Source organism: Hordeum vulgare, chromosome 6H (assembly GCF_904849725.1).
Source record: "Hordeum vulgare subsp. vulgare chromosome 6H, MorexV3_pseudomolecules_assembly, whole genome shotgun sequence".
Lineage (NCBI taxonomy): Eukaryota > Viridiplantae > Streptophyta > Magnoliopsida > Poales > Poaceae > Hordeum > Hordeum vulgare.
Genome location: NC_058523.1, coordinates 535397730 through 535469818, shown reverse-complemented (window position 1 = coordinate 535469818; position 72089 = coordinate 535397730).

Below are 72089 nucleotides of genomic sequence, written 5' to 3'. Positions count from 1 at the left end.
AGGGAGGGATGGACAATAGATGTCATGCAAGTTCTTTTCCCTAAGCACATATGACTACATACGGAATACATGCCTACATTAGATTGACGAACTGGAGCTAGTTACATATCTGTCTGTGTTATAACTGTTGCATGATGAATCACATCTGTCATAATCATCCATCACCGATCCAATGCCTACGAGTTTTTCTACTGGTCCTTGCTACGTTACTTTGCCACTACTGATGTCACTGCTGCTGTTGTTACTCTGTCGCTACTGCTGTCATTGCTGCTACTGGTTATCGTTGCTACTGCTGCTACCATACTACTTTGCTACTGATACTTTGCTGCAGATACTAAATATTTCAGGTGTGGTTGAATTGACAACAAAACTACGAATACTTGAGAATATTCTTTCGCTTCCCCTTGAGTCGAATCAATAAATTTGGGTTGAATACTCTACCCTCGAAAACTGTTGCGATCCCCTATACTTGTGGTTTATCAAGCTTCGGGGGCCGGTGTGGAGGCGGAGGTGCTGACATGAGGAAGATGAAGGGTGCGAGGAAGTAGAAGGTCATGAGGAGGCCAAAGTGGGGGTAGGTGACGGCGACCCCACTCCCCCTGTGGCTATTTGAAGAACCGGAGCTGGAATCGAGGCGGTGAGCGCGGGAATCGAGGCGACAAACCAAAAATCTGCAATTATGGCGCCTGGATTTTCGGGATAAGTAAATGGTGGAGCAAAAAATCTGTTGGGTGGTTACGGCATTAATACCCCGGATTTAAAGGGATAAGGTGATGTCATCAAAGATTACATGGCGGGTCAAACAAATTCATGATGAATGGCGGCTTATCATCCGTCGAAAAGCAAGGATGGTACAAGTCGCCCCGAGTGGGTGAAGGTTTATTGACGTGAATGAATTCAAGACAATCTGGGGCCTAATGTTGGGGATATTACCTGCGGGATAACATGCCCTAGATGGGCCGGGTCATCAAAAGGGCGACTCAACTATTGGTAGTACAAACCTTTGCCGAGGAGCCGGATGGCGGTTCAAGAGCTATACAGAAGTTAGACTACCAAGGAGGTTTTCAGTCTTGGAAGGCATGACCACTTAGAGATCGGGAAAGCTACGATTTGTAGCATAGCCAAGACTCATGTAAACCTAGGGCCTCGACCTGTATATAAAGGCGAGTCCCTGGGAAAGATAGGGCAAGTTAGAAATCATCGAGAGCCAGGTCAGGCGAGTTACACCCTCCTTGTAATCGAAACCATTATCAATCTACACAAAGTAGGACGTAGGTTTTTACCTCCACACGAGGGGCCGAACGTGGGTAAATCTGAGTCTCGCTTTCGCTCACCCCCTTTGAGTGGCCACCAAGGTGCGATGGCTCCATCTTTAAGTCCTTTCACGAGGACATCTGCCGTGACAAAACCACGACACTCGTGGTGTCTGGAAGTGAGGTGTGTGGGCATCCGTTGGTTGAGGTGGTGGCGGGTTAGGCGGTTGAACCGGACCTCCCCCAGGAGCGGCCTCCAAGGGCCGATCGAGTCCCATCCCAGGAGTGCGTGGGGTGTCAAAGAGGCGAGTTGGAGGTAGATCGTCCGGGAGGCGCCCGTGAGGCCTCCTTTGATGAATAGCATCGGACGCGCGCTATTGTCTCTCGAGCCGCCAGCCTTCGGTGTTCAATCGTTCCATCTCTGCGGTGATCTGGGCATGCTGTGCCGCCATCCCGGTGGCTTCCTCTTCCACGTCCCGTTGGGATTTGGCCATCTCCTCCCGCAGCTTCGCCAGCTCGGCGTTCATCGTTTCTTGATTCTCTGCCGTCACAGCGGTTGTCATGAGTCTGGTGACCTCCGCCATCAAGTCCTCCATAGCTTGAGCCAGAATTTTCGACGACTCGCTAGTCCTGTTGTTGCAGGCCTGGTTTGGCTAAGGTTGTGTCGCCCCCACCATGTATATGGCGATTTGTCGATGGGATCTTTCGAAGACCTCGGGATCCATCGCCTGTGGCAACTCTCTGAATTGTCGTTCGTAAAGAGGGCAAATTGAATCTATGTCGCCCATGGATGATTCATCATTAGAGTTGATGGGGGTGATCTCCTGGATTACTGGTTCGTCGTGTACGTTGGCTCCCTGCGTAAAACCGACGAAAACATGGCGTCTCCTGTTCTGACGTGTGATGGGGAGGGCATACCTGGCCGGCTAGACGATGTCGGTGGAGGTGTCCGCCTCATGCACGGTTGTTCCAATCGTGCCGGTGAAGATGTTGCCCTTGCCAAAGGGGACACTATAACCAGATTCGATTGAATTGGCTTCAGGCCCCCACAGCGAGTTATCGATATAGTACCTTCCGCGGCGGCTCTTCGTCATGATGCCGACCGCATAGCTTTCTAACCCCGGTAGGGCTCCCTTTGAGAACTCAACTCCACTGTGCGCTAGCCCCACGGTGGGCGCCAACTATCATTACACGGCATATGTCCTCGTGAAAGGACTTACTGAAGGAGCCATCGCACCTTGGTGGCGACTCAAAGGGGGTGAGCGAAAACGAGACTCAGATTTACCCAGGATCGGCCCCTCGTGTGAGGTAAAAGCCTACGTCCTGCTTTGTGTAGATTGATGATGGTTTCGATTACAAGGAGGGCGTAACTCGCTTGACCTAGCTCTCGATGATTTCTAACTTGCCCTATCTCCCCTAGGGACTCGCCTTTATATATACAAAACTGGGCAGAATAGGACAAAACTACGAGTTATGACGAGTTCCCCGTAAGCGGACCACATGGTTCCCGAAACGTTCGGATCCCACCGTACCCACAATCAGTGACTAATAGCATACAGAACTGGCCGAAATAGGGCAAAACTGCGAGTTTTGACGAGTTCCCCGTAATCGGACCCCGGGGTTCCCGAAACATTCGGATCGCAACAGGACCCAAATTCAGTGACTAATAGCATACAAAACTGGGCGGAATAGGCCAAAACTGCAATTTATGACGAGTTCCCCGCAAGCAGACCCCGGGGTTCCCGAAGCGTTCGGATCCCACCGGACCCATAATCTGTGACTAATAGCATACAAAACTGGCCGAAATAGGGCAAAACTGCGAGTTTTGACGAGCTCCCCGTAAGTGGACCCCAGTGTTCCCAAATTGTTCGGATCACAGCAGGACCCAAAATCAGTGACTAATAGCATACAAAATTGGAGACAATGGGCCAAAACTGTGAGTTTTGACGAGTTCCCCGTAACCTGATCCTGGGTTTCCCAAAACATTTGGATCACACCAGGACCCAAAATCAGTGACTAATTTTATAGAAAACTGGCCACAATAGGCCAAAACTCTGAGTTTTAACGAGTTCCCGTAACTGGACCCCGGTTTTCGTGAAACACTTAGATCACAGCAGGACCAAAAATTAGTGAGTAATGGCATACAAAGCTAGGCGGAATAGGCCAAAACTGTGAGTTTTGGCGAGTTCCCCATAACCGGACCCCTGGGTTCCCGAAACGTTCGGATCGCAGCAGGACCCAAAATCAGTGACTAATAGCATACAGAAGTGGCCGAAATAGGCCAAAACTGCGTGTTTTGACGAGTTCCGCGTAACCGGGCCCCGGGGTTCCAGAAACATTCGGATGGCAGCAGGGCCCAAAATCAGTGAGCGGAATAGGCCAAAACTGTGAGTTTTGATGAGTTCCCCGTAACCGGACCCCGAGGTTCCCGAAACGTTCAGATCGCAGCACGACACAAATTTAGTGAGTAATAACATACAAAACTAGCCGGAATAGGCCAAAACCGTGAGTTTTGACGAGTTCCCCGTTACAGGACCCCACGGTTCCAGAAACTTTCGAATCGCACGAGGACCCAAAATCAATGAGTAATAGTATAGAAACCTGGCAAGAATAGGCCAAAAATGTTAGTTTCGAAGAGTTCCCTGTAACCGGACACCGGGGTTCCCGAAACATTCGGATCGCAGGAGGACCCAAAATCAGTGACTAATAGCATACAAAACTGGGCGGAGTAGGACAAATCCGCGGGTTTTGACGAGTTCCCCGTAACCGGACCCCAGGGTTCCCGTAACGTTCGGATCACTGTGGGACCCAAAATGAGTGAGTAATAGCATACAAAATTGGCCGGAATAGGCCAAAATTGCGATTTTTGACAAGGTCCACGTAAGCGGACCCCAGGTTCCCTGAATGTTCGGATCCTTGCGGACCCAAAATCAATGACTAACAACATACAAAACTGGGCGGAATAGGCCAAAACTGCAAGTTATGACGAGTTCCCCGTAAGCGGACCCCGGTGTTCGCCAAACGTTCGGATCCCACCAGACCCAAAATGAGTGACTAATAGCATACCAAACTGACCGAAATAGGGCAAAACTATGAGTTTTGACGAGTTCCCCGTAAGCGGACCCCAAGGTTCCCGAAACATTCGGATCGCAGTAGGACCCGAAATCAGTTACTAATAGCTTAGTTTTGACGAGTTCCTCGTAAATGGACCCCGGGTTCCCTAAACGTTCAGATTGCAGGAGGACCCAAAATCAATGAGTAATACTACATAAAACTGGCCACATTAGGCCAAAACTGCGAGTTTTGACGAGTTCCCGTAACTGGACCCCGGGGTTCCCGAAACGTTCGGATCGCAGGAGGACCCAAAATCGGTGAGTAATAGCATACAAAAGTGGCCGAAATTGGCCAAAACTGCGAGTTTTGACGAGTTCCTCGTAACTGGACCCCGGGGTTCTCAAACGTTTGGATCGCAGCAGGACCCGAAAACAGTGAGTAATAGTATAGAAAACTGGCCAGAATAAGCAAAAATTGCGAGTTTGGACGAGTTCCCCTTAACCGAGCACCTGGGTTCCAGAAACATTCGGATCACACCACGACCCAAAATCAGTGAGTAATAGCATACAAAACTGGTCGAAATAGGGCAAAACTGCGAGTTTTGACGAGTTCCCCATAAGCGGACGCCGACATTCCCAAATTGTTCGGATCGCAGCAGTACCCAAAATCAGTGACTAATAGCATACAAATTTGGCCACAAAGGGCCAAAAGTGCGAGTTTTGACGAGTTCCCCGTAAACGGACGCCGACATTCCCAAATTGTTCGGATCGCAGCAGGACCCAAAATCAGTGACTAATAGCATACAAAAGTAGCCGAAATAGACAAAAACTGCGAGTTTTGACGAGTTCCCCGTAACCTGATCCCGGGTTTCCCAAAACGTTTGGACCGCACCAGGACCCAAAATCAGTGACTAATACTATAGAAAACTGGCCACAATAGGCCAAAACTCCGAGTTTTGACGAGTTCCCGTAACTGGACCCCGGTTTTCCCGAAACATTTAGATCGCAGCAGGACCCAAAATCCGTGTGTAATAACATACAAAGCTAGGCGGAATAGGCAAAAACTGTGATTTTTGGCGAGTTCCCCATAGCTGGACCCCGGGGTTCCCGAAAAGTTTGGATCGCAGTAGGACCCAAAATCAATGAGTAATGGCATACAGAAGTGGCGGAAATAGGACAGAACTACGAGTTTTGACGAGTTCCTCGTAACCGAACCCCGAGGTTCCCGAAACGTTCGGATCGCATCACAACGCAAATTTAGTGAGTAATAACATACAAAACTTGCCGGAATAGGCCAAAACCGTGAGTTTTGACGAGTTCCCCGTAACCGGACCCCACGGTTCCAGAAACGTTCGGATCGCATCAGGACCCAAAATCAATAAGTAATCGTACAGAAAACTGGCGAGAATAGGCCAAAACTGCGAGTTTTGACGAGTTCCAAGTAACCGGACCACGGGTTTTCCAAAACGTTCGGATCACACCAAGACCCAAAATCAGTGAGTAATACTATAGAAAACTGGCCACAATAGGCCAAAACTCCAAATTTTGACGAGTTCCCGTAACCGAACCCCGGGTTTCTCGAAACATTCAGATCCCAGCAGGACCTAAAATTAGTGAGTAATATCATACAAAACTAGGAGGAATAGGCCAGAACTGCGAATTTTGGCGAGTTCTCCATAACCAGACCCCGGGGTTCTCAAAACACGCGGATCGCAGCATGACCCAAAATCAGAGAGTAATAGCATACAAAAGTGGCCGAAATAGGCAAATACTGCGAGTTTTGACGAGTTCCTCGTAACCGGACCCCGGGGTTGCCAAAAGGATCGGATTGCAGCAGGACCAGAAATCAATGACTAATACTATAGAAAACTAGCTACAATAGGCGAAAACTCTGAGTTTTCATGAGTTCCCGTAACCGGAACCCGGTTTCCCCGAAACATTCACATCGGAGCAGGACCCAAAATGAGTGAGTAATAGTATACAAAGCTAGGCGGAATAGGCCAAAACTGCGAGTTTTGGCGAGTTCCACATAACCGGACCCTCGGGTTCCCGAAACGTTTGGATCGCAGCAGGACCCAAAACAAGTGAGTAATAGCATACAAAAGTGGCCGAAATAGACCAAAACTGCGAGTTTTGACGAGTTCCTCGTAACCGGATCCCGGGGTTCCCAATATGTTAAGATCGCAGCACGACCCGAAATCAGTGAGTAATTGTATAGAAAACTGGCGAGAATAGGCCGAAATTGTGAGTTTTGAAGAGTTCCCCGTAACCGGGCCCCGAGGTTCCGGAAACATTCGGATCCCACCAGGACCCAAAATCAGTGAGTAATAGCATACAAAACTGGGCAGAATAGGCCAAAACTGCGAGTTTTGACGAGTTCCCGGTAACCGGATCCCGAGGTTCCGCAACAGGACATAACATTAGTGAGTAATAGCATACAAAACTAGCCGGAATAGGCCAAAATTGCGAGTTTTGACGAGTTCCCGGTAACCGGACCCCAGGGTTCCAGAAACGTTCGGATCGCACCAGGACCCAAAATCAATGAGTAATAGTATACAAAACTCCTGAGAATAGGCCAAAACTGTGAGTTTGAAAGAGTTCCCCGTAACCGGACCCTGGGGTTCCATAAACATTCGGATCACATCAGGACCCAAAATGAGTGACTAATAGCATACAAACTGGGCGGAATAGGTCAAAACTAAGAGTTTTCATGAGTTCCCCGTAACCTGACCCGAGGGTTCCAGAAACGTTCGGATCGCAGCAGGACCCAAAATCAATGAGTAATAGTATAGAAAACACGCAACAATAGGCCAAAACTGTGAGTTTTGAAGAGTTCCCCTTAACCGGACCCCAGGTTCCCGAAATATTCGGATCGCAGGAGGACCCAAAATCAGTGACTAACAGCATACAAAATTGGGCGGAATAGGCCAAAACTACGAGTTATGACGAGTTCCCCGTAACCGGACCCGAGGGTTCCAAAAACGTTCGGATCGCAGCAGGACCCAAAATCAATGAGTAATAATATAGAAAACTGGCGACAATAGGCCAAATCTGTGAGTTTTGAAGAGTTCCCCTTAACCGGACCCCAGGGTTCACGAAATATTCGGATCATAGGCGGACCCAAAATCAGTGACTAACAACATACAAAACTGGGCGGAATAGGCCAAAACTGCGAGTTATGACGAGTTCCCCGTAACCGGACCCCGCGATTCCCGAAACGTTTGGATCAGAGCGGGACCCAAAATTAGCGACCAATTGCATACAAAACTGGCCGACATAGGGCAAAACTGCGAGTTTTGATGAGTTCCCCGTAAGCGGACTCCGTCGTTCCCAAATTGTTCGGATCGCAGGAGGACCCAAAATGAGTGACTAATAGCACACAAGATTGGCCAAAACTGCGAGTTTTGACGAGTTCCCCGTAACCGGACCCCGGGTTTCCGAAAACGTTTGGATCACACCAGGACCCAAAATCAGTGACTAATACTATAGAAAACTGGCCACAATAGGCCAAAACTCCGAGTTTTGACGAGTTCCCGTAACCGGACCCCTGGTTTCCCAAAACATTCAAATCGCAGCAGGATCCAAAATCAGTGAGTAATAGCATACAAAACTAGGCGGAATAGGCCAAAACTGGGAGTTTTGGCAAGTTCCCAATAACCGTACCCTGGGGTTCCCGAAACGTTCGGATGGCAGCAAGACCCAAAATTAGTGAGTAATAGCATATAAAAGTGCGTGAAATAGGCCAAAACTACGAGTTTTGACGAGTTCCTCGTAACCGGAACCCGGGGTTCCCAAAACGTTCGGAACGCAGTAGGACCCGAAATTAGTGAGTAATATTATCAAAAGCTGGCCAGAATAGGCCAAAATTGCAAGTTTTGAAGAGTTCCCCGTAACCGGGCCCCAGGGTTCCAGAAACATTCGGATCACATCAGGATCCAAAATCAGTGAGTAATAGCATACAAAACTAGGCGAAATAGGCCAAAACTACGAGTTTTGACGAGTTCCCCGTAACCGGACCCCGAGGTTCCCGAAACGTTCGGATCGCAGCAGGACAGAAAAATCAGTGAGTAATAACATACAAAACTAGCCGAAATAGGCCAAAACTGCGAGTTTTGACGAGTTCCCCGTAACCGGAACCGAGGGTTCCAGAAACGTTCAGATCGCAGCAGGACCCAAAATAATTGAGTAATACTATAGAAAACTAACAACATACAAAACTGGGCGAAATAGGCCAAAACTGCGAGTTATGACGAGTTCCCCGTAAGATTATCCCGGGGTTCCTGAAATGTTTGGATCGCAGCGGGACCCAAAATCAGTGGGTAATAGCATACAAAACTGGCCGGAATAGGCCAAAACTACGAGTTTTGACGAGGTCCTCGTAAGCGGACCCCGGGGTTCCCGAAATGTTCGGATCGCATGAGGACCCAAAATTAGTGACTACTAGCATACAAAATTGGCCACAATGGGCCAAAACTGCGAGTTTTGACGAGTTCCCCGTAACTGGACCCCGGGTTTCCCAAAACGTTTGGAACGCACCAGGACCCAAAATGAGTCACTAATACTATAGAAAACTGGTCGCAATAGGCCAAAACTCTAAGTTTTGACGATTTCACGTAACCGGACCCCTGGTTACCCGAAACATTCAGATCGCAGCAGGACCCAAAATCAGCGAGTAATAGGATACAAAATAGTCGGAATAGGCCAAAACAGCGAGTTTTGACGAGTTCCCCGTAACCGGACCCAAGGGTTCCAGAAACATTTGGATCGCACCAGGACCCAAAATCAATGAGTAATAGTATAGAAAACTGGCGAGAATACGCCAAAAGTGCGAGTTTTAACGAGTTCCCAGTAACCGTACCCCGGGTTTCCAAAAACGTTTAGATCGCACCATGACCCAAAATCAGTGACTAATACTATAGAAAATTGGCCCAAAACTTCGAATTTTGACGAGTTCCCGTAACCGGACCCTGAGTTTCCCGAAACATTCAGATCCTAGCAGGACCCAAAAACAGTGAGTAATACCATTTAAAACTAGGCGGAATAGGCCAAAAACTTCAAGTTTTGGCGAGTTCTCCATAACAGGACCCCGGGGTTCTCGAAACATGCGAATCGCAGCAGGACCCTAAATCGGTGAGTAATATCATACAAAAGTGGCCGAAATAGGCCAAAACTGCAAGTTTTGACGAGTTCCTCGTAACTAGAACCCGGGGTTCCTAAAACGTTCAGATCGCAGCTGGACCCGAAATCAGTGAGTAATAGTATAGAAAACAGGCCAGAATAGGCCAAAATTGAGAGTTTTGAAGAGTTCCCCGCAACCGGGCCCCGTGTTTCCAGAAACATTCGGATCACACCAGGACCCAAAATTAGTGACTAATAGCATACAAAACTGGGCGGAATAGGCCAAAACTGCGAGTTTTGACGAGTTCCCCGTAACCGGACCCCGAGGTTCCCTAAACGTTCGGATCGCAGCAGGACACAAAATTAGTGAGTAATAACAGGCAAAACTAGCTGGAATACTCCAAAACAGCAAGTTTTGATGAGTTCCCCGTAACCGGACCCCACGGTTCCAGAAACGTTCGGATCGCAGCAGGACCCAAAATCAATGAGTAATGGTATACAAAACTCGCGAGAATAGGAAAACTGTGAGTTTTGAAGAGTTCCCCGTAACCGGACCCCGGGTTTCCCAAAACGTTTGGAACGCACCAGGACCCAAAATGAGTCACTAATACTGTAGAAAACTGGTCGCAATAGGCCAAAACTCTAAGTTTTGACGATTTCACGTAACCGGACCCCTGGTTACCCGAAACATTCAGATCGCAGCAGGACCCAAAATCAGCGAGTAATAGGATACAAAATAGTCGGAATAGGCCAAAACAGCGAGTTTTGACGAGTTCCCCGTAACCGGACCCAAGGGTTCCAGAAACATTTGGATCGCACCAGGACCCAAAATCAATGAGTAATAGTATAGAAAACTGGCAAGAATAGGCCAAAACTGTGAGTTTCGAAGAGTTCCTCGTAACCGGACCCCGGGGTTCCCGAAACATTCGGATGGCAGGAGGACCCAAAATTAGTGACTAACAACATACAAAACCGGGCGGAATATACCAAAACTGCGACTTATGACGAGTTCCCCGTAAGCGGACCCTGGGGTTCCCGAAACGATTGGATCGCAGCGGGACCCAAAATCAGTGAGTAATAGCATACAAAACTTGTCTGAATAGGCCTAAACTGTGAGTTTTGACGAGGTCCTCGTAAGCGGACCCCGGGGTTCCCGAAATGTTCATATCGCATCAGGACCCAAAATCAGTGATTAATGGCATACAAAAGTGCCAGAAATAGGCTAAACTACGAGTTTTGACGAGTTCCTCATAACCGGACGCCGGGGTTCCCAAAATGTTTGGATCGCAGCATGACCCGAAATCAGTGAGTAATTGTAGAGAAAACTGGACGGAATAGATCAAAATTGCAAGTTTCAAAGAGTTCCCCGTAACCAGGCCGCGGGGTTCCCAAAACGTTCAGATCGCAGCATGACACAAAATTAGTGAGTAATAACATACAAAACTAGCCGGAATAGGGCAAAACTGCGAGTTTTGACGAGTTCCCCGTAACCGGACCCGAGGGTTCCAGAAACGTTCAGATCGCAGCACGACCCAAAATCAATGAGTAGTAGTATAGAAAACTGGTGAGAATAGGCCAAAACTGTGAGTTTCGAAGAGTTCCCCGTAATCGGACCCCGGGGTTCCCGAAACATTCGGATCGCGGGAGGACCCAAAATCAGTGACTAACAGCATACAAAACTGGGCGGAATAGGCCAAAACTGTGAGTTATGACGAGTTCCCTGTAAGCGGCCCCGCGGTTCCTGAAACGTTCGGATCGCAGCGGGACCCAAAAAATCAGTGAGTAATGCCATACAAAACTGGCCGGAATAGGCCAAAACTGCGAGTTTTGACGAGGTCCTCGTAAGAGGACCCCGGAGTTCTTGAAATGTTCAGATCGTAGCAGGACCCAAAATGAGTGACTAATAGCATACAAAACTGGTCACAATGGGCCAAAACTCCGAGTTTTGACGAGTTCCCGTAAACGGACCCCGGGTTACCCGAAACATTCACATCGCGGTAGAATCCAAAATCAGTGAGTAATAGCATATAAAACTAGGCGGAATAGGCCAAAACTGCGAATTTTGACGAGTTCCCTATAACTGGACCCGAGGGTTCGAGAAACGTTCGGATCGCAGCAGGACCCAAAATCAATGAGTAATAGTATAGAAAACCGCCGAGAATAGGCCAAACCTGTGACCGGACCCCGGGGTTCCCGAAACGTTCGGATCAGAGCGGGACCCAAAATCAGTGAGTAATACCATACAAAACTTGCCGGAATAGGCCAAAATTGCGAGTTTTGACAAGGTTCTCGTAAGCGGACCCCGGGGTTCCCGAAATATTCGGATCCTTGCGGACCCAAAATCAGTGACTAACAGCATACAAAATTGGGTGGAATAGGCCGAAACTGAGAGTTTTGACGAGTTCCCCGTAAGCGGACCCCGGGGTTCCCGACATGTTCGGATCCTTGCACACCCAAAATCAGTGAATAACAGCATACAAAACTAGGCGTAATAAGCCAAAACTGCTAGTTATGATGAGTTCCCCGTAAGCGGACCCCGGTGTTCCCGAAACGTTCGGATTTCACCGGACACAAAATCAGTGACTAATAGCATACAAAACTAGCCGAAATAGGGCAAACCTACGAGTTTTGACGAGTACCCCGTAAGCGGACCCCCGCGTTACCAAATTGTTCGGATCGTAGGACCCCAAATCAGTGACTAATAGCATACAAGATTGGCCAAAACTGCGAGTTTTGACGAGTTCCCCGTAACCGGACGTCGGGTTTCCAAAAACGTTCGGATAGGCCAAAACTAGGTGTATACAAAACTAGGCAGAATAGGCCAAAACTGCGAGTTTTGGCTAGTTCCTCGTAACCGGACCCCGGGGTTCCCGAAACTTTCAGATCTCAGCAGGACCCAAAATCAGTGAGTAATAGCATACAAAATTGGCCGAAATAGGCCAAAACTGCGAGAATTGACGAGTTCCTCGTAACCGGACCCCGGAGATCTCAAAACGTTCGGATCGCAGGAGGACCCGAAATCAGTGAGTAATAGTGTAGAAAGCTGGCCAGAATAGGCCAAAATTGCGAGTGTTGAAGAGTTCCCCGTAACCGGACCGCGGGGTTCCAGAAACATTCGGAACACATTAGGACCCAAAATGAGTGACTAATAGCATACAAAACTAGGCGGAATAGGCTATAACTGCGAGTTTTGACGACTTCCCCGTAACCGGACCCCGAGGTTCCTGAAACGTTCGGATCGCAGTTCGACAAAAAAATAGCGAGTAATAACATACAAAACTAGCCGGAATAGGCCAAAACTGCGAGTTTTGACGAGTTCCCCGTAACCGGACCCGAGGGTTCGAGAAACGTTCGGATTGCAATAGGACCCAATATCAATGAGTAATAGTATAGAAAACTGGCGAGAATACGCCAAAAGTGCGAGTTTTAACGAGTTCCCAGTAACCGTACCCCGGGTTTCCAAAAACGTTTAGATCGCACCATGACCCAAAATCAGTGACTAATACTATAGAAAATTGGCCCAAAACTTCGAATTTTGACGAGTTCCCGTAACCGGACCCTGAGTTTCCCGAAACATTCAGATCCTAGCAGGACCCAAAAACAGTGAGTAATACCATTTAAAACTAGGCGGAATAGGCCAAAAACTTCAAGTTTTGGCGAGTTCTCCATAACAGGACCCCGGGGTTCTCGAAACATGCGAATCGCAGCAGGACCCTAAATCGGTGAGTAATATCATACAAAAGTGGCCGAAATAGGCCAAAACTGCAAGTTTTGACGAGTTCCTCGTAACTAGAACCCGGGGTTCCTAAAACGTTCAGATCGCAGCTGGACCCGAAATCAGTGAGTAATAGTATAGAGAACAGGCCAGAATAGGCCAAAATTGAGAGTTTTGAAGAGTTCCCCGCAACCGGGCCCCGTGTTTCCAGAAACATTCGGATCACACCAGGACCCAAAATTAGTGACTAATAGCATACAAAACTGGGCGGAATAGGCCAAAACTGCGAGTTTTGACGAGTTCCCCGTAACCGGACCCCGAGGTTCCCTAAACGTTCGGATCGCAGCAGGACACAAAATTAGTGAGTAATAACAGGCAAAACTAGCTGGAATACTCCAAAACAGCAAGTTTTGATGAGTTCCCCGTAACCGGACCCCACGGTTCCAGAAACGTTCGGATCGCAGCAGGACCCAAAATCAATGAGTAATGGTATACAAAACTCGCGAGAATAGGAAAACTGTGAGTTTTGAAGAGTTCCCCGTAACCGGACCCCGGGTTTCCCAAAACGTTTGGAACGCACCAGGACCCAAAATGAGTCACTAATACTGTAGAAAACTGGTCGCAATAGGCCAAAACTCTAAGTTTTGACGATTTCACGTAACCGGACCCCTGGTTACCCGAAACATTCAGATCGCAGCAGGACCCAAAATCAGCGAGTAATAGGATACAAAATAGTCGGAATAGGCCAAAACAGCGAGTTTTGACGAGTTCCCCGTAACCGGACCCAAGGGTTCCAGAAACATTTGGATCGCACCAGGACCCAAAATCAATGAGTAATAGTATAGAAAACTGGCAAGAATAGGCCAAAACTGTGAGTTTCGAAGAGTTCCTCGTAACCGGACCCCGGGGTTCCCGAAACATTCGGATGGCAGGAGGACCCAAAATTAGTGACTAACAACATACAAAACCGGGCGGAATATACCAAAACTGCGACTTATGACGAGTTCCCCGTAAGCGGACCCTGGGGTTCCCGAAACGATTGGATCGCAGCGGGACCCAAAATCAGTGAGTAATAGCATACAAAACTTGTCTGAATAGGCCTAAACTGTGAGTTTTGACGAGGTCCTCGTAAGCGGACCCCGGGGTTCCCGAAATGTTCATATCGCATCAGGACCCAAAATCAGTGATTAATGGCATACAAAAGTGCCAGAAATAGGCTAAACTACGAGTTTTGACGAGTTCCTCATAACCGGACGCCGGGGTTCCCAAAATGTTTGGATCGCAGCATGACCCGAAATCAGTGAGTAATTGTAGAGAAAACTGGACGGAATAGATCAAAATTGCAAGTTTCGAAGAGTTCCCCGTAACCAGGCCGCGGGGTTCCCAAAACGTTCAGATCGCAGCATGACACAAAATTAGTGAGTAATAACATACAAAACTAGCCGGAATAGGGCAAAACTGCGAGTTTTGACGAGTTCCCCGTAACCGGACCCGAGGGTTCCAGAAACGTTCAGATCGCAGCACGACCCAAAATCAATGAGTAGTAGTATAGAAAACTGGTGAGAATAGGCCAAAACTGTGAGTTTCGAAGAGTTCCCCGTAACCGGACCCCGGGGTTCCCGAAACATTCGGATCGCGGGAGGACCCAAAATCAGTGACTAACAGCATACAAAACTGGGCGGAATAGGCCAAAACTGTGAGTTATGACGAGTTCCCTGTAAGCGGCCCCGCGGTTCCTGAAACGTTCGGATCGCAGCGGGACCCAAAAAATCAGTGAGTAATGCCATACAAAACTGGCCGGAATAGGCCAAAACTGCGAGTTTTGACGAGGTCCTCGTAAGAGGACCCCGGAGTTCTTGAAATGTTCAGATCGTAGCAGGACCCAAAATGAGTGACTAATAGCATACAAAACTGGTCACAATGGGCCAAAACTCCGAGTTTTGACGAGTTCCCGTAAACGGACCCCGGGTTACCCGAAACATTCACATCGCGGTAGAATCCAAAATCAGTGAGTAATAGCATATAAAACTAGGCGGAATAGGCCAAAACTGCGAATTTTGACGAGTTCCCTATAACTGGACCCGAGGGTTCGAGAAACGTTCGGATCGCAGCAGGACCCAAAATCAATGAGTAATAGTATAGAAAACCGCCGAGAATAGGCCAAACCTGTGACCGGACCCCGGGGTTCCCGAAACGTTCGGATCAGAGCGGGACCCAAAATCAGTGAGTAATACCATACAAAACTTGCCGGAATAGGCCAAAATTGCGAGTTTTGACAAGGTTCTCGTAAGCGGACCCCGGGGTTCCCGAAATATTCGGATCCTTGCGGACCCAAAATCAGTGACTAACAGCATACAAAATTGGGTGGAATAGGCCGAAACTGAGAGTTTTGACGAGTTCCCCGTAAGCGGACCCCGGGGTTCCCGACATGTTCGGATCCTTGCACACCCAAAATCAGTGAATAACAGCATACAAAACTAGGCGTAATAAGCCAAAACTGCTAGTTATGATGAGTTCCCCGTAAGCGGACCCCGGTGTTCCCGAAACGTTCGGATTTCACCGGACACAAAATCAGTGACTAATAGCATACAAAACTAGCCGAAATAGGGCAAAACTACGAGTTTTGACGAGTACCCCGTAAGCGGACCCCGGCGTTACCAAATTGTTCGGATCGTAGGACCCCAAATCAGTGACTAATAGCATACAAGATTGGCCAAAACTGCGAGTTTTGACGAGTTCCCCGTAACCGGACGTCGGGTTTCCAAAAACGTTCGGATAGGCCAAAACTAGGTGTATACAAAACTAGGCAGAATAGGCCAAAACTGCGAGTTTTGGCTAGTTCCTCGTAACCGGACCCCGGGGTTCCCGAAACTTTCAGATCTCAGCAGGACCCAAAATCAGTGAGTAATAGCATACAAAATTGGCCGAAATAGGCCAAAACTGCGAGAATTGACGAGTTCCTCGTAACCGGACCCCGGAGATCTCAAAACGTTCGGATCGCAGGAGGACCCGAAATCAGTGAGTAATAGTGTAGAAAGCTGGCCAGAATAGGCCAAAATTGCGAGTTTTGAAGAGTTCCCCGTAACCGGACCGCGGGGTTCCAGAAACGTTCGGAACACATTAGGACCCAAAATGAGTGACTAATAGCATACAAAACTAGGCGGAATAGGCTATAACTGCGAGTTTTGACGACTTCCCCGTAACCGGACCCCGAGGTTCCTGAAACGTTCGGATCGCAGTTCGACAAAAAATTAGCGAGTAATAACATACAAAACTAGCCGGAATAGGCCAAAACTGCGAGTTTTGACGAGTTCCCCGTAACCGGACCCGAGGGTTCGAGAAACGTTCGGATTGCAATAGGACCCAATATCAATGAGTAATAGTATAGAAAACTGGCGAGAATACGCCAAAAGTGCGAGTTTTAACGAGTTCCCAGTAACCGTACCCCGGGTTTCCAAAAACGTTTAGATCGCACCATGACCCAAAATCAGTGACTAATACTATAGAAAATTGGCCCAAAACTTCGAATTTTGACGAGTTCCCGTAACCGGACCCCGAGTTTCCCGAAACATTCAGATCCTAGCAGGACCCAAAAACAGTGAGTAATACCATTTAAAACTAGGCGGAATAGGCCAAACACTTCGAGTTTTGGCGAGTTCTCCATAACAGGACCCCGGGGTTCTCGAAACATGCGGATCGCAGCAGGACCCCAAATCGGTGAGTAATATCATACAAAAGTGGCCGAAATAGGCCAAAACTGCAAGTTTTGACGAGTTCCTCGTAACTAGAACCCGGGGTTCCTAAAACGTTCAGATCGCAGCTGGACCCGAAATCAGTGAGTAATAGTATAGAAAACATGCCAGAATAGGCCAAAATTGAGAGTTTTGAAGAGTTCCCCGCAACCGGGCCCCGTGTTTCCAGAAACATTCGGATCACACCAGGACCCAAAATTAGTGACTAATAGCATACAAAACTGGGCGGAATAGGCCAAAACTGCGAGTTTTGACGAGTTCCCCGTAACCGGACCCCGAGGTTCCCTAAACGTTCGGATCGCAGCAGGACACAAAATTAGTGAGTAATAACAGGCAAAACTAGCCGGAATACTCCAAAACAGCAAGTTTTGATGAGTTCCCCGTAACCGGACCCCACGGTTCCAGAAACGTTCGGATCGCAGCAGGACCCAAAATCAATGAGTAATGGTATACAAAACTCGCGAGAATAGGAAAACTGTGAGTTTTGAAGAGTTCCCCGTAACCGGACCCCGGGTTTCCCAAAACGTTTGGAACGCACCAGGACCCAAAATGAGTCATTAATACTATAGAAAACTGGTCGCAATAGGCCAAAACTCTAAGTTTTGACGATTTCACGTAACCGGACCCCTGGTTACCCGAAACATTCAGATCGCAGCAGGACCCAAAATCAGCGAGTAATAGGATACAAAATAGTCGGAATAGGCCAAAACAGCGAGTTTTGACGAGTTCCCCGTAACCGGACCCAAGGGTTCCAGAAACATTTGGATCGCACCAGGACCCAAAATCAATGAGTAATAGTATAGAAAACTCGCAAGAATAGGCCAAAACTGTGAGTTTCGAAGAGTTCCTCGTAACCGGACCCCGGGGTTCCCGAAACATTCGGATGGCAGGAGGACCCAAAATTAGTGACTAACAACATACAAAACTGGGCGGAATATACCAAAACTGCGACTTATGACGAGTTCCCCGTAAGCGGACCCCGGGGTTCCCGAAACGATTGGATCGCAGCGGGACCCAAAATCAGTGAGTAATAGCATACAAAACTGGCCTGAATAGGCCTAAACTGTGAGTTTTGACGAGGTCCTCGTAAGCGGACCCCGGGGTTCCCGAAATGTTCATATCGCATCAGGACCCAAAATCAGTGATTAATGGCATACAAAAGTGCCAGAAATAGGCTAAACTACGAGTTTTGACGAGTTCCTCATAACCGGACGCCGGGGTTCCCAAAATGTTTGGATCGCAGCATGACCCGAAATCAGTGAGTAATTGTAGAGAAAACTGGACGGAATAGATCAAAATTGCAAGTTTCGAAGAGTTCCCCGTAACCAGGCCGCGGCGTTCCCAAAACGTTCAGATCGCAGCATGACACAAAATTAGTGAGTAATAACATACAAAACTAGCCGGAATAGGGCAAAACTGCGAGTTTTGACGAGTTCCCCGTAACCGGACCCGAGGGTTACAGAAACGTTCAGATCGCAGCACGACCCAAAATCAATGAGTAGTAGTATAGAAAACTGGTGAGAATAGGCCAAAACTGTGAGTTTCGAAGAGTTCCCCGTAACCGGACCCCGGGGTTCCCGAAACATTCGGATCGCGGGAGGACCCAAAATCAGTGACTAACAGCATACAAAACTGGGCGGAATAGGCCAAAACTGTGAGTTATGACGAGTTCCCTGTAAGCGGCCCCGCGGTTCCTGAAACGTTCGGATCGCAGCGGGACCCAAAAAATCAGTGAGTAATGCCATACAAAACTGGCCGGAATAGGCCAAAACTGCGAGTTTTGACGAGGTCCTCGTAAGAGGACCCCGGAGTTCTTGAAATGTTCAGATCGTAGCAGGACCCAAAATGAGTGACTAATAGCATACAAAACTGGTCACAATGGGCCAAAACTCCGAGTTTTGACGAGTTCCCGTAAACGGACCCCGGGTTACCCGAAACATTCACATCGCGGTAGAATCCAAAATCAGTGAGTAATAGCATATAAAACTAGGCGGAATAGGCCAAAACTGCGAATTTTGACGAGTTCCCTATAACTGGACCCGAGGGTTCGAGAAACGTTCGGATCGCAGCAGGACCCAAAATCAATGAGTAAAAGTATAGAAAACCGCCGAGAATAGGCCAAACCTGTGACCGGACCCCGGGGTTCCCGAAACGTTCGGATCAGAGCGGGACCTAAAATCAGTGAGTAATACCATACAAAACTTGCCGGAATAGGCCAAAATTGTGAGTTTTGACAAGGTTCTCGTAAGCGGACCCCGGGGTTCCCGAAATATTCGGATCCTTGCGGACCCAAAATCAGTGACTAACAGCATACAAAATTGGGTGGAATAGGCCGAAACTGAGAGTTTTGACGAGTTCCCCGTAAGCGGACCCCGGGGTTCCCGACATGTTCGGATCCTTGCACACCCAAAATCAGTGAATAACAGCATACAAAACTAGGCGTAATAAGCCAAAACTGCTAGTTATGATGAGTTCCCCGTAAGCGGACCCCGGTGTTCCCGAAACGTTCGGATTTCACCGGACACAAAATCAGTGACTAATAGCATACAAAACTAGCCGAAATAGGGCAAAACTACGAGTTTTGACGAGTACCCCGTAAGCGGACCCCGGCGTTACCAAATTGTTCGGATCGTAGGACCCCAAATCAGTGACTAATAGCATACAAGATTGGCCAAAACTGCGAGTTTTGACGAGTTCCCCGTAACCGGACGTCGGGTTTCCAAAAACGTTCGGATAGGCCAAAACTAGGTGTATACAAAACTAGGCAGAATAGGCCAAAACTGCGAGTTTTGGCTAGTTCCTCGTAACCGGACCCCGGGGTTCCCGAAACTTTCAGATCTCAGCAGGACCCAAAATCAGTGAGTAATAGCATACAAAATTGGCCGAAATAGGCCAAAACTGCGAGAATTGACGAGTTCCTCGTAACCGGACCCCGGAGATCTCAAAACGTTCGGATCGCAGGAGGACCCGAAATCAGTGAGTAATAGTGTAGAAAGCTGGCCAGAATAGGCCAAAATTGCGAGTTTTGAAGAGTTCCCCGTAACCGGACCGCGGGGTTCCAGAAACATTCGGAACACATTAGGACCCAAAATGAGTGACTAATAGCATACAAAACTAGGCGGAATAGGCTATAACTGCGAGTTTTGACGACTTCCCCGTAACCGGACCCCGAGGTTCCTGAAACGTTCGGATCGCAGTTCGACAAAAAATTAGCGAGTAATAACATACAAAACTAGCCGGAATAGGCCAAAACTGCGAGTTTTGACGAGTTCACCGTAACCGGACCCGAGGGTTCGAGAAACGTTCGGATTGCAATAGGACCCAATATCAATGAGTAATAGTATAGAAAACCGGCGAGAATACGCCAAAAGTGCGAGTTTTAACGAGTTCCCAGTAACCGTACCCCGGGTTTCCAAAAACGTTTAGATCGCACCATGACCCAAAATCAGTGACTAATACTATAGAAAATTGGCCCAAAACTTCGAATTTTGACGAGTTCCCGTAACCGGACCCCGAGTTTCCCGAAACATTCAGATCCTAGCAGGACCCAAAAACAGTGAGTAATACCATTTAAAACTAGGCGGAATAGGCCAAACACTTCGAGTTTTGGCGAGTTCTCCATAACAGGACCCCGGGGTTCTCGAAACATGCGGATCGCAGCAGGACCCTAAATCGGTGAGTAATATCATACAAAAGTGGCCGAAATAGGCCAAAACTGCAAGTTTTGACGAGTTCCTCGTAACTAGAACCCGGGGTTCCTAAAACGTTCAGATCGCAGCTGGACCCGAAATCAGTGAGTAATAGTATAGAAAACAGGCCAGAATAGGCCAAAATTGAGAGTTTTGAAGAGTTCCCCGCAACCGGGCCCCGTGTTTCCAGAAACATTCGGATCACACCAGGACCCAACATTAGTGACTAATAGCATACAAAACTGGGCGGAATAGGCCAAAACTGCGAGTTTTGACGAGTTCCCCGTAACCGGACCCCGAGATTCCCTAAACGTTCGGATCGCAGCAGGACACAAAATTAGTGAGTAATAACAGGCAAAACTAGCCGGAATACTCCAAAACAGCAAGTTTTGATGAGTTCCCCGTAACCGGACCCCACGGTTCCAGAAACGTTCGGATCGCAGCAGGACCCAAAATCAATGAGTAATGGTATACAAAACTCGCGAGAATAGGAAAACTGTGAGTTTTGAAGAGTTAACCCGACCCTAGGGTTCCCGAAACATTTGGATCGCAGGAGGACCCAAAATCAGTGACTAACGACATACAAAACTGGGCGGAATAGGCCAAAACTGCGAGTTATGACGAGTTTCGCGTAAGCTCACCCCGGGGTTCCTGAAGCATTCGGATCGCAGCGGGAGCCAAAATCAGTGAGTAACAACATACAAAACTGGGCGGAATAGGCCAAAACTGTGAGTTATGACGAGTTCCCCGTAAGCTTACCCCGGGGTTCCCGAAACGTTCGGATCGCAGCGGGACCCAAAATCAGTGAGTAATAGCATACAAAACTAGGCGGAATAGGCCGATACATCCATTTTGCATCATGCTTTCATGTTGATATTTATTGCTTTTTGGGCTGTTATTTCACTTCACGGTACAATACTTATGCCTTTTCTCTATTATTTTGCAAAGTTTACATGAAGAGGGAGAATGCCGGCAGCTGGAATTCTGGCCTGAAAAAGTATCAAGTTTGAGATGCCTATTCTACGCAACTCCAAAAGACGTGAAAATCAACGTGGATTTTATTGGGAATATATAAAAAATACTGGGCCAAAGAAGTGCCAGAGGGGCGCCAGCAGGTGGCCACAAGCCTGCTAGGCACGGCCACCCCCCTGGCTGCGCCTAGGGGGCTTGTGGGCTCCCTGCTGGTCCATTGGCTCCCCTCTTCTGCTATATGAAGGGTTTCGTTCTGAAAAAATTCAGGAGGAGACTTTTCGGAGGATTCGCTGACGCCACGAGGCGGCACTTGACCAGAACCAATCTAGAGCTCCGGCAGGACGATCCTGCCGGGGAAACTTCCCTCCCGAAGGGGGAAATCATCGCCATCGTCATCACCAACACTCCTCTTATCGGAGGTGACTCATCACCATCAACATCTTCATCAGCACCATCTCATCTCCAAACCCAAGTTCATCTCTTGTAACCAATCTCTGTCTCGCGACTCCGATTGGTACTTGTGAGGTTGCTAGTAGTGTCAATTACTATTTGTAGTTGATGCTAGTTGGATTATTTGGTGGAAAAGTTTATGTTCAGATCCTTGATGCTACTCATTACCTCTCTGATCATGAATATGATTATGCTTTGTGAGTAGTTACTTTTGTTCCTGAGGACATGTGATAAGTTGTGCTAATAGTAGTCATGTGAATTTGGTATTCGTTCGATATTTTGATGTGTTCTATGTTGTTTTTCCTCTAGTGGTGTTATGTGAACATCAACTACATAACACTTCACCATTATTTGGTCCTAGAGGAAGGCATTGGGAAGTAGTAAGTAGATGATGGGTTGCTAGATTGACAGAAGCTGAAACCCTAGTTTATGCGTTGCTTCGTAAGGGGCTGATTTGGATCCACTAGTTTAATGCTATGGTTAGACTTTGTCTTAATTATTCTTTCGTAGTTGCGGATGCTTGCGAGAGGGGTTAAGCATAAGTGGGATGCTTGTCCAAGTAAGGGAAGTACCCAAGCGCCGGTCCACCCACATATCAAACTATCGAAATAACGAACACGAACCATACGAACATGATGAAAACTAGCATGACAGAAATTCCCGTGTGTCCTCGGGAGCGTTTTTCCTCCTATAAGACTTTGTCCATGCTTGCCCTTGCTACAAAAGGGATTGGGCCACTTTTCTGCACCGTTGTTACTTTTGTTACTTGTTTCTTGCTATGAATCATCTCACCACACAACCACTTGTAACCGATAATTTCAGTGCTTGCAGATATTATCTTGCTGAAAACCACTTGTGAGATCCTTCTGCTCCTCGTTGGGTTCGACACTCTTACTTATCAAAAGGACTAAGATTGATCCCTTATACTTGTGGGTCATCAAGACACTTTTTTGGCGCCGTTGCCGGGGAGTGAAGTGCCTTTGGTAAGTGGAACTTGCTAAGGAAACATTCATATAGTGTGCTGAAATTTATTGTCACTTGTAACTATGGAAACTAATCCTTTGAGAGGCTTGTTCGGGGTATCTTCACCTCGAATGGAAGCACAAAGAGTTGCTCCTCAACCTACTGCACCTACTGAAAATATATTTTTTGAATTTCCTTCGGGTATGCTTGAGAAACTGCTAGCTAATCCTTTTACAGGAGATGGAACATCACATCCAGACTTGCATCTAATATATGTAGATGAAGTTTGTGGTTTATTTAAGCTTGCAGGTTTGCCCAAGGATGAGGTCAAGAATAAGGTCTTTCCCTTATATTTGAGGGTAAGGCATTGACATGGTATAGGCTATGTGATGATACTTGATCACGGAACTACAATCGGTTGAAATTGGAATTTCATCAAAAGTTTTATCCTATGGATCTAGTACATCGTGATCGGAATTATATTTATAATTTTTGGCCTCCTGACAGAGAAAGCATCGCTCAAGCTTGGGGGAGGCTTAAATCAATGTTATATTCTAGCCCCAACCATGAGCTCCCGAGAGAAATTATCATTCAGAACTTCTATGCTCGGCTTTCTTATGATGATCACACCATGCTTGACACTTCTTGTACCGGTTCTTTTATGAAGAGAGATATTGACTTCAAATGGAATTTATTGGAAAGAATTAAACACAACTCTGAAGATTGGGAGCTTGATGAAGGTAAGGAGTCAGGTATGAATTTCAAGTTTGATTGCGTTAAATCTTTTGTTGAAACAGATACCTTTAGTGATTTTAGCACTAAGTATGGACTTGACTCTTAGATAGTAGCTTCATTGTGTGAATCATTTGCTGCTCATATTTATCTCCCCAAAGAGAAGTGTTTTAAATATCATCCTCCCTTAGAAGTCAATGTAGTAAAACCCAATCTAGTTGAAGAGAAAGTCATTGCCTATAATGATCCTATCGTTCCCAGTGCTTAGATTGAGAAACCACCTTTCCCTGTTAGGATAAAGGATCATTCTAAAGCTTCAACTGTGATACATAGAGGCTACATTAGAACACCTACACCCCCTGAGAAAATTAGAGTTGAACCTAGCATTGCTATTTTCAAAGATCTCCTCTCCGATGATGTTGAGGGACATAATATTCACTTCTGTGAAGATGCTGCTAGAATTGCTAAACCTCACACTAGAGATAAACATAGGCATGTTGTTGGCACGCCTGTTGTTTCTCTTAAGATAGGAGATCATTGTTATCATGGTTTATGTGAAGTTTGTGCTAGTCTTAGTGCAATACCTCAATCCTTATATGTTGAAATTAAAGACGAGATTGCACCTGGTGAGATAGAACCTATTGATGTCACTATTCAGCTTGCCAATAGAAATATTATCTGCCATGTGGGAATTGTTAGGGATGTTGAAGTCTTGTGTGGTAAAATGAAGTATCCTGCTGATTTCCTCTATCTTGCTACTGCATAAGATAGCTTTTGTCCCATCATATTTGACAGACCCTTCCTCAATACTGTCAATGCTCATATTGAGTGTGAGAAGCAAACTATCACTGTTGGCTTTGAAGGCGTGTCACATGAGTTCAATTTCTCCAAGTTTGGTAGACAACCTCATGAAAAAGAGTTGCCTAGTAAGGATGAAACTATTGCATTCGCCTCTATTGCCGTGCGTCCTACTGATCCCTTAGAGCAATACTTGCTTGAGCATGAAAATGATATGCATATGGATGAAAGGGATGAGATAGATAAAGTTGTCTTAGAACAATATCCTATCCTTAAGAATAACTTGCCTGTTGAACTCCTTGGGGATCCACCCCCACCAAAAGGTGATCCTGTGTTCGAGCTTAAACAATTGTCTGATACTCTTAAGTATGCTTATCTTGAGGAAAAACAGATATATCATTTTATTATTAGTGCTAGCCTCTCAGAGCATGAAGAAAAGAAGTTACTAAAAACTCTGAGGAAGCACCGTGCTGCTATTGGATATACTCTTGATGATCTTAAGGCCATTAGTCCCACTCTATGCCAGCACAAGATTAAAACTGATCCTGATTCCAGACCAGTTGATGATCATCAACGGAGATTAAATCCTAAGATGAAAGAGGTAGTAAGAAAAGAAATACTAAAGCTCCTGGAAGCGGGTATCATCTATCCTGTTGCTCATAGTGATTGGGTGAGTCCGATGCATTGCGTCCCTAAGAAGGGAGGCATTATCGTTGTCCCTAATGATAAGGATGAATTGATCCCACAGAGGATTATTACTGGCTATAGGATGGTGATCGATTTTAGGAAATTGAATAAAGCCACTAGGAAAGATCATTACCCTTTGCCTTTTATCGACCAAATGCTAGAAAGAATGTCTAAACACACACACTTAGCTTTCTAGACGGTTATTCTGGTTTCTCCCAAATACCAGTTGCACAATCTGATGAGGAGAAAGTCACTTTCACCTGCCCTTTTGGTACCTTTGCTTACAAACGTATGCCTTTTGGCTTATGTAATGCACCTGCCACCTTTCAAAGATGTATGATGGCTATATTATCTGACTTTTGTGAAAAGATTGTTGAGGTTTTCATGGATGACTTCTCCGTTTACGGGTCTTCTTTTGACGATTGCCTCAGCAACCTTGATCCAGTCTTGCAGAGATGTAAAGACACCAATCTTGTCTTGAATTGGGAGAAGTGCCACATTATAGTTAATGAAGGCATCGTCTTAGGACATAAAATTTCTGAAAGAGTTATTGAAGTCGATAAGGCTAAGGTTGATGTGATCGAGAAAATGCCATACCCCACAAATATCAAAGGTATAAGAAGTTACCTTGGTCATGTTGGTTTCTATAGGAGGTTCATTAAAGACTTCTCTAAGATATCTAGGCCTCTTACCAATCTCTTGCAAAAGGATATTCCTTTTGTTTTTGATGATGATTGTGAGGAAGCCTTTGAAATACTTAAGAAGGCCTTGATAACCGCACCTATTGTTCAACCACCTGATTGGAACTTACCTTTGGAAATCATGTGTGATGCTAGTGATTATGATGTTGGTGTTGTTCTAGGCAAAGAGTTGATAAGAAGTTGAATGTTATTCACTATGCTAGTAAAACTCTAGACACTGCCCAAAGAAACCATGCTACTACGGAAAAGGAGTTTTTAGCAGTCGTGTTTGCATGTGAAATGTTTAGGTCTTACATATATAGTTGATTCCGAACTCACTATTCACACTGATCACGCTGCTATTAAGTACCTCATGGAGAAGAAGGACGCTAAAGCTAGATTTATCAGATGGGTTCTCTTGCTACAAGAATTTGATTTGCACGTTGTCGATAGGAAGGGTGCTGATAACCCCATAGTAGATAACTTGTCTAGGTTGGAGAACGTTCTTGATGAACCACAACCTATTGATGATAGCTTTCCCGATGAGCAACTGAATGTCATCAATACTTCACGTAGTGCATCGTGGTATGCTGATTATGCAAACTATATCGTTGCCAAATATATACCACCTAGTTTCACATACCAGCAAAAGAAGAAATTCTTCTTTGACTTGAGACATTACTTTTGGGATGATCCTCACCTTTATAAGGAAGGAGTAGATGGTGTTATTAGATGTTGTGTACTTGAACATGAACAGGGACAGATCCTACAGAAGTGTCACTCTAAGGCCTACGGAGGACACCATGTGGGAGATAGAACTGCACACAAGGTATTGCAATCAGGTTTCTATTGGCCCACTCTCTTCATGGATGCCTGTAAGTTTGTCTTGTCTTGTGACGAATGTCAAAGAGTAGGTAATATCGGTAAACGTCAGGAAATGCCTATGAACTATTCACTTGTCATTGAACCATTTGATGTTTGGGGCTTTGATTATATGAGACCTTTTCCAAAATCCAACGGGTATACTCATATCCTAGTTGCTGTTGATTACGTCACTAAGTGGGTAGAAGCTATCCCCACTAGTACTGCTGATCACAACACTTCTGTCAGGATGCTTAAAGAAGTTATTTTCCCTAGATTTTGAGTCCCTAGATATGTGATGACCGACGGTGGTTCACATTTCATTCATGGTGCTTTCCGTAAAACGCTTGCTAAGTACGATGTCAACCATACAATTGCGTCCCCCTATTGATATGTTTCCATCGTATCTACTTTTCCAAACTCTTTTGCCCTTGTTTTGGACTCTAATTTGCATGATTTTAATGGAACTAACCTGGACTAATGATGTTTTCAGCAGAATTGCCTTGGTGTTATTTTCGTGCAGAAATCAAAGTTCTCCAAACGTCCTGAAAATTTACGGGGAGCAGTTTTGGAAAATATAAAAAATATCTGCGCCAAGTTCCACCTCAGGGGCTGGGCCAGTGGGCTACAGCCCTAACTCCGCCACCACTCCCCCTGGTTGCGGTGGGCAGGCTTGTGGGTCCCACACGGCTCTGCCGCCCCCAACCTCAGGTCTATAAGTCCCCATTCGTCATAGGAAAAATAAAAAGAGAAGTTTTCGCCGCGTTTACGATACGGAGGCGCCACCACCACCTGTTCTTCATCTGGAGGGCAGATCTAGAGTCCGTCATGGCCTCCGGAAAGGGAACATCGTCGCCATCGTCATCATCAACCTTCTTCCCTCTCCAATTCCATCAAGCTCTTCGTCGTTCGTGAGTAATATATTCGTAGGCTCGCTGGGCGGTGATGAGTAGGATGAGATCTATCATGTAATCGAGTTAGTTTTGATGGGGATTGATCCCTAGTATCCACTATGTTTTGAGATTGATGTTGCTACTACTTTCCCATTCTTAATGCTTGTCACTAGGGCCCGAGTACCATGATTTCAGATCTGAAATTATTATGTTGTCACCAATATATGTGTGTTTTAGATCCAATCTTGCAAGTTGTAGTTACCTACTATGTGTTATGATCCGGCAACCCCGGAGTGACAATAACCGGAACCACTCCCGGTGATGACCATAGTTTGAGGAGTTCATGTGTTCACCAAGTGCTAATGCGTTGGTCCGGTTCTTTATTAAAAGGAGAACCTTAATATCCCGTAGTTTCCTTTTGGACCCCGCTGCCACGGGAGGGATGGACAATAGATGTCATGCAAGTTCTTTTCCCTAAGCACGTATGACGACACACGGAATGCATGCCTACATCACATTGACGAACGGGAGCTAGCTACTTATCACTCCGTGTTATAACTGTTGCATGATGAATATCATCCAAACAAATCACCGACCCATTGCCTATGAGTTTGTCCTACTGTTGCTACTGCAGTTACTTGTTTTGCTCTGCTGCTGCTACTACTGTTGCTACTGCTGTTACTTGTTTTGCTCTTCTGCTGCTACTACTGTTGCTACTACTGTTACTTGTTTTGCTCTGCTGCTGCTACTACTATTGCTACTGCTGTTACTTGTCTTGCTCTGCTGCTACTGTTGCTACTACTGTCGCTTGCTACTGTTGCTACTTGCTACTGCTGTCACTACTGTTGTTCCTTGCCACTGCCGTTACTCGCTACTTTGTTGTTACTACTTTGCTTGCAGATACTGATCTTTCAGGTGTGGCTGAATCTGACAATTCAACTGCTAATACTTGAGAGTATTCTCTCACCTCCCGTCGTGCGAATCAACAAATTTGGGTCGAATACACTACCCTCGAAAACTCCTACGATCCCATGCGCTTGTGGGCCGTCAACAACATTCTTCTAGTTTTGTTTTCCGGAGAGTGCTAACAGCATTCTTCTGGTGTCGTTGCAAAGGGGAAGAACAGTTGACATCAAGCATTTTTCTGGCGCCGTTGCCGGGGAGGTATTGCTATATTCTCTGAGTCACTTGGGATTTATATCTGTTGATCACTATGAAGAATCTGAAGGATCCGAAGACCAAAGTCTTGCCCTCAACTACGAGGCTAGGTAAGGAATTGCCATCTAGCTCTGCACTTGATTCACCTTCAGTTATGAGTAAGTTTGCGACATCACCTCCTGCTAGAAATCTTGATATGTGCCTGTGCTTGATGATGCTTATGATGCTACTGCTAGAGATGCTATGCTTGATACTATGCCTGATTATACTATTTTTGATACCATGCCTGATGCTATGCTTGATACTACTAGAGATGCTATGCTTGATACTGCTTTGCCTGATGATGCTAGAGATGCTATTTTGCCTGATGATGCTATGCTTGATACTGCTAGAGATACCACTTTGCCTGATGTTCCACTAGGAGTGTTCCTTGATGCTTATATTGCTAGAGTTACTTCCAATGCTCGTGATGCTTCTGAAACTGCCGATACTATTGAGATAGAACCTGCTTTTGCTCCTGCTAGATCTAGCTCTCCTAGATATGAATTGCTTGATATACCTGAGGGTTACGTTATGGAGGGAGAGATAGCTGAGGATTTTCTTACGTGTAAGGATGCCTATGACGCTGATAAATTACTTCTCAAGTGGAAGGAAAAATCTCGAGAAGCTAGGATGAAATATGACCCGAAGTTTGCTAATTCACCTATCTTTATCACCGATAAGGATTATGAATTCTCTGTCGACCCTGAGATAATCTCTCTAGTCGAATCTGATCCTTCACGGTTATGAGTCTGAGACGGTCATAGCCCATCTTGCCAAACTACATGATATAGCCAACCTTTTCACTAATGAGGAGAAGATCCGCCACTACTATATCCTTAAGTTGTTTCCTTTCTATCTAAAGGCTGATGCTAAAGCCTAGTTCACCTCTCTTGCTCCTGGATGTGTGCGTAGTCCCGAGGAGATGGTCTATTACTTCTGTGAGAAATATTTCCCTGCCCATAAGAAGCAAGTTGCCTTGCAGGAAATATACAACTTTGCTCAACTTCAAGAAGAGAGTCTTCCACAAGCTTGGGGGAGGCTCGTCCAGCTACAAAATGCTTTGCGTGATCACCCTCTTAAGAAGAACGAGATACTTGATATCCTCTATAACGGACTTACCGATGCCTCTAGAGACCACCTAGATAGTTGCGCCGGCTGTGTTTTTAGGGAACGAACTGTAGAACAAGCTGAGACTCTACTGAATAACATCTTGATCAACGATAATCCTTGGACTATTCCTGAACCACCTCCTAAGCCAACTCCTAAGAAAAGAGGTATCCTATTCCTCAGTCCCGAAGATATGCAAGAAGCCAAGAAATCTATGCAAGAGAAAGGCATTAGATCTGAAGATGTCAAAAATCTACCACCTATCGAAGAGATCCTTGGTCTCGATAACCCGATACAGGTAGTAGAAGTGAATTCTCTCTGTAGGTTTGACGTATTTGACAACTTTGTTGCCAAACAACATAGTTTCAATGATTATGTTAGCAGACATTTGGAACAAAGTACTCGTATGCTTAGCCATTTAAGTGCTTGTGTGGACAGAAATGTCTGATCTGAAGCTTCTGAGTAAACATGCCTCTATGATTACAACTCAGGTAGAACAAGTACTTAAAGCTCAGAACGACTTGCTCAAAGAATTATATGACAACTCTGTGAGAGTCATTCCTAGAGGAGGCAAAATGACCCAGGAACCTTTGTATCCTGTGGGTCATACTAAGAGAATTGATCAAGATTCTCAAGGAATCAATGCTGATACACCCAGCCATCCTAAGGAGAAGAAGAAGGATGATAGAAGCCTGCGTGCCAGTTCACCAAATACTGTCACACCTGAAGAACCTAATGATATTTCTGCGTTTGATGCAGAAACAGAATCTGGTGATGAACATGAACCTGGTGACAATATGGACAGTGATGTTCATAATAATGCTCAACCTAGCAATAATGAGGATGTCGAGATTGAGCCGACGGTTAATCCTGATAACCCACAACCTAAGAAGTACGATAAGAATGACTTCACTGCTAGGAAGCATGGTAAAGAAAGGGAGCCATGGGTTCAGAGACCTATGCCCTTTCCTCCTAAGCCATCCAAGAAAAAGGATGATAAGGATTTTGAGCACTTCGTTGAGATGAGAAGACCCGTCTTTCTGCAGATGCGGTTAACTGATATGCTCAAGATGTCTCCGTATGCCAAGTACATGAAAGATATCGTGACTAATAAACGGAAGATACTAGATCTTGAGATCTCCACCATGCTTGCCAATTATACTTTCAAAGGTGGAACTCCTAAGAAACTTGGTGATCCCGGAGTGCCCACTATACCTTGCTCCATTAAAGGAAACTACGTAAGAACTGCCTTATGTGACCTTGGAGCCGGTGTTAGTGTTATGCCACTCTCTCTTTATCGTAGACTTGAGTTGGATAAGTTGACACCCACTGAAATTTCTCTGCAAATGGCCGACAAATCAACTGATTTTCCTATCGGCATTTGCGAGGATGTGCCTGTTGTGGTTGCTAACACCACTATCTTAACACACTTTGTTATCTTGGATATTCCCGAGGACGATGCCATGGCTGTCATCCTCGGAAGACCCTTTTTAAACACTGCAGGGGCTGTTATAGATTGCAACAAAGGCAATGTCACTTTCCATGTCAACGGTAATGAGCACACAGTGCACTTTCCGAAGAAACGATATCAAGTACATTGCATCAATGCTATCACAAAGACTTCATCGATTCTTATTGGGAGCTTTGAATGCCCTATTCCTCGTGTCAAGATGAAGTATGATTTGCTTGTTGGGGAGATACATATCCCCATTGAGGTGACTTAGTGGCTATTAGAAAATTCTCTGTTCTCTCTTGTGATTCGAGAAGGTTTGTCAGAAGGACATGATCAACCCCATTGACGGATTTCTTTCGATGACCATGAAACAGGTGAATCAAAGGGTCACATACCCCTGTTTTAAGCTTTATTTTTCTTTTTCTTAGAAGAAAAATGATAGAATTAGTTTAGTTTTTCCTGTTTTCTGTTTTAGCGTCCCGGAGAAAAATACCTCGAAAATAAAAGTTCTTCGATGGTCCTGCAAATTTAGTATGATTTTTTCTGGAATTTTTGAAAATTACTGGGCCTAAGAGCTGGCCTGGGGCCAGACCAGTGGGCCACAAGCCCTGCCACCGCCACCTACCCCCCTGGTGGCGGGGTGCAAGCTTGTGGGGCCCACAGGCACCCACTCCACTCATTCCAGCTCCCAGCCTCTTCTTCCACCTCCAGAAAAAATTGTTTCGCAGCTCAAACCCGTGTTCTTGCTCATTTGGCTGTGATTTTCGATATCCTTGCTCAAAGCATCATTCTCCGAACCGTTTTGGGGAAATTACTCCTTGGTAAGTGACTCCTCCATTGGTCCAATTAGTTTTTTCTCTAGTGCTTTATCCTTCGCGAATTCTTGCTACCTTGGTGACCTTGTTCTTGAGCTTGAAAAGTTGATTTTAGCTGGTCCCAAGTAGTTTTAGTACGTGATACGGTCTCTAGGCACAAGTAGGAGTAGTTGCTACAAGGTATGGTTAGTCCTCATTCACTTTTCTCTTGAACTTCAAAAATTTCAGCAAAATGAAATTATGTTCAGGATGAAGTTTCATGGTGGTTCCTCAAGTAAGAAGGGTCCCCATCTTTATTTTCGGGAGCCCGAACCTTTTCAACTGAAGGACGCACCGGTGCAGCCATGTGAATGGCCTTCCGATGAGTTTATGATCGAAGCAGGTTTCAAGGATGAGTTTGATACACTTGTCTGCAATATCGGGTTAGAAGAATTCCTCTTAGATAAATGTGAACAGTATGCTATGCTCACTACCTCTTTCGTGCGTAGATTTAAATTCTCAGTTGGCCGTGACTCATCCATACTATTTGATCTGTACGATAAATCATATACTGTGGATTTGGAGGATTTCAATAGGATTTGCAAGATACCCGATGGGGGTAGTGTTAATGATCCTTCTAAGTCTTCGGTCAGAGACTTTGTCTCCAGTATAACTGTTGGAGAAACCAGAGATATCACACAATCCACCATAGGAAGCATCCATTTCCCTGCCTTGCACTACTTTGCCCTGTTCATAGGTAGGTGCATTAATGGCAAGGGTGCACATTGTCACCTATGCGCTTCCGACCTTAGTATCCTTAAGAGCGCAATAACAGGTGACAGGAGCTTCCATATGGGAGCTATAATAGCAAGGAGGCTGAATAAAAATGCCAGTGAGGGGGATTTGTTTGGTGGAGTTTATGCACCCATCCAGAAGACCCTCCTCTCCGTACAACCTACCTTGATCGTGTCGCTCTAACACGCTACCAGTTCCTCGAGAGAGATCATGCATCCCTCCTATACCGCTTGATATTTAACCAGCAGAGTGTTTTCCATATTACCCTTCCTGCTCCTGCTTTCTTTGACTTTCACGTAAAACGAAGATACTACATAACCATAGGAGAGGCAGAGGAGTATGAGAGGGAGGTGACTGCTGCTCGACTTCGTGAGGCAGCTATTCAGGCAGTGGCTGCAGCACTCTCGTATAACACCCATTATGACTTTGGGTTTCGCCAGGATCATCCATGGGAGTACACCAAGCTAGGCCAAAAGCCTAAGCTTGGGGGAGTACGTTTTCTCACCGCCTTTACATTCATGCTTATGCTTTCACCTTGTTAGCCGGTGTTCACACTTTGCCACTGTATTATCCATGCTAGTTTATTTTTGTTTTCTTGTTTTCTTGTTTTGTGTCCTATTGAGAAAACCCAAAAAGATTTTTCTTTCTTCTTTTGCTTGTTGGGAGCTTTCCCGTGTAAATAGTTTTCTTTTTCTTTGGGTCAAGGTAGAAGATATTGGTTACAATGCTTAGTGGTTCTTGCATGCTTACCTGTTTAGCTTTCAAAGAGCCATATTACTTTGTCTTCTCCATTGTGTTTGCGTGCAGATTCAGCTTAGTCCAATGCGCTTATTATCGTTTTCATTGTTCGATCGTGCAAATGAAAGACAACAATGATGATATATGATGAAGTGACTGAGATTGAAAAGCTGGTATGAACTCTATCTATTTTGTTTTTGTAAATATGACTAGCTTGTCGACCCAAATTTAACTTTGTTGTGAGAGAACAATGTTCCCAATGACAACTTAGAGATCATAGTTTCTGATGCCACGCTTATTTAGGTGAGAGCTTATAATGGTTTGTCTTGAATGTCAACATGGATTTTGAGATGACTATGATGTAGTATGATAGGATGGTATTCTCCTTTGAATGTTCCAAGTGGCTTGACTTGGCGCATGTTTATGCATGTAGTTGAAACAAAATCAACATAGCCTCTATGATGTTCGTGTTCATGGTGATTTATATCTTGTTCATGCTTGCATTCAATGTTAGTCAAACTCATTGCATCTTGATGACTGTTGTCGCTCTCTAGTTGGTCTCTTCCTAATCTTTTTCTAGCCTTCACTTGTACTAAGCGGAATACTACTTGTGCATCAACTTCCATAAACCCAAAAGTTTTTCCATGAGATTCCATCATACCTACCTATTTGCGGTATCTACCTGCCGTTCCAAGTAAATTTGCATGTGCCACTCTCTAAACCTTCAAGAAATAATCTGTTTTGCATGCCAAAACCGCTCATGTGGTGCCAGGGGGCTCTTGGTGTCTTCCATGCTAGGAGTGTTATCCTCGACATGTGTTTATTCACAGTCATTCACGAGAAAGGGGCCGGTAATTGGAATGCCCAGTTCCACGCTTAAACCGAAAATATAACTATAAAACAAGAGTCCCCCCGGATTGATGTTAGTATGGATGGTACCCAAGGTTTCGGCTAGCCGTGGAGTGTGATTGATTGGTGGTGGGGGAGTTAAAACTTTACTTTTCTGTTTGGGAACCGCCTATAGCATGAGTAGCATGGAAGATATTGACAACTCTTGGTCATTGCGTTGACAATGAAAGCATGCCACCCAAAATTATTATCTCTGTTTTCAAAGCTTGAGCTCTGGCACCTCTGCAAATCAATGCTTCCCTCTGCGAAGGGCCTGTTTATTTATTTTCCTGTTGAGTCATCCTCCTCTTATATAAGCACCAATTAGAGAGCACCTCTGCCATTTTTATGCTTTGCTTTTGATTGATATTGAGTATGACTATGACTGGATATTTGTTGCTATGAATTACAATGTTTAGTCAGCCCTTGATCTTTGAAAGTGCTCTGCATTTATGTTTTGCGGTCTCAGAAAGAGCTAGCGAGATACCACCTATTCATATTGCTTCATGCTTGTTTTGATTGAAGTGTTGGTATTTGGAACTCATTATTATTTGCTCGTTAGCTGATTATGCCATTGATATTAGTTTACCGTGAGACCGTTGTGTCATTTGCTTATGTGGTTAACTTGTGATCTTGCTGAAATTCTAGTCATGAGTTAGACATAGTTGCAACAACAAGATCAAACAAAGTTTGTCAAAGTTTTTCTTTCTCTCTCAGTTTGTCAACTGAGTTGCTTGAGGACAAGCAAGGTTTGAAGCTTGGGGGAGTTGATACGTCTCCATCGTATCTACTTTTCCAAACTCTTTTGACCTTGTTTTGGACTCTAATTTGCATGATTTGAATGGAACTAACCTGGACTGACGCTGTTTTCAGCAGAATTGCCTTGGTGTTAGTTTTGTGCAGAAATCAAAGTTCTCCAAACGTCCTAAAAATTTACGGGGAGTAGTTTTGGAAAATATAAAACATATCTGCGCCAAGTTTCACCTGAGGGGGTGGGCCAGTGGGCCACAAGCCCTGTCTCCGCCACCACCCCCTGGTGGCGGTGGGCATGGTTGTGGGGCCCACACACCTCTACTGCCCCCAACCTCAGGTCTATAAGTCCCCTTTCGTCCCAGAAAAAATAAAAAGAGAAGTTTTCACCGCATTTACGATACGGAGGCGCCGCCACCACGTGTTCTTCATCTGGAGGGCAGATCTGGAGTCCGTCTTGGGCTCCGGATAGGGGAAATCGTCGCCATCGTCATCATCAACCTTCTTCCCTCCCCAATTCCATGAAGCTCTCCGTCGTTCGTGAGTAATCTATTCGTAGGCTCGCTGGGCGGTGATGAGTAGGATGAGATCTATCATGTAATCGAGTTAGTTTTGATGGGGATTGATCCCTAGTATCCAGTATGTTCTGAGATTGTTGTTGCTACTACTTTGCCATGCTTAATGCTTTTCACTAGGGTCCGAGTGCCATGATTTCAAATCTGAAATTATTATGTTGTCACCAATATATGTGTGTTTTAGATCCGATCTTGCAAGTTGTAGTTACCTACTATGTGTTATGATCCGGCAACCCCGGAGTGACAATAACCGGAACCACTCCCGGTGATGACCATAGTTTGAGGAGTTCATGTGTTCACCAAGTGCTAATGCGTTGGTCCGGTTCTTTATTAAAAGGAGAACCTTAATATCCCGTAGTTTCCTTTTGGACCCCGCTACCACGGGAAGGATGGACAATAGATGGCATGCAAGTTCTTTTCCCTAAGCACGTATGACGACACACGGAATGCATGCCTACATCGCATAGAAGAACGGGAGCTAGCCACTTATCTCTCCGTGTTATAACTGTTGCATGATGAATATCATCCAAACAAATCACCGACCCATTGCCTACGAGTTTGTCCTACTGTTTCTACTTCTGTTACTTGTTTTGCTCTGCTGCTCCTACTACTGTTGCTACTGTTGTTACTTGTTTTGCTCTGCTGCTGCTGCTACTACTGTTGGTACTGCTGTTACTTGTCTTGCTCTGCTGCTACTATTTCTACTGTTGCTACTACTGTCGCTTGCTACTATTGCTACTTGCTACTGCTGTCACTACTGCTGTTCCTTGCCATTGTCGTTACTCGCTACTTTTTTGTTACTACTTTGCTTGCAGAGACTAATCTTTTAGGTGTGGTTGAATCTGACAATTCAACTTCTAATACTTGAGAGTATTCTCTGACCTCCCGGCGTGCGAATAAAAAAATTTGGGTCGAATACTCTACCCACGAAAACTGCCTCGATCCCATGTGCTTGTGGGCCATCAACAACATTCTTCTAGTTTCGTTTGCCGGAGAGTTCTAACAGCATTCTTCTGGTGCCGTTGCAAAGGGGAAGAACTTTTGACATGACCTATCACCCTCAGTATAGTGGTCAAGTAGAGCTAAGCAATAGAGAAATTAAACTAATTGTGCAAAAGACTGTCAACAGGTCTAGAAAGAATTGGTATACGAAGCTTGATGATGCGTTGTGGGATAATAGAACTGCCTATAAGAATCCCATGGGCATGTCTCCGTACAAAATGGTGAACGGTAAAGCATGTCATTTACCTATTGAACTAGAGCATAAAACTTATTTGGCAATCAAAGATCTCAACTTTGAGTTGAAACTTTCTGGTGAGAAGAGGTTATTTGACATTAGCGCGCTTGATGAATGGAGAGCTCAGGCATATGAAAATGCCAAGTTGTTAAAAGAAAAGGTTAAGACGTGGCATGATAAGAGGATACAAAAGCGTGAGTTCAATGTAGGTGATTATGTCTTACTATATAATTCTCGTTTAAGATTTTTTGCAGGCAAGCTTCTCTCGAAATGGGAAGGTCCCTATATTGTTGTGGAAGTATATCGTTCCGGTGCTATCAAGATCAATAATACGGAAGGTAATTGTCCAAGAGTTGTAAATGGGCAGAGAATCAAGCATTATATCTCAGGTACTCCCATAAATGTTGAAAGCAATATCATCAATACCATAACTCCAGAAAAATATCTAAGGGATATTTATCAGCCTGTTTCACACTCCGAAAACGAAGAGGTATGTGATTCGGTAGGAAAACAGACTCCAAAACATTCCCAGTAGGAATTTTTCTCCGTTTTGGAATTTTTGAAAAAATAGAAAAATTGGAAATAGTCCGGAAAGCGCGCGAGGAGGCGACAAGCCTGCCAGGCGCGGGCCCACCCCCTGGCCGCGACTGGGGGGCTTGTGGCCACCTCGTTTGCCTCCCGGACTCCGTTTTCATGCGGAGTACTCCTTCTGGTGTGGAATAAATCATTATATATTCTCCCATAAGGTCTGACCCTCGTATCATGTGAATTTCCTTTGTTTTTGTTTCTAGCCTGTTTCTGTTGCAGATCTGGATTGCTATGACATCCCCAAAAGCTCTGAAGGACAAGATCTTCGAGAATGTCATCAATCCCTACCTCACGGGAGTGCTACAACACCCTCAATCTATTGAGATGCATGAGGGGATGTTGCACATCCGTGATGTTGAGGGGCCCAAGAAGACCGGAAGCATGGAGGCGAGGCTCGAAGCAATGGAGCAACAGGTCTTCAAGTGCCAAGGGATGGTGGAGCGTGGACTCAACGCCAACCACATGATGATCACGGAGTTCACCAACAAGCACAAGATCGATGCCAATGACATCGGGAAGCACCTCTCCAGGCTCTATGACAGAATTGATCACCTCCAAGCCCAGATTTATGACCTGCAGAACCAAAACTGTGAGTATGAGTACCGATTTAAATCAATACGGTTGGCTGCAGATTTGAGAATTCCGGAGACTCGTTCTTCTTTCCATGATAGAGCACCTATGCCATGGAAGACGGAGGATCAAACCCATGTCGCAACAACTCAACCACCATCACCTCCAAAGGAAGGCAACTAAGCATGGGTATGGGCAATCCCCTTGGCTTGTGCCAAGCTTGGGGGAGTTGCCCCGGTATTGTATCACCATCACATCTTTTGCCTTTACCTTTGTATTAGTTTGTTCCTTTTCAGTTTTCTTTTTCTCTAGTAGATTTAAAGTCTTAGTGTTTTAGTCTTGAGTTTTGCTTTGTGTCACCCCCGATGTATTCGAGCTCGTGAGCCATATAATAAAGAGTGTCTTAGTTGAGGGCTTTGCCTCTTGCCATGATCAAAAGAGTGAGAAAAGAACAAAAGCATGAAAGATCATGTAATGATCTTATGGGAAGTGATGGCTTCACATATAAAAAGAATGTTGATCGAAACTTGTTGAGGGTAGACAAACGTAGACCTTGGTCATTGTTGCAATTAATAGGAAGTGATAAAGAAAGAGTGGTTCACATATAAATATATCATCTTTCACACCATCTATGATTGTGAACACTCACTAAACTATTGCATGCTTAGAAGTAGATGTTGGACAAGGAAGACAACATAATGAATTGTGTTTGCTTGGTTCCGAACAATGTTATATGATTAGAGATCTCTTAGCATGTGACGATTGCTTCCACCTCATATTAGCCAAAACTCCCGCACCAAGTAGAGATACTACTTGTGCATCCATAAACCTTCAACCCAGTTTTGCCATGAGAGTCCACCATACCTACCTATGGATTAAATAAGATCCCTCAAGTAAGCTGTCATCGGAGCAAGCAATAAAAATTGCTTCCTAGTATGTATGGTCTATTAGTGTGTGGAAAATAAACTTTGTACGAACCTGTGATGAGGAAAACATAAAAGCGACCGACTGCATAATAATGTTCTTTATCACAGGAGGCAATATAAAGTGACGTTCCTCCGCACTAAGACGACACGCATCCAAACCTCAAAAGCGCATGACAACCTCTGCTTCCCTCTGCGAAGGGCCTATCTTGTACCTTTAGTTTTTGCCCTTGAAAGAGTTATGGTGATCTTCACCAATTCCTTGTTTCGCCTTTATCTTGGCTAACGTCATATGCTAGGGAAAGATCTATATTCATATGTCAACTTGGAGGTAAGCATTCATGAATTATTATTGTTGACATTACCCTTGAGGTAAGCAGTTGGGAGGCAAAACTATAAGCCCCTATCTTTCTCTATGTTCAGCTGAAACTTTGATCTCATGAGTACCTCGTGACTTGTAGCAATTGTAGAGAACGAAAAGATGATTGAGTATGGGGATTTGCTTTACAAGCTCTTATTTGACTCTTTCTGATGTTGTGATAAATTGCAATTGCTTCAATGACTAAAGGCTATCGGTTGCTAATTCTCGGTAAGGTTCTTGATCCATACTTTACTTTGTGAAGGAATTGTCACTTTAGCATGAGAGATTATATGTTGGTTTTGTTGTTCTAATCATGATCATGATGCATGCATGTTCGTATCTTGTTTTGTCGACACCTCTCTCCCTAAAAATGTGCGCATATTTATTGAGCTCGGCTTTCGCTTGAGGACAAGCGAGGTCTAAGCTTGGGGGAGTTGATACGTCCATTTTGCATCATGCTTTCATGTTGATATTTATTGCTTTTTGGGCTGTTATTTCACTTCACGGTACAAGACTTATGCCTTTTCTCTCTTATTTTGCAACGTTTACATGAAGAGGGAGAATGTCGGCAGCTGGAATTTGAGCCTGAAAAAGGAGCTAGTTTATGATGCCTATTATGCGCAACTCCAAAAGCTGTGAAAATCAACGTGGATTTTTTTGGGAATATATAAAAAATACTCGGCCGAAGAAGTGCCAGAGGGGCGCCAGCAGGTGGCCACAAGCCTGCTAGGCGCGGCCACCCCCTGGCCGTGCCTAGGGGGCTTGAGGGCTCCCTCCTGGCCCATTGGATCCCCTCTTCTGCTATATGAGGGTTTCGTTCCAAAAAAATTCAGGAGGAGGCTTTTTGGAGGATTCACCGCCGCCACGAGGCGGAACTTGAGCAGAACCAATCTAGAGCTCCGGCAAGAGAATCCTGCCAGGGAAACTTCCCTCCCTGAGGGGGGAATTGTTGCCATCGTCATCACCAACACTCCTCTCATCGGAGGGGAATCATCACCATCAACATCTTCATCAGCACCATCTCATCTCCAAACCCTAGTTCATCTGTTGTAACCATTCTCCGTCTCGCGACTGCGATTGGTACTTGTAAGGTTGCTAGTAGTGTTAATTACTCGTTGTAGTTGATGCTAGTTGTATTATTTGGTGGAAGAATTTATGTTCAAATCCTTGATGCTACTCATTACCTCTCTGGTCATGAATATGATTATGCTTTGTGAGTAGTTACTTTTGTTCCTGAGGACATGGGATAAGTCATGCTAATAGTAGTCATGTGAATTTGGTATTCGTTCGATATTTTGATGTGTTGTATGTTGTTTTTCCTCTAGTGGTGTTATGTGAACGTCGACTACAAAACACTTCACCATTATTTGGGCCTAGAGGAAGGCATTGGGAAGTAGTAATAGATGATGGGTTGCTAGAGTGACAGAAGCTTAAACCCTAGTTTATGCGTTGCTTCATAAGGGGCTTATTTGGATCCACTAGTTTACTGTTATGGTTAGACTTTGTCTTAATTCTTCTTCCGTAGTTGTGGATGCTTGCGAAAGGGGTTAATCATAAGTGGGATGCTTGTCCAAGTAAGGGCAGTACCCAAGCGCTGGTCCACCCACATATCAAACTATCGAAATAACGAACGTGAATCATATGAACATGATGAAACCTAGCATGACAGAAATTCCCATCTGTCCTCGGGAGCGTTTTTCCTCCTATAAGACTTTGTCCAGGCTTGTCCCTTGCTACAAAAGGGATTGGGCCACTTTGCTGCACCCGTTGTTACTTTTGTTACTTGTTGCTTGCTACGAATCATCACACCACAGAACCACTTGTTACCGATAATTTCAGTGCTTGCAGATATTACCTTGGTGAAAACCACTTGTCAGATCCTTCCGCTCCTCGTTGGGTTCGACACTCTTACTTATCGAAAGGACTACGATAGATCCCCTATACTTGTGGGTCATCATAGGCTAAAACTGTGAGTTTTGACGAGGTCCTCGTAAGCGGACCCCGGAGTTCCCGAAATGTTCGGATCACAGCAGGACCCAAAATCAGTGACTAATAGCATAAAAAATTGGCCACAATGGGCCAAAACTGCGAGTTTTGACGAGTTCCCCGTAACCGGACCCCGGGTTTCCCAAAACATTTGGATCGCACCAGGACCCAAAATGAGTGACTAATACTATAGAAAACTAGCCACAATAGGCCAAAACTCTGAGTTTTGACGAGTTCCCGTAACCGGACCCCGGGTTACCCGAAACATTCAGATCGCAGGAGGACCCAATATCAGCGAGTAATAGCATACAATACTAGGCGGAATAGGCCAAAACTGCGAGTTTGGGCGAGTTCCCCATAACCGGACCCCGGGGTTCCCGAAACGTTTGGATCGCAGCAGGACCCAAAATCAGTGAGTAATAGCATACAAAAGTGGCCGAAATAGGCCAAAATTGCGAGTTTTGAAGAGTTCCCGTAACAGGACCCCGGGGTTCCAGAAACATTCAGATCACATCAGGACCCAAAATGAGTGACTAATAGCATACAAAACTAGGCGGAAGAGGCCAAAACTGCGAGTTTTGACGAGTTCCCCATAACCGGACCCCGAGGTTCACGAAACGTTCGCATTGCAGCAGGACACAAAATTAGTGAGCAATAACATAGAAAACTAGCCGGAATAAGCCAAAACTGCGAGTTTTGACGAGTTCCCCGTAACTGGACCGCAGGGTTCCAGAAACGTTTGAATCGCAGCAGGACCCAAAATCAATGAGTAATAGTATAGACAACTGGTGAGAATAGGCCAAAACTGTGAGTTTTGGAGAGTTCCCCGTAACCGCACCCCGGGGTTCCCAAAACATTCGGCTCGCAGGAGGACCCAAAATAACTGACTAATAGCATGCAAAATTGTGTGGAATAGACCAAAACTGTGAGTTTTGATGAGTTCCCCATAACCGGACCCTGGTGTTCCCAAACGTTCGGATGAGAGCGGGGCCCAAAATCAGTGAATAATAGCATACAAAACTGGACGGAATAGGCCAAAATTGCGAGTTTTGACAAGGTCCTCGTAAGCGGACCCCGGGGTTCCCGAAATGTTCATATCCTTGCGGACCCAAAATCAATGACTAACAGCATACAAAACTGGGCGGAATAGGCCAAAACTGTGAATTTTGAAGAGTTCCCCGTAACCGGAACATGGGGTTCCCGAAACATTTGAATCGCAGGAAGACCCAAAATCCCTGACTAATAGCATACAAAATTAGGCGGAATAGGCCAAAACTGCGAGTTATGACGAGTTTCCCGTAAGCGGACCACGGTGTTCCCTAAAAGTTCGGATCCCACTAGACCCAAAATTAGTGATTAATAGCATACAAAACTAGCCGAAATAGGGCAAAACTGCGAGTTTTGAAGAGTTCCCCGTAACCGGGTCCCGGGGTTCCAAAAACACTCGGAACACACGAGGACCCAAAATTAGTGACTAATAGCATACAAAACTGGGCGGAATAGGCCAAAAGTGCGAGTTTTGGTGAGTTCCCCGTAATCGACCCCAAGGTTCCTGAAACGTTCGGATCACAGCAGGACACAAAATTAGTGAGTAATAACATGCAATACTAGTCGGAATAGGCCAAAATAGCGAGTTTTGATGAGTTCCCGTAACCGGACCCGAGGGTTCCAGAATCGTTCGGATCGCAGCAGGACCCAAAATCAATGACTAATAGTATAGAAAACTGGCGAGAATAGGCCAAAACTGTGAATTTCGAAGAGTTCCCCGTAACCGGACCCCGGGGTTCCCGAAAGATTCGGATCACAGGAGGACCCAAAATCAGTGACTAACAGCATACAAAACTGGGCGGAATAGACCAAAACTGCGAGTTTTGACGAGTTCCACGTAAGCTTACCCGGGGTTCCCGAAACGTTTGGATCACAGCGGGACCCCAATCAGTGAGTAACAGCATACAAAACTGGCTGGAATAGGCCAAAACTGTGAGTTTTGACGAGGTCCTCGTAAGCGGACCCCTGGGTTCTCAAAATGTTCGGGTCGCACCAGGACCCAAAATCAGTGACTAATAGCACACAAAATTGACCACAATGGGCCAAAACTGCGAGTTTTGACAAGTTCCCCGTAACCGGACCCCGGGTTCCCCAAAACGTTTGGGTCGCACCATGACCCAAAATGAGTGACTAATACTATAGAAAACTGGCCACAATAGGCCAAAACTCCGAGTTTTGACGACTTCCCGTAACTGGACCCCGGGTTACCCAAAACTTTCACATCGCAGCACGTCCCAAAATCAGTGAGTATTAGCATACAAAACTAGGCGGAATAGGCCAAAACTGCGAGTTTTGGTGAGTTCCCCATAACCGGACCACGGGGTCCCCGAAACGTTCGGATCGCAGCAAGACGCAAATTAATGAGTAATAGCATACAAAAGTGGTCGAAATCAAAATTTCGAGTTTTGAAGAGTTCCCATAACTGGACCCAAAATGAGTGACTAATAGCACACAAAACTGGGCGGAATAGTCCAAAATTGCGAGTTTTGACAAGGTCCTCGTAACCGGACCCCGGGGTCCCCGAAACGTTCGGATCATAGCAGGACACAAAATTAGTGAGTAATAACATACAAAACTAGCTGGAATAAGCCAAAACTGGGAGTTTTGACCAGTTCCCCCTAACCGGACCCGAGGGTTCCAAAAACGTTCGGATCGCAGCCGGACCCAAAATCAATGTGTATAGTATAGAAAACTGGCGAGAATAGGCAAAAACTGTGAGTTTTCAGGAGTTCCCCGTAACCGGACCCTCGGGTTCTCAAAACATTCGGATCGCAGGAGGATCCAAAATCAGTGACTAATAGCATACAAAACTGGGCGGAATAGGCCAAAACTGCGAGTTATGACGAGTTCCCCGTAAGGGGACTCCGGGGTTCCCGAAACGTTCAGATCCCACCCGACCCAATATCAGTGACTAATAGCATACAAAACAGGCCGAAATAGGGCATAACTGCGAGTTTTGACGAGTTCCCCGTAAGCGGACCCTGACGTTCCCAAATTGTTCGGATCGCGGCAGGACCCGAAGTCAGTGACTAATAGCATACAAAATTGGCCAAAACTGCGAGTTTTGACGAGTTCCCCGTAATCGGACCCCAGGTTTCCCAATACATTTGGATCGCACCAAGACCCAAAATCTGTGAGTAATACTATAGAAAATTGGCCACAATAGGCCAAAAATCTGAGTTTTGACGATTTCCCGTAACCAGACCCCGGGTTTACCGAAACGTTCAGATCATAGCAGGACCCAAAATCAGTGAGTAATGGCATACAAAAGACTGTTAGTTTTGACGAGTTCCCCGTAACCGGACCCGAGGGTTCCATAAACGTTCGGATCGCAGCAGAACCCAAAATCAATGAGTAGTAGTATAGAAAACTAGCGAGAATAGGCCAAAACTGTGAGTTTTGAAGAGTTCCCCGTAACCGGAACCCGCGGTTCCCAAACCCTCAGATCATAGGAGGACCCAAAATCAGTGACTAATAGCATACAAAATTGGGAGGAATAAGCCAAAACTGCGAGTTATGACGAGTTTCCCGTAAGCGGACCCCGGGGATCCCGAAACGTTCACATCCCACCGGACCCAGAATCAGTGACTAATAGCATAAAAAAACTCGCCGAAATAGTGCAAAACTTTGAGTTTTGACGAGTTCCCCATAAGCGGACCCCAGCGTTCCAAAATTGTTTGGATCGCAGCAGGACCCAAAATCAGTAACTAATAGCACACAAAATTGGCCAAAACTGCGAGTTTTGCCGAGTTCCCCGTAACCAGGACCCACAATTAGTGACTAATATTATAGAAAACTAGCCACAATAGGCCAAAACTCCGAGTTTTGACGAGTTCCCGTAACCGGACCACGGGTTTCCTAAAAGTTCAGATCGCAGCAGGACCCAAAATCACTGAGTAATGGCATACAAAACCAGGAGGAATAGGCCAAAACTACGAGTTTTCGCGAGTTCCCCATAACCGGACCCCGGGGTTTCCGAATCGTTTGGATCATAGCAGGACCCAAAATCAGTGAGTAATAGCATACAAAGGTAGCCGAAATAGACCAAAACTGCGAGTTTTGACGAGTTCCCCGTAACCCGACCCTGGGGTTCCCGAAATGTTCGGATCATAGCGGGACCCAAAATCAGTGGGTAATAGCATACAAAAGTGGGCGGAATAGGCCAAAATTGTGAGTTTTGACAAGGTCCTCGTAAGCGGATCCCGGGGTTCCCGAAATGTTCGGATCCTTGCGGACCCAAAATCAGTGACTAAAATAGGCCAAAACTGGGCAGAATAGGCCGAAACTGAGAGCTATGACGAGTTCCCCATAAGCGGACCCCGGGGTTCCTGAAATACTTGGATCCTTGCGGACCCAAAATCAGGGACTAACACCATACAAAACTGGGCGAAATAGACCAAAACTGCGAGTTATGACGAGTTCCCCGTAAGCAGACCGCGGGGTTGCCAAAACGTTCGGATCCCACCGGACCCAAAATCAGTGACTAATAGCATAAAAAAACTCGCCGAAATAGGGCAAAACTGCGAGTTTTGACAAGTTCCCCATAAGCGGACCCCAGCGTTCCCAAATTCTTTGGATCGCAGTAGGATCCAAAATCAGTGACTAATAGCACACAAAATTGGCCAAAACTGCGAGTTTTGCTGAGTTCCCCGTAACCAGGACCCAAAATCAGTGACTAATACTATAGAATACTAGCCACAATAGGCCAAAACTGTGAGTTTTGATGAGTTCCCGTAACCGGACCCCGGGTTTCCTAAAAGTTCAGATCGCAGCAGGACCCAAAATCACAGAGTAATGGCATACAAAACCAGGAGGAATAGGCCAAAACTACGAGTTTTGGCGAGTTCCCCATAACCGGACCCTGGGGTTTCCGAATCGTTTGGATCGCAGCAGGACCCAAAATCAGTGAGTATTAGCATAGAAAAGTAGCCGAAATAGACCAAAACTGCGAGTTTTGACAAGTTCCTTGTAACCAGACCCCGGGGTTCCCAAAACGTTCGGATCGCAGGAGGACCCGAAATCAGTGAGTGATAGGATAGAAAACTGGCTAGAATAGGCCAAAATTGCGAGTTTTGAAGACTTCTCCTTAACCGGCCCCGGGGTTCCAGAAACATTCGAATCACACCAGGACCTAAAATCAGTGACTAATAGCATAAAAAACTGGCCGGAATAGGCCAAAATTGCGAGTTTTGACGAGTTCCCCGTAACCAGACCTCGAGGTTTCCGAAACTTTTGGATCGCAGCAGGACACAAAATTAGTGAGTAATAATAGACAAAACTAGCCGAAATAGGCCAATACTACGAGTTTTGACGAGTTCCCCGTAACCGGAACCGAGGGTTCCAGAAACGTTCGGATCGCAGCAGGACCCAAAATCAATGAGTAATAGTATTGAAAACTAGCGAGAATAGGCCAAAACTGTGAGTTTTGAAGAGTTCCCCGTGACCAGAACCCGGGGTTTCGAAACACTCGGATCGTAGGAGGACACAAAATCATTGACTTATAGCATACAAAACTAGGCGGAATAGGCCAAAACTGCGAGTTATGACGAGTTCCCCGTAAGCGGACCCCAGGGTTTCCGAAACGTTCGGATCCCACCAGGCCCAAAATCAGTGACTAATAGCATACAAAGCTGGCTGAAATAGGGCTAAACTACGAATTTTGACGAGTTCCCCGTAATCGGACCCCGGTGTTCCCAAATTGTTCGGATCGGAGCAGGACCCAAAATGAGTGACCAATAGCATACAAAATTGGCCACAATAGGCCAAAACTGCGAGTTTTGACGAGTTCCCCGTAACCGGACCCCGGGTTTCCCAAAACGTTGGACCACACCAGGACACAAAATCAGTGACTAATACTATAGAAAACTGGCCACAATAGGCCAAAACTCCGAGTTTTGACGAGTTCCCGTAACCGGACCCCGGGTTTCCCGAAACATTCAGATCGCAGCACGACCCAAAATCAGTGAGTAATAGCATACAAAACTAGGCGGAATAGGCAAAACTACGAGTTTCGGCGAGTTCCCCGTAACCGGACCCCGGGGTTCCCAAAACGTTCGGATCGTAGGAAGACCCAAAATAATAAGTAATAGCATACAGAAGTGGTGAAAACCAAAATTGCGAGTTTTCAAGAGTTCCCGTAATCGGACCTCGGGGTTCGAGAAACATTCGGATCACACCAGGACACAAAATTAGTGACTAATAATAAAAAACTGGGCGGAATAGGCCAAAATTGCGAGTTTTGAAGACTTCTCCTTAACCGGCCCCGGTGTTCCAGAAACGTTCGGATCACACCAGGACCTAAAATCAGTGACTAATAGCATAAAAAACGGGGCGGAATAGGCCAAAATTGCGAGTTTTGACGAGTTCCCCGTAACCACACCCCGAGGTTCCCGAAACGTTCGGATCGCAGCAGGACACAAAATTTGTGAGTAATAACATACAAAACTAGCCGGAATAGGCCAAAACTGGAAGTTTTCACGAGTTCCCCGTAACCGGACCCCGAGGGTTCCAGAAACGTTTGGATCGCAGCAGGACCCAAAATCAATGAGTAATAGTATAGAAGACTAGCGAGAGTATGCCAAAACTGTGAGTTTTGAAGAGTTCCTCGTAACCGGAACCCGGGGTTCCGAAACACTCGGATCATAGGAGGACCCAAAATCAGTGACTAATAGCATACAAAACTGGGCGGAATAAGCCGAAACTGCGAGTTATGACGAGTAAGCGCACCCCGGGGTTCCCGAAACGTTTGGATCCCACCGGACCCAAAATCAGTGACTAATAGCATACAAAGCTGGCCGAAATAGGGGTAAACTACGAGTTTTCACGAGTTCCCCGTAATCGGACCCCGGCGTTCCCAAATTGTTGGGATCACAGCAGGAACCAAAACGAGTGACCAATAGCATACAAAATTGGCCTAAATAGGGCAAAACTGCGAGTTTTGCAGAGTTCCACGTAATCGGACCCCGGCGTTCCCAAATTGTTCGGATCGCAGCAGGACCCAAAATGAGTGACTAATAGCGTACAAAATTGGCAACAATGGGCCAAAACTGCGAGTTTTGACGAGCTCCCCGTAACCGGAACCCAGGTTTCCAAAAACATTTGGATCGCACCAGGACCCAAAATTAGTGACTAATACTATAGAAAACTGGCCACAATAGGCCAAAACTCCGAGTTTTGACGAGTTCCCGTAACCGGACCCCGGGTTTCCCGAAACATTCAGATCGCAGCACGACCCAAAATCAGTGAGTAATAGCATACAAAACTAGGCGGAATAGGCAAAACTACGAGTTTCGGCGAGTTCCCCGTAACCGGACCCCGGGGTTCCCAAAACGTTCGGATCGTAGGAAGACCCAAAATAATGAGTAATAGCATACAGAAGTGGTGAAAACCAAAATTGCGAGTTTTCAAGAGTTCCCGTAATCGGACCTCGGGGTTCGAGAAACATTCGGATCACACCAGGACACAAAATTAGTGACTAATAATAAAAAACTGGGCGGAATAGGCCAAAATTGCGAGTTTTGACGAGTTCCCCGTAACGAGACCTCGAGATTCCCGAAACGTTCGGATCGCAGCAGGATACAAAATTAGTGAGTAATAACATACAAAACTAGCCGGAATAGGCCAATACTACGAGTTTGGACGAGTTCCCCTTAACCGGACCCGAGGGTTCCGGAAACGTTCGGATCGCAGCAGGACCCAAAATCAATGAGTAATAGTATTGAAAACTAGCGACAATAGGCCAAAACTGTGTGTTTTGAAGAGTTCCCCGTAACCAGAACCCGGGGTTCTGAAACACTCGGATCATAGGAGGACACAAAATCATTGACTAATAGCATACAAAACTGGGCGGAATAGGCCAAAACTGCGAGTTATGACGAGTTCCCCGTAAGGGGACTCCGGGGTTCCCGAAACGTTCAGATCCCACCCGACCCAATATCAGTGACTAATAGCATACAAAACAGGCCGAAATAGGGCATAACTGCGAGTTTTGACGAGTTCCCCGTAAGCGGACCCTGACGTTCCCAAATTGTTCGGATCGCGGCAGGACCCGAAGTCAGTGACTAATAGCATACAAAATTGGCCAACACTGCGAGTTTTGACGAGTTCCCCGTAATCGGACCCCAGGTTTCCCAAAACATTTGGATCGCACCAAGACCCAAAATCAGTGACTAATACTATAGAAAATTGGCCACAATAGGCCAAAAATCTGAGTTTTGACGATTTCCCGTAACCAGACCCCGGGTTTACCGAAACGTTCAGATCATAGCAGGACCCAAAATCAGCGAGTAATGGCATACAAAAGACTGTGAGTTTTGACGAGTTCCCCGTAACCGGACCCGAGGGTTCCATAAACGTTCGGATCGCAGCAGAACCCAAAATCAATGAGTAGTAGTATAGAAAACTAGCGAGAATAGGCCAAAACTGTGAGTTTTGAAGAGTTCCCCGTAATCGGAACCCGCGGTTCCCAAACCCTCGAATCATAGGAGGACCCAAAATCAGTGACTAATAGCATACAAAATTGGGAGGAATAAGCCAAAACTGCGAGTTATGACGAGTTTCCCGTAAGCGGACCCCGGGGATCCCGAAACGTTCAGATCCCACCGGACCCAAAATCAGTGACTAATAGCAAAAAAAAACTCGCCGAAATAGTGCAAAACTTTGAGTTTTGACGAGTTCCCCATAAGCGGACCCCAGCGTTCCAAAATTGTTTGGATCGCAGCAGGACCCAAAATCAGTGACTAATAGCACACAAAATTGGCCAAAACTGCGAGTTTTGCCGAGTTCCCCGTAACCAGGACCCACAATTAGTGACTAATATTATAGAAAACTAGCCACAATAGGCCAAAACTCCGAGTTTTGACGAGTTCCCGTAACCGGACCACGGGTTTCCTAAAAGTTCAGATCGCAGCAGGACCCAAAATCACTGAGTAATGGCATACAAAACCAGGAGGAATAGGCCAAAACTACGAGTTTTCGCGAGTTCCCCATAACCGGACCCCGGGGTTTCCGAATCGTTTGGATCATAGCAGGACCCAAAATCAGTGAGTAATAGCATACAAAAGTAGCTGAAATAGACCAAAACTGCGAGTTTTCACAAGTTCCTCGTAACCGGACCCCGGGGTTCCCAAAATGTTCGGATCGCAGGAGGACGCGAAATCAGTGAGTGATAGGATAGAAAACTGGCTAGAATAGGCCAAAATTGCGAGTTTTGAAGACTTCTCCTTAACCGGCCCCGGGGTTCCAGAAACGTTCGGATCACACCAGGACCTAAAATTAGTGACTAATAGCATAAAAAACTGGGCGGAATAGGCCAAAATTGCGAGTTTTGACGAGTTCCCCGTAACCAGACCCCGAGGTTCCCGAAACGTTCGGATCGCAGCAGGACACAAAATTTGTGAGTAATAACATACAAAACTAGCCGGAATAGGCCAAAACTGGAAGTTTTCACGAGTTCCCCGTAACCGGACCCCGAGGGTTCCAGAAACGTTTGGATCGCAGCAGGACCCAAAATCAATGAGTAATAGTATAGAAGACTAGCGAGAGTATGCCAAAACTGTGAGTTTTGAAGAGTTCCTCGTAACCGGAACCCGGGGTTCCGAAACACTCGGATCATAGGAGGACCCAAAATCAGTGACTAATAGCATACAAAACTGGGCGGAATAAGCCAAAACTGCGAGTTATGACGAGTAAGCGCACCCCGGGGTTCCCGAAACGTTTGGATCCCACCGGACCCAAAATCAGTGACTAATAGCATACAAAGCTGGCCGAAATAGGGGTAAACTACGAGTTTTCACGAGTTCCCCGTAATCGGACCCCGGCGTTCCCAAATTGTTGGGATCACAGCAGGACCCAAAACGAGTGACCAATAGCATACAAAATTGGCCTAAATAGGGCAAAACTGCGAGTTTTGCAGAGTTCCACGTAATCGGACCCCGGCGTTCCCAAATTGTTCGGATCGCAGCAGGACCCAAAATGAGTGACTAATAGCGTACAAAATTGGCCACAATGGGCCAAAACTGCGAGTTTTGACGAGCTCCCCGTAACCGGAACCCAGGTTTCCAAAAACATTTGGATCGCACCAGGACCCAAAATTAGTGACTAATACTATAGAAAACTGGCCACAATAGGCCAAAACTCCGAGTTTTGACGAGTTCCCGTAACCGGACCCCGGGTTTCCCGAAACATTCAGATCGCAGCACGACCCAAAATCAGTGAGTAATAGCATACAAAACTAGGCGGAATAGGCAAAACTACGAGTTTCGGCGAGTTCCCCGTAACCGGACCCCGGGGTTCCCAAAACGTTCGGATCGTAGGAAGACCCAAAATAATGAGTAATAGCATACAGAAGTGGTGAAAACCAAAATTGCGAGTTTTCAAGAGTTCCCGTAATCGGACCTCGGGGTTCGAGAAACATTCGGATCACACCAGGACACAAAATTAGTGACTAATAATAAAAAACTGGGCGGAATAGGCCAAAATTGCGAGTTTTGACGAGTTCCCCGTAACCAGACCTCGAGATTCCCGAAACGTTCGGATCGCAGCAGGATACAAAATTAGTGAGTAATAACATACAAAACTAGCCGGAATAGGCCAATACTACGAGTTTTGACGAGTTCCCCGTAACCGGACCCGAGGGTTCCGGAAACGTTCGGATCGCAGCAGGACCCAAAATCAATGAGTAATAGTATTGAAAACTAGCGACAATAGGCCAAAACTGTGTGTTTTGAAGAGTGCCCCGTAACCAGAACCCGGGGTTCTGAAACACTCGGATCATAGGAGGACACAAAATCATTGACTAATAGCATACAAAACTGGGCGGAATAGGCCAAAACTGCGAGTTATGACGAGTTCCCCGTAAGGGGACTCCGGGGTTCCCGAAACGTTCAGATCCCACCCGACCCAATATGAGTGACTAATAGCATACAAAACAGGCCGAAATAGGGCATAACTGCGAGTTTTGACGAGTTCCCCGTAAGCGGACCCTGACGTTCCCAAATTGTTCGGATCGCGGCAGGACCCGAAGTCAGTGACTAATAGCATACAAAATTGGCCAAAACTGCGAGTTTTGACGAGTTCCCCGTAATCGGACCCCAGGTTTCCCAATACATTTGGATCGCACCAAGACCCAAAATCAGTGACTAATACTATAGAAAATTGGCCACAATAGGCCAGAAATCTGAGTTTTGACGATTTCCCGTAACCAGACCCCGGGTTTACCGAAACGTTCAGATCATAGCAGGACCCAAAATCAGTGAGTAATGGCATACAAAAGACTGTTAGTTTTGACGAGTTCCCCGTAACCGGACCCGAGGGTTCCATAAACGTTCGGATCGCAGCAGAACCCAAAATCAATGAGTAGTAGTATAGAAAACTAGCGAGAATAGGTCAAAACTGTGAGTTTTGAAGAGTTCCCCGTAACCGGAACCCGCGGTTCCCAAACCCTCAGATCATAGGAGGACCCAAAATCAGTGACTAATAGCATACAAAATTGGGAGGAATAAGCCAAAACTGCGAGTTATGACGAATTTCCCGTAAGCGGACCCCGGGGATCCCGAAACGTTCACATCCCACCGGACCCAAAATCAGTGACTAATAGCATAAAAAAACTCGCCGAAATAGTGCAAAACTTTGAGTTTTGACGAGTTCCCCATAAGCGGACCCCAGCGTTCCAAAATTGTTTGGATCGCAGCAGGACCCAAAATCAGTGACTAATAGCACACAAAATTGGCCAAAACTGCGAGTTTTGCCGAGTTCCCCGTAACCAGGACCCACAATTAGTGACTAATATTATAGAAAACTAGCCACAATAGGCCAAAACTCCGAGTTTTGACGAGTTCCCGTAACCGGACCACGGGTTTCCTAAAAGTTCAGATCGCAGCAGGACCCAAAATCACTGAGTAATGGCATACAAAACCAGGAGGAATAGGCCAAAACTACGAGTTTTCGCGAGTTCCCCATAACCGGACCCCGGGGTTTCCGAATCGTTTGGATCATAGCAGGACCCAAAATCAGTGAGTAATAGCATACAAAGGTAGCCGAAATAGACCGAAACTGCGAGTTTTGACAAGTTCCTCGTAACCGGACCCCGGGGTTCCCAAAATGTTCGCATCGCAGGAGGACGCGAAATCAGTGAGTGATAGGATAGAAAACTGGCTAGAATAGGCCAAAATTGCGAGTTTTGAAGACTTCTCCTTAACCGGCCCCGGGGTTCCAGAAACGTTCGGATCACACCACGACCTAAAATCAGTGACTAATAGCATAAAAAACTGGGCGGAATAGGCCAAAATTGCGAGTTTTGACGAGTTCCCCGTAACCAGACCCCGAGGTTCCCGAAACATTCGGATCGCAGCAGGACACAAAATTTGTGAGTAATAACATACAAAACTAGCCGGAATAGGCGAAAACTGGAAGTTTTCACGAGTTCCCCGTAACCGGACCCCGAGGGTTCCAGAAACGTTTGGATCGCAGCAGGACCCAAAATCAATGAGTAATAGTATAGAAGACTAGCGAGAGTATGCCAAAACTGTGAGTTTTGAAGAGTTCCTCGTAACCGGAACCCGGGGTTCCGAAACACTCGGATCATAGGAGGACCCAAAATCAGTGACTAATAGCATACAAAACTGGGCGGAATAAGCCAAAACTGCGAGTTATGACGAGTAAGCGCACCCCGGGGTTCCCGAAACGTTTGGATCCCACCGGACCCAAAATCAGTGACTAATAGCATACAAAGTTGGCCAAAATAGGGGTAAACTACGAGTTTTCACGAGTTCCCCGTAATCGGACCCCGGCGTTCCCAAATTGTTGGGATCACAGCAGGACCCAAAACGAGTGACCAATAGCATACAAAATTGGCCTAAATAGGGCAAAACTGCGAGTTTTGCAGAGTTCCACGTAATCGGACCCCGGCGTTCCCAAATTGTTCGGATCGCAGCAGGACCCAAAATGAGTGACTAATAGCGTACAAAATTGGCCACAATGGGCCAAAACTGCGAGTTTTGACGAGCTCCCCGTAACCGGAACCCAGGTTTCCAAAAACATTTGGATCGCACCAGGACCCAAAATTAGTGACTAATACTATAGAAAACTGGCCACAATAGGCCAAAACTCCGAGTTTTGACGAGTTCCCGTAACCGGACCCCGGGTTTCCCGAAACATTCAGATCGCAGCACGACCCAAAATCAGTGAGTAATAGCATACAAAACTAGGCGGAATAGGCAAAACTACGAGTTTCGGCGAGTTCCCCGTAACCGGACCCCGGGGTTCCCAAAACGTTCGGATCGTAGGAAGACCCAAAATAATGAGTAATAGCATACAGAAGTGGTGAAAACCAAAATTGCGAGTTTTCAAGAGTTCCCGTAATCGGACCTCGGGGTTCGAGAAACATTCGGATCACACCAGGACACAAAATTAGTGACTAATAATAAAAAACTGGGCGGAATAGGCCAAAATTGCGAGTTTTGACGAGTTCCCCGTAACCAGACCTCGAGATTCCCAAAACGTTCGGATCGCAGCAGGATACAAAATTAGTGAGTAATAACATACAAAACTAGCCGGAATAGGCCAATACTACGAGTTTTGACGAGTTCCCCGTAACCGGACCCGAGGGTTCCGGAAACGTTCGGATCGCAGCAGGACCCAAAATCAATGAGTAATAGTATTGAAAACTAGCGACAATAGGCCAAAACTGTGTGTTTTGAAGAGTGCCCCGTAACCAGAACCCGGATTTCTGAAACACTCGGATCATAGGAGGACACAAAATCATTGACTAATAGCATACAAAACTGGGCGGAATAGGCCAAAACTGCGAGTTATGACGAGTTCCCCGTAAGGGGACTCCGGGGTTCCCGAAACGTTCAGATCCCACCCGACCCAATATCAGTGACTAATAGCATACAAAACAGGCCGAAATAGGGCATAACTGCGAGTTTTGACGAGTTCCCCGTAAGCGGACCCTGACGTTCCCAAATTGTTCGGATCGCGGCAGGACCCGAAGTCAGTGACTAATAGCATACAAAATTGGCCAAAACTGCGAGTTTTGACGAGTTCCCCGTAATCGGACCCCAGGTTTCCCAATACATTTGGATCGCACCAAGACCCAAAATCAGTGACTAATACTATAGAAAATTGGCCACAATAGGCCAAAAATCTGAGTTTTGACGATTTCCCGTAACCAGACACCGGGTTTACCGAAACGTTCAGATCATAGCAGGACCCAAAATCAGTGAGTAATGGCATACAAAAGACTGTTAGTTTTGACGAGTTCCCCGTAACCGGACCCGAGGGTTCCATAAACGTTCGGATCGCAGCAGAACCCAAAATCAATGAGTAGTAGTATAGAAAACTAGCGAGAATAGGCCAAAACTGTGAGTTTTGAAGAGTTCCCCGTAACCGGAACCCGCGGTTCCCAAACCCTCAGATCATAGGAGGACCCAAAATCAGTGACTAATAGCATACAAAATTGGGAGGAATAAGCCAAAACTGCGAGTTATGACGAGTTTCCCGTAAGCGGACCCCGGGGATCCCGAAACGTTCACATCCCACCGGACCCAAAATCAGTGACTAATAGCATAAAAAAACTCGCCGAAATAGTGCAAAACTTTGAGTTTTGACGAGTTCCCCATAAGCGGACCCCAGCGTTCCAAAATTGTTTGGATCGCAACAGGACCCAAAATCAGTGACTAATAGCACACAAAATTGGCCAAAACTGCGAGTTTTGCCGAGTTCCCCGTAACCAGGACCCACAATTAGTGACTAATATTATAGAAAACTAGCCACAATAGGCCAAAACTCCGAGTTTTGACGAGTTCCCGTAACCGGACCACGGGTTTCCTAAAAGTTCAGATCGCAGCAGGACCCAAAATCACTGAGTAATGGCATACAAAACCAGGAGGAATAGGCCAAAACTACGAGTTTTCGCGAGTTCCCCATAACCGGACCCCGGGGTTTCCGAATCGTTTGGATCATAGCAGGACCCAAAATCAGTGAGTAATAGCATACAAAGGTAGCCGAAATAGACCAAAACTGCGAGTTTTGACAAGTTCCTCGTAACCGGACCCCGGGGTTCCCAAAATGTTCGCATCGCAGGAGGACGCGAAATCAGTGAGTGATAGGATAGAAAACTGGCTAGAATAGGCCAAAATTGCGAGTTTTGAAGACTTCTCCTTAACCGGCCCCGGGGTTCCAGAAACGTTCGGATCACACCAGGACCTAAAATTAGTGACTAATAGCATAAAAAACTGGGCGGAATAGGCCAAAATTGCGAGTTTTGACGAGTTCCCCGTAACCAGACCCCGAGGTTCCCGAAACGTTCGGATCGCAGCAGGACACAAAATTTGTGAGTAATAACATACAAAACTAGCCGGAATAGGCCAAAACTGGAAGTTTTCACGAGTTCCCCGTAACCGGACCCCGAGGGTTCCAGAAACGTTTGGATCGCAGCAGGACCCAAAATCAATGAGTAATAGTATAGAAGACTAGCGAGAGTATGCCAAAACTGTGAGTTTTGAAGAGTTCCTCGTAACCGGAACCCGGGGTTCCGAAACACTCGGATCATAGGAGGACCCAAAATCAGTGACTAATAGCATACAAAACTGGGCGGAATAAGCCAAAACTACGAGTTATGACGAGTAAGCGCACCCCGGGGTTCCCGAAACGTTTGGATCCCACCGGACCCAAAATCAGTGACTAATAGCATACAAAGCTGGCCGAAATAGGGGTAAACTACGAGTTTTCACGAGTTCCCCGTAATCGGACCCCGGCGTTCCCAAATTGTTGGGATCACAGCAGGACCCAAAACGAGTGACCAATAGCATACAAAATTGGCCTAAATAGGGCAAAACTGCGAGTTTTGCAGAGTTCCACGTAATCGGACCCCGGCGTTCCCAAATTGTTCGGATCGCAGCAGGACCCAAAATGAGTGACTAATAGCGTACAAAATTGGCCACAATGGGCCAAAACTGCGAGTTTTGACGAGCTCCCCGTAACCGGAACCCAGGTTTCCAAAAACATTTGGATCGCACCAGGACCCAAAATTAGTGACTAATACTATAGAAAACTGGCCACAATAGGCCAAAACTCCGAGTTTTGACGAGTTCCCGTAACCGGACCCCGGGTTTCCCGAAACATTCAGATCGCAGCACGACCCAAAATCAGTGAGTAATAGCATACAAAACTAGGCGGAATAGGCAAAACTACGAGTTTCGGCGAGTTCCCCGTAACCGGACCCCGGGGTTCCCAAAACGTTCGGATCGTAGGAAGACCCAAAATAATGAGTAATAGCATACAGAAGTGGTGAAAACCAAAATTGCGAGTTTTCAAGAGTTCCCGTAATCGGACCTCGGGGTTCGAGAAACATTCGGATCACACCAGGACACAAAATTAGTGACTAATAATAAAAAACTGGGCGGAATAGGCCAAAATTGCGAGTTTTGACGAGTTCCCCGTAACCAGACCTCGAGATTCCCGAAACGTTCGGATCGCAGCAGGATACAAAATTAGTGAGTAATAACATACAAAACTAGCCGGAATAGGCCAATACTACGAGTTTTGACGAGTTCCCCGTAACCGGACCCGAGGGTTCCGGAAACGTTCGGATCGCAGCAGGACCCAAAATCAATGAGTAATAGTATTGAAAACTAGCGACAATAGGCCAAAACTGTGTGTTTTGAAGAGTGCCCCGTAACCAGAACCCGGGGTTCTGAAACACTCGGATCATAGGAGGACACAAAATCATTGACTAATAGCATACAAAACTGGGCGGAATAGGCCAAAACTGCGAGTTATGACGAGTTCCCCGTAAGGGGACTCCGGGGTTCCCGAAACGTTCAGATCCCACCCGACCCAATATCTGTGACTAATAGCATACAAAACAGGCCGAAATAGGGCATAACTGCGAGTTTTGACGAGTTCCCCGTAAGCGGACCCTGACGTTCCCAAATTGTTCGGATCGCGGCAGGACCCGAAGTCAGTGACTAATAGCATACAAAATTGGCCAAAACTGCGAGTTTTGACGAGTTCCCCGTAATCGGACCCCAGGTTTCCCAATACATTTGGATCGCACCAAGACCCAAAATCAGTGACTAATACTATAGAAAATTGGCCACAATAGGCCAAAAATCTGAGTTTTGACGATTTCCCGTAACCAGACCCCGGGTTTACCGAAACGTTCAGATCATAGCAGGACCCAAAATCAGTGAGTAATGGCATACAAAAGACTGTTAGTTTTGACGAGTTCCCCGTAACCGGACCCGAGGGTTCCATAAACGTTCGGATCGCAGCAGAACCCAAAATCAATGAGTAGTAGTATAGAAAACTAGCGAGAATAGGCCAAAACTGTGAGTTTTGAAGAGTTCCCCGTAACCGGAACCCGCGGTTCCCAAACCCTCAGATCATAGGAGGACCCAAAATCAGTGACTAATAGCATACAAAATTGGGAGGAATAAGCCAAAACTGCGAGTTATGACGAATTTCCCGTAAGCGGACCCCGGGGATCCCGAAACGTTCACATCCCACCGGACCCAAAATCAGTGACTAATAGCATAAAAAAACTCGCCGAAATAGTGCAAAACTTTGAGTTTTGACGAGTTCCCCATAAGCGGACCCCAGCGTTCCAAAATTGTTTGGATCGCAGCAGGACCCAAAATCAGTGACTAATAGCACACAAAATTGGCCAAAACTGCGAGTTTTGCCGAGTTCCCCGTAACCAGGACCCACAATTAGTGACTAATATTATAGAAAACTAGCCACAATAGGCCAAAACTCCGAGTTTTGACGAGTTCCCGTAACCGGACCACGGGTTTCCTAAAAGTTCAGATCGCAGCAGGACCCAAAATCACTGAGTAATGGCATACAAAACCAGGAGGAATAGGCCAAAACTACGAGTTTTCGCGAGTTCCCCATAACCGGACCCCGGGGTTTCCGAATCGTTTGGATCATAGCAGGACCCAAAATCAGTGAGTAATAGCATACAAAGGTAGCCGAAATAGACCAAAACTGCGAGTTTTGACAAGTTCCTCGTAACCGGACCCCGGGGTTCCCAAAATGTTCGCATCGCAGGAGGACGCGAAATCAGTGAGTGATAGGATAGAAAACTGGCTAGAATAGGCCAAAATTGCGAGTTTTGAAGACTTCTCCTTAACCGGCCCCGGGGTTCCAGAAACGTTCGGATCACACCACGACCTAAAATCAGTGACTAATAGCATAAAAAACTGGGCGGAATAGGCCAAAATTGCGAGTTTTGACGAGTTCCCCGTAACCAGACCCCGAGGTTCCCGAAACGTTCGGATCGCAGCAGGACACAAAATTTGTGAGTAATAACATACAAAACTAGCCGGAATAGGCCAAAACTGGAAGTTTTCACGAGTTCCCCGTAACCGGACCCCGAGGGTTCCAGAAACGTTTGGATCGCAGCAGGACCCAAAATCAATGAGTAATAGTATAGAAGACTAGCGAGAGTATGCCAAAACTGTGAGTTTTGAAGAGTTCCTCGTAACCGGAACCCGGGGTTCCGAAACACTCGGATCATAGGAGGACCCAAAATCAGTGACTAATAGCATACAAAACTGGGCGGAATAAGCCAAAACTGCGAGTTATGACGAGTAAGCGCACCCCGGGGTTCCCAAAACGTTTGGATCCCACCGGACCCAAAATCAGTGACTAATAGCATACAAAGCTGGCCGAAATAGGGGTAAACTACGAGTTTTCACGAGTTCCCCGTAATCGGACCCCGGCGTTCCCAAATTGTTGGGATCACAGCAGGACCCAAAACGAGTGACCAATAGCATACAAAATTGGCCTAAATAGGGCAAAACTGCGAGTTTTGCAGAGTTCCACGTAATCGGACCCCGGCGTTCCCAAATTGTTCGGATCGCAGCAGGACCCAAAATGAGTGACTAATAGCGTACAAAATTGGCCACAATGGGCCAAAACTGCGAGTTTTGACGAGCTCCCCGTAACCGGAACCCAGGTTTCCAAAAACATTTGGATCGCACCAGGACCCAAAATTAGTGACTAATACTATAGAAAACTGGCCACAATAGGCCAAAACTCCGAGTTTTGACGAGTTCCCGTAACCGGACCCCGGGTTTCCCGAAACATTCAGATCGCAGCACGACCCAAAATCAGTGAGTAATAGCATACAAAACTAGGCGGAATAGGCAAAACTACGAGTTTCGGCGAGTTCCCCGTAACCGGACCCCGGGGTTCCCAAAACGTTCGGATCGTAGGAAGACCCAAAATAATGAGTAATAGCATACAGAAGTGGTGAAAACCAAAATTGCGAGTTTTCAAGAGTTCCCGTAATCGGACCTCGGGGTTCGAGAAACATTCGGATCACACCAGGACACAAAATTAGTGACTAATAATAAAAAACTGGGCGGAATAGGCCAAAATTGCGAGTTTTGACGAGTTCCCCGTAACCAGACCTCGAGATTCCCGAAACGTTCGGATCGCAGCAGGATACAAAATTAGTGAGTAATAACATACAAAACTAGCCGGAATAGGCCAATACTACGAGTTTTGACGAGTTCCCCGTAACCGGACCCGAGGGTTCCAGAAACGTTCGGATCGCAGCAGGACCCAAAATCAATGAGTAATAGTATTGAAAACTAGCGACAATAGGCCAAAACTGTGTGTTTTGAAGAGTGCCCCGTAACCAGAACCCGGGGTTCTGAAACACTCGGATCATAGGAGGACACAAAATCATTGACTAATAGCATACAAAACTGGGCGGAATAGGCCAAAACTGCGAGTTATGACGAGTTCCCCGTAAGGGGACTCCGGGGTTCCCGAAACGTTCAGATCCCACCAGACCCAATATCAGTGACTAATAGCATACAAAACAGGCCAAAATAGGGCATAACTGCGAGTTTTGACGAGTTCCCCGTAAGCGGACCCTGACGTTCCCAAATTGTTCGGATCGCGGCAGGACCCGAAGTCAGTGACTAATAGCATACAAAATTGGCCAAAACTGCGAGTTTTGACGAGTTCCCCGTAATCGGACCCCAGGTTTCCCAATACATTTGGATCGCACCAAGACCCAAAATCAGTGACTAATACTATAGAAAATTGGCCACAATAGGCCAAAAATCTGAGTTTTGACGATTTCCCGTAACAAGACCCCGGGTTTACCGAAACGTTCAGATCATAGCAGGACCCAAAATCAGTGAGTAATGGCATACAAAAGACTGTTAGTTTTGACGAGTTCCCCGTAACCGGACCCGAGGGTTCCATAAACGTTCGGATCGCAGCAGAACCCAAAATCAATGAGTAGTAGTATAGAAAACTAGCGAGAATAGGCCAAAACTGTGAGTTTTGAAGAGATCCCCGTAACCGGAACCCGCGGTTCCCAAACCCTCAGATCATAGGAGGACCCAAAATCAGTGACTAATAGCATACAAAATTGGGAGGAATAAGCCAAAACTGCGAGTTATGACGAGTTTCCCCTAAGCGGACCCCGGGGATCCCGAAACGTTCACATCCCACCGGACCCAAAATCAGTGACTAATAGCATAAAAAAACTCGCCGAAATAGTGCAAAACTTTGAGTTTTGACGAGTTCCCCATAAGCGGACCCCAGCGTTCCAAAATTGTTTGGATCGCAGCAGGACCCAAAATCAGTGACTAATAGCACACAAAATTGGCCAAAACTGCGAGTTTTGCCGAGTTCCCCGTAACCAGGACCCACAATTAGTGACTAATATTATAGAAAACTAGCCACAATAGGCCAAAACTCCGAGTTTTGACGAGTTCCCGTAACCGGACCACGGGTTTCCTAAAAGTTCAGATCGCAGCAGGACCCAAAATCACTGAGTAATGGCATACAAAACCAGGAGGAATAGGCCAAAACTACGAGTTTTCGCGAGTTCCCCATAACCGGACCCCGGGGTTTCCGAATCGTTTGGATCATAGCAGGACCCAAAATCAGTGAGTAATAGCATACAAAGGTAGCCGAAATAGACCAAAACTGCGAGTTTTGACAAGTTCCTCGTAACCGGACCCCGGGGTTCCCAAAATGTTCGCATCGCAGGAGGACGCGAAATCAGTGAGTGATAGGATAGAAAACTGGCTAGAATAGGCCAAAATTGCGAGTTTTGAAGACTTCTCCTTAACCGGCCCCGGGGTTCCAGAAACGTTCGGATCACACCAGGACCTAAAATCAGTGACTACTAGCATAAAAAACTGGGCGGAATAGGCCAAAATTGCGAGTTTTGACGAGTTCCCCGTAACCAGACCCCGAGGTTCCCGAAACATTCGGATCGCAGCAGGACACAAAATTTGTGAGTAATAACATACAAAACTAGCCGGAATAGGCCAAAACTGGAAGTTTTCACGAGTTCCCCGTAACCGGACCCCGAGGGTTCCAGAAACGTTTGGATCGCAGCAGGACCCAAAATCAATGAGTAATAGTATAGAAGACTAGCGAGAGTATGCCAAAACTGTGAGTTTTGAAGAGTTCCTCGTAACCGGAACCCGGGGTTCCGAAACACTCGGATCATAGGAGGACCCAAAATCAGTGACTAATAGCATACAAAACTGGGCGGAATAAGCCAAAACTGCGAGTTATGACGAGTAAGCGCACCCCGGGGTTCCCGAAACGTTTGGATCCCACCGGACCCAAAATCAGTGACTAATAGCATACAAAGTTGGCCAAAATAGGGGTAAACTACGAGTTTTCACGAGTTCCCCGTAATCGGACCCCGGCGTTCCCAAATTGTTGGGATCACAGCAGGACCCAAAACGAGTGACCAATAGCATACAAAATTGGCCTAAATAGGGCAAAACTGCGAGTTTTGCAGAGTTCCACGTAATCGGACCCCGGCGTTCCCAAATTGTTCGGATCGCAGCAGGACCCAAAATGAGTGACTAATAGCGTACAAAATTGGCCACAATGGGCCAAAACTGCGAGTTTTGACGAGCTCCCCGTAACCGGAACCCAGGTTTCCAAAAACATTTGGATCGCACCAGGACCCAAAATTAGTGACTAATACTATAGAAAACTGGCCACAATAGGCCAAAACTCCGAGTTTTGACGAGTTCCCGTAACCGGACCCCGGGTTTCCCGAAACATTCAGATCGCAGCACGACCCAAAATCAGTGAGTAATAGCATACAAAACTAGGCGGAATAGGCAAAACTACGAGTTTCGGCGAGTTCCCCGTAACCGGACCCCGGGGTTCCCAAAACGTTCGGATCGTAGGAAGACCCAAAATAATGAGTAATAGCATACAGAAGTGGTGAAAACCAAAATTGCGAGTTTTCAAGAGTTCCCGTAATCGGACCTCGGGGTTCGAGAAACATTCGGATCACACCAGGACACAAAATTAGTGACTAATAATAAAAAACTGGGCGGAATAGGCCAAAATTGCGAGTTTTGACGAGTTCCCCGTAACCAGACCTCGAGATTCCCGAAACGTTCGGATCGCAGCAGGATACAAAATTAGTGAGTAATAACATACAAAACTAGCCGGAATAGGCCAATACTACGAGTTTTGACGAGTTCCCCGTAACCGGACCCGAGGGTTCCGGAAACGTTCGGATCGCAGCAGGACCCAAAATCAATGAGTAATAGTATTGAAAACTAGCGACAATAGGCCAAAACTGTGTGTTTTGAAGAGTGCCCCGTAACCAGAACCCGGGGTTCTGAAACACTCGGATCATAGGAGGACACAAAATCATTGACTAATAGCATACAAAACTGGGCGGAATAGGCCAAAACTGCGAGTTATGACGAGTTCCCCGTAAGGGGACTCCGGGGTTCCCGAAACGTTCAGATCCCACCAGACCCAATATCAGTGACTAATAGCATACAAAACAGGCCAAAATAGGGCATAACTGCGAGTTTTGACGAGTTCCCCGTAAGCGGACCCTGACGTTCCCAAATTGTTCGGATCGCGGCAGGACCCGAAGTCAGTGACTAATAGCATACAAAATTGGCCAAAACTGCGAGTTTTGACGAGTTCCCCGTAATCGGACCCCAGGTTTCCCAATACATTTGGATCGCACCAAGACCCAAAATCAGTGACTAATACTATAGAAAATTGGCCACAATAGGCCAAAAATCTGAGTTTTGACGATTTCCCGTAACCAGACCCCGGGTTTACCGAAACGTTCAGATCATAGCAGGACCCAAAATCAGTGAGTAATGGCATACAAAAGACTGTTAGTTTTGACGAGTTCCCCGTAACCGGACCCGAGGGTTCCATAAACGTTCGGATCGCAGCAGAACCCAAAATCAATGAGTAGTAGTATAGAAAACTAGCGAGAATAGGCCAAAACTGTGAGTTTTGAAGAGATCCCCGTAATCGGAACCCGCGGTTCCCAAACCCTCAGATCATAGGAGGACCCAAAATCAGTGACTAATAGCATACAAAATTGGGAGGAATAAGCCAAAACTGCGAGTTATGACGAGTTTCCCCTAAGCGGACCCCGGGGATCCCGAAACGTTCACATCCCACCGGACCCAAAATCAGTGACTAATAGCATAAAAAAACTCGCCGAAATAGTGCAAAACTTTGAGTTTTGACGAGTTCCCGATAAGCGGACCCCAGCGTTCCAAAATTGTTTGGATCGCAGCAGGACCCAAAATCAGTGACTAATAGCACACAAAATTGGCCAAAACTGCGAGTTTTGCCGAGTTCCCCGTAACCAGGACCCACAATTAGTGACTAATATTATAGAAAACTAGCCACAATAGGCCAAAACTCCGAGTTTTGACGAGTTCCCGTAACCGGACCACGGGTTTCCTAAAAGTTCAGATCGCAGCAGGACCCAAAATCACTGAGTAATGGCATACAAAACCAGGAGGAATAGGCCAAAACTACGAGTTTTCGCGAGTTCCCCATAACCGGACCCCGGGGTTTCCGAATCGTTTGGATCATAGCAGGACCCAAAATCAGTGAGTAATAGCATACAAAGGTAGCCGAAATAGACCAAAACTGCGAGTTTTGACAAGTTCCTCGTAACCGGACCCCGGGGTTCCCAAAATGTTCGCATCGCAGGAGGACGCGAAATCAGTGAGTGATAGGATAGAAAACTGGCTAGAATAGGCCAAAATTGCGAGTTTTGAAGACTTCTCCTTAACCGGCCCCGGGGTTCCAGAAACGTTCGGATCACACCAGGACCTAAAATCAGTGACTACTAGCATAAAAAACTGGGCGGAATAGGCCAAAATTGCAAGTTTTGACGAGTTCCCCGTAACCAGACCCCGAGGTTCCCGAAACATTCGGATCGCAGCAGGACACAAAATTTGTGAGTAATAACATACAAAACTAGCCGGAATAGGCCAAAACTGGAAGTTTTCACGAGTTCCCCGTAACCGGACCCCGAGGGTTCCAGAAACGTTTGGATCGCAGCAGGACCCAAAATCAATGAGTAATAGTATAGAAGACTAGCGAGAGTATGCCAAAACTGTGAGTTTTGAAGAGTTCCTCGTAACCGGAACCCGGGGTTCCGAAACACTCGGATCATAGGAGGACCCAAAATCAGTGACTAATAGCATACAAAACTGGGCGGAATAAGCCAAAACTGCGAGTTATGACGAGTAAGCGCACCCCGGGGTTCCCGAAACGTTTGGATCCCACCGGACCCAAAATCAGTGACTAATAGCATACAAAGCTGGCCGAAATAGGGGTAAACTACGAGTTTTCACGAGTTCCCCGTAATCGGACCCCGGCGTTCCCAAATTGTTGGGATCACAGCAGGAACCAAAACGAGTGACCAATAGCATACAAAATTGGCCTAAATAGGGCAAAACTGCGAGTTTTGCAGAGTTCCACGTAATCGGACCCCGGCGTTCCCAAATTGTTCGGATCGCAGCAGGACCCAAAATGAGTGACTAATAGCGTACAAAATTGGCCACAATGGGCCAAAACTGCGAGTTTTGACGAGCTCCCCGTAACCGGAACCCAGGTTTCCAAAAACATTTGGATCGCACCAGGACCCAAAATTAGTGACTAATACTATAGAAAACTGGCCACAATAGGCCAAAACTCCGAGTTTTGACGAGTTCCCGTAACCGGACCCCGGGTTTCCCGAAACATTCAGATCGCAGCACGACCCAAAATCAGTGAGTAATAGCATACAAAACTAGGCGGAATAGGCAAAACTACGAGTTTCGGCGAGTTCCCCGTAACCGGACCCCGGGGTTCCCAAAACGTTCGGATCGTAGGAAGACCCAAAATAATGAGTAATAGCATACAGAAGTGGTGAAAACCAAAATTGCGAGTTTTCAAGAGTTCCCGTAATCGGACCTCGGGGTTCGAGAAACATTCGGATCACACCAGGACACAAAATTAGTGACTAATAATAAAAAACTGGGCGGAATAGGCCAAAATTGCGAGTTTTGACGAGTTCCCCGTAACCAGACCTCGAGATTCCCGAAACGTTCGGATCGCAGCAGGATACAAAATTAGTGAGTAATAACATACAAAACTAGCCGGAATAGGCCAATACTACGAGTTTTGACGAGTTCCCCGTAACCGGACCCGAGGGTTCCGGAAACGTTCGGATCGCAGCAGGACCCAAAATCAATGAGTAATAGTATTGAAAACTAGCGACAATAGGCCAAAACTGTGTGTTTTGAAGAGTGCCCCGTAACCAGAACCCGGGGTTCTGAAACACTCGGATCATAGGAGGACACAAAATCATTGACTAATAGCATACAAAACTGGGCGGAATAGGCCAAAACTGCGAGTTATGACGAGTTCCCCGTAAGGGGACTCCGGGGTTCCCGAAACGTTCAGATCCCACCAGACCCAATATCAGTGACTAATAGCATACAAAACAGGCCAAAATAGGGCATAACTGCGAGTTTTGACGAGTTCCCCGTAAGCGGACCCTGACGTTCCCAAATTGTTCGGATCGCGGCAGGACCCGAAGTCAGTGACTAATAGCATACAAAATTGGCCAAAACTGCGAGTTTTGACGAGTTCCCCGTAATCGGACCCCAGGTTTCCCAATACATTTGGATCGCACCAAGACCCAAAATCAGTGACTAATACTATAGAAAATTGGCCACAATAGGCCAAAAATCTGAGTTTTGACGATTTCCCGTAACCAGACCCCGGGTTTACCGAAACGTTCAGATCATAGCAGGACCCAAAATCAGTGAGTAATGGCATACAAAAGACTGTTAGTTTTGACGAGTTCCCCGTAACCGGACCCGAGGGTTCCATAAACGTTCGGATCGCAGCAGAACCCAAAATCAATGAGTAGTAGTATAGAAAACTAGCGAGAATAGGCCAAAACTGTGAGTTTTGAAGAGATCCCCGTAACCGGAACCCGCGGTTCCCAAACCCTCAGATCATAGGAGGACCCAAAATCAGTGACTAATAGCATACAAAATTGGGAGGAATAAGCCAAAACTGCGAGTTATGACGAGTTTCCCCTAAGCGGACCCCGGGGATCCCGAAACGTTCACATCCCACCGGACCCAAAATCAGTGACTAATAGCATAAAAAAACTCGCCGAAATAGTGCAAAACTTTGAGTTTTGACGAGTTCCCCATAAGCGGACCCCAGCGTTCCAAAATTGTTTGGATCGCAGCAGGACCCAAAATCAGTGACTAATAGCACACAAAATTGGCCAAAACTGCGAGTTTTGCCGAGTTCCCCGTAACCAGGACCCACAATTAGTGACTAATATTATAGAAAACTAGCCACAATAGGCCAAAACTCCGAGTTTTGACGAGTTCCCGTAACCGGACCACGGGTTTCCTAAAAGTTCAGATCGCAGCAGGACCCAAAATCACTGAGTAATGGCATACAAAACCAGGAGGAATAGGCCAAAACTACGAGTTTTCGCGAGTTCCCCATAACCGGACCCCGGGGTTTCCGAATCGTTTGGATCATAGCAGGACCCAAAATCAGTGAGTAATAGCATACAAAGGTAGCCGAAATAGACCAAAACTGCGAGTTTTGACAAGTTCCTCGTAACCGGACCCCGGGGTTCCCAAAATGTTCGCATCGCAGGAGGACGCGAAATCAGTGAGTGATAGGATAGAAAACTGGCTAGAATAGGCCAAAATTGCGAGTTTTGAAGACTTCTCCTTAACCGGCCCCGGGGTTCCAGAAACGTTCGGATCACACCAGGACCTAAAATCAGTGACTACTAGCATAAAAAACTGGGCGGAATAGGCCAAAATTGCGAGTTTTGACGAGTTCCCCGTAACCAGACCCCGAGGTTCCCGAAACATTCGGATCGCAGCAGGACACAAAATTTGTGAGTAATAACATACAAAACTAGCCGGAATAGGCCAAAACTGGAAGTTTTCACGAGTTCCCCGTAACCGGACCCCGAGGGTTCCAGAAACGTTTGGATCGCAGCAGGACCCAAAATCAATGAGTAATAGTATAGAAGACTAGCGAGAGTATGCCAAAACTGTGAGTTTTGAAGAGTTCCTCGTAACCGGAACCCGGGGTTCCGAAACACTCGGATCATAGGAGGACCCAAAATCAGTGACTAATAGCATACAAAACTGGGCGGAATAAGCCAAAACTGCGAGTTATGACGAGTAAGCGCACCCCGGGGTTCCCGAAACGTTTGGATCCCACCGGACCCAAAATCAGTGACTAATAGCATACAAAGCTGGCCGAAATAGGGGTAAACTACGAGTTTTCACGAGTTCCCCGTAATCGGACCCCGGCGTTCCCAAATTGTTGGGATCACAGCAGGAACCAAAACGAGTGACCAATAGCATACAAAATTGGCCTAAATAGGGCAAAACTGCGAGTTTTGCAGAGTTCCACGTAATCGGACCCCGGCGTTCCCAAATTGTTCGGATCGCAGCAGGACCCAAAATGAGTGACTAATAGCGTACAAAATTGGCCACAATGGGCCAAAACTGCGAGTTTTGACGAGCTCCCCGTAACCGGAACCCAGGTTTCCAAAAACATTTGGATCGCACCAGGACCCAAAATTAGTGACTAATACTATAGAAAACTGGCCACAATAGGCCAAAACTCCGAGTTTTGACGAGTTCCCGTAACCGGACCCCGGGTTTCCCGAAACATTCAGATCGCAGCACGACCCAAAATCAGTGAGTAATAGCATACAAAACTAGGCGGAATAGGCAAAACTACGAGTTTCGGCGAGTTCCCCGTAACCGGACCCCGGGGTTCCCAAAACGTTCGGATCGTAGGAAGACCCAAAATAATGAGTAATAGCATACAGAAGTGGTGAAAACCAAAATTGCGAGTTTTCAAGAGTTCCCGTAATCGGACCTCGGGGTTCGAGAAACATTCGGATCACACCAGGACACAAAATTAGTGACTAATAATAAAAAACTGGGCGGAATAGGCCAAAATTGCGAGTTTTGACGAGTTCCCCGTAACCAGACCTCGAGATTCCCGAAACGTTCGGATCGCAGCAGGATACAAAATTAGTGAGTAATAACATACAAAACTAGCCGGAATAGGCCAATACTACGAGTTTTGACGAGTTCCCCGTAACCGGACCCGAGGGTTCCGGAAACGTTCGGATCGCAGCAGGACCCAAAATCAATGAGTAATAGTATTGAAAACTAGCGACAATAGGCCAAAACTGTGTGTTTTGAAGAGTGCCCCGTAACCAGAACCCGGGGTTCTGAAACACTCGGATCATAGGAGGACACAAAATCATTGACTAATAGCATACAAAACTGGGCGGAATAGGCCAAAACTGCGAGTTATGACGAGTTCCCCGTAAGGGGACTCCGGGGTTCCCGAAACGTTCAGATCCCACCAGACCCAATATCAGTGACTAATAGCATACAAAACAGGCCAAAATAGGGCATAACTGCGAGTTTTGACGAGTTCCCCGTAAGCGGACCCTGACGTTCCCAAATTGTTCGGATCGCGGCAGGACCCGAAGTCAGTGACTAATAGCATACAAAATTGGCCAAAACTGCGAGTTTTGACGAGTTCCCCGTAATCGGACCCCAGGTTTCCCAATACATTTGGATCGCACCAAGACCCAAAATCAGTGACTAATACTATAGAAAATTGGCCACAATAGGCCAAAAATCTGAGTTTTGACGATTTCCCGTAACCAGACCCCGGGTTTACCGAAACGTTCAGATCATAGCAGGACCCAAAATCAGTGAGTAATGGCATACAAAAGACTGTTAGTTTTGACGAGTTCCCCGTAACCGGACCCGAGGGTTCCATAAACGTTCGGATCGCAGCAGAACCCAAAATCAATGAGTAGTAGTATAGAAAACTAGCGAGAATAGGCCAAAACTGTGAGTTTTGAAGAGATCCCCGTAACCGGAACCCGCGGTTCCCAAACCCTCAGATCATAGGAGGACCCAAAATCAGTGACTAATAGCATACAAAATTGGGAGGAATAAGCCAAAACTGCGAGTTATGACGAGTTTCCCCTAAGCGGACCCCGGGGATCCCGAAACGTTCACATCCCACCGGACCCAAAATCAGTGACTAATAGCATAAAAAAACTCGCCGAAATAGTGCAAAACTTTGAGTTTTGACGAGTTCCCCATAAGCGGACCCCAGCGTTCCAAAATTGTTTGGATCGCAGCAGGACCCAAAATCAGTGACTAATAGCACACAAAATTGGCCAAAACTGCGAGTTTTGCCGAGTTCCCCGTAACCAGGACCCACAATTAGTGACTAATATTATAGAAAACTAGCCACAATAGGCCAAAACTCCGAGTTTTGACGAGTTCCCGTAACCGGACCACGGGTTTCCTAAAAGTTCAGATCGCAGCAGGACCCAAAATCACTAAGTAATGGCATACAAAACCAGGAGGAATAGGCCAAAACTACGAGTTTTCGCGAGTTCCCCATAACCGGACCCCGGGGTTTCCGAATCGTTTGGATCATAGCAGGACCCAAAATCAGTGAGTAATAGCATACAAAGGTAGCCGAAATAGACCAAAACTGCGAGTTTTGACAAGTTCCTCGTAACCGGACCCCGGGGTTCCCAAAATGTTCGCATCACAGGAGGACGCGAAATCAGTGAGTGATAGGATAGAAAACTGGCTAGAATAGGCCAAAATTGCGAGTTTTGAAGACTTCTCCTTAACCGGCCCCGGGGTTCCAGAAACGTTCGGATCACACCAGGACCTAAAATCAGTGACTACTAGCATAAAAAACTGGGCGGAATAGGCCAAAATTGCGAGTTTTGACGAGTTCCCCGTAACCAGACCCCGAGGTTCCCGAAACATTCGGATCGCAGCAGGACACACAATTTGTGAGTAATAACATACAAAACTAGCCGGAATAGGCCAAAACTGGAAGTTTTCACGAGTTCCCCGTAACCGGACCCCGAGGGTTCCAGAAACGTTTGGATCGCAGCAGGACCCAAAATCAATGAGTAATAGTATAGAAGACTAGCGAGAGTATGCCAAAACTGTGAGTTTTGAAGAGTTCCTCGTAACCGGAACCCGGGGTTCCGAAACACTCGGATCATAGGAGGACCCAAAATCAGTGACTAATAGCATACAAAACTGGGCGGAATAAGCCAAAA